At 32.9% G+C, this 72,089-nt stretch overlaps 6 protein-coding genes across 7 annotated transcripts; 3 read left to right on the top strand and 3 right to left on the bottom strand.

The window, feature by feature from the left end:
• The first annotated feature begins 1,970 nt into the window (after positions 1–1,970).
• LOC11414171 (ATP-dependent zinc metalloprotease FTSH 6, chloroplastic) lies at positions 1,971–6,718 on the top strand. The gene is made up of 5 exons (XM_003621186.3): positions 1,971–2,749; positions 3,454–3,994; positions 4,648–4,961; positions 5,428–5,668; positions 6,254–6,718. The coding sequence occupies exons 1-5, from the start codon at positions 2,172–2,174 to the stop codon at positions 6,593–6,595; spliced, it is 2,016 nt and encodes a 671-aa protein (XP_003621234.1). The 5' UTR covers positions 1,971–2,171; the 3' UTR covers positions 6,596–6,718.
• A 456-nt stretch (positions 6,719–7,174) lies between these two features.
• On the bottom strand, positions 7,175–9,099 carry LOC11418416 (amino acid transporter AVT1I). Its single transcript, XM_003621185.3, has 2 exons — positions 8,511–9,099; positions 7,175–7,699 (listed from the first exon to the last, which is right to left on the bottom strand). The coding sequence occupies exons 1-2, from the start codon at positions 9,012–9,014 to the stop codon at positions 7,178–7,180; spliced, it is 1,026 nt and encodes a 341-aa protein (XP_003621233.2). The 5' UTR covers positions 9,015–9,099; the 3' UTR covers positions 7,175–7,177.
• Positions 9,100–29,282: 20,183 nt separating this feature from the next.
• Positions 29,283–35,234, top strand: LOC11410539 (amino acid transporter AVT1I). 2 transcript variants are annotated; one of them, XM_024769561.2, is made up of 4 exons: positions 29,543–29,680; positions 31,881–32,077; positions 33,289–33,896; positions 34,438–35,234. In XM_024769561.2, exons 2-4 carry the CDS (start codon positions 31,912–31,914, stop codon positions 34,954–34,956), a joined length of 1,293 nt encoding a protein of 430 aa, XP_024625329.1. In that variant the 5' UTR covers positions 29,543–29,680; positions 31,881–31,911; the 3' UTR covers positions 34,957–35,234. The 2 variants fall into 2 exon arrangements, with proteins under 2 accessions (XP_024625330.1, XP_024625329.1); XM_024769562.2 differs by lacking the exon at positions 31,881–32,077 and having other exon boundaries at positions 29,283–29,680.
• A 1,693-nt stretch (positions 35,235–36,927) lies between these two features.
• Positions 36,928–39,847, bottom strand: LOC11422413 (receptor-like protein 7). The gene has a single exon (XM_003621181.3). It carries the CDS (start codon positions 39,792–39,794, stop codon positions 36,996–36,998), a length of 2,799 nt encoding a protein of 932 aa, XP_003621229.1. The 5' UTR covers positions 39,795–39,847; the 3' UTR covers positions 36,928–36,995.
• A 2,518-nt stretch (positions 39,848–42,365) lies between these two features.
• Positions 42,366–47,012, bottom strand: LOC11422412 (alpha-farnesene synthase). Its single transcript, XM_003621179.3, has 7 exons — positions 46,871–47,012; positions 45,128–45,401; positions 44,664–45,033; positions 43,613–43,831; positions 43,234–43,375; positions 42,877–43,125; positions 42,366–42,772 (listed from the first exon to the last, which is right to left on the bottom strand). The coding sequence occupies exons 1-7, from the start codon at positions 46,988–46,990 to the stop codon at positions 42,485–42,487; spliced, it is 1,662 nt and encodes a 553-aa protein (XP_003621227.1). The 5' UTR covers positions 46,991–47,012; the 3' UTR covers positions 42,366–42,484.
• Positions 47,013–64,426: 17,414 nt separating this feature from the next.
• On the top strand, positions 64,427–68,678 carry LOC11405406 (aquaporin NIP2-1). The gene is made up of 5 exons (XM_003621174.4): positions 64,427–64,665; positions 65,194–65,418; positions 67,703–67,897; positions 68,003–68,064; positions 68,282–68,678. Exons 1-5 carry the CDS (start codon positions 64,552–64,554, stop codon positions 68,508–68,510), a joined length of 825 nt encoding a protein of 274 aa, XP_003621222.1. The 5' UTR covers positions 64,427–64,551; the 3' UTR covers positions 68,511–68,678.
• The last annotated feature ends 3,411 nt before the right edge of the window (positions 68,679–72,089 follow it).

Here is a 72,089-nt window from a genome sequence, read left to right as displayed (position 1 = left end):
AGGAAGAAGATTTACGGTGGATGAATGGGCGGAGGAACAACAGTGAAGGTAGTTCGATTGAGGGTGATGGTTCATCTGTGGCTTCCGGCGAAGCTGTGTGGGTTGACTTGGGTTCTCATAATTTTTTCGATGAGAGTTTAGATGGCGATGGGTCAGGTATGGCTTTACAAGTTCAGAATAGCGGGTGTAGACTAGAGGATAGGTCAATTTACAATTTGGGTACAAATGGGAAGGAGGGAAAAAATAATTTTCTGGATGATCAGGAAAAGAGGGGCGAATGGGGTCCTAGGTTGACAACAGTGCCAATTATAGTGCAAAAGCTGGCACAAGAAAGAGAAGTTGAGCAGAGGGAGAAGACCTATGAGGTGTCTACAACATGTGATGTGAGGGAAGGAGGTATGTTTCACGCAACTTTGTGGGGTGTGGGTGTTGTTCACATGTCTGACTTGGGGAAGGAGCACATGCGGGTCTGATTTTTTTGGGAGAAAATAATATAGAGAGGGTTGGGCTTATTCTTGCAAAGGCCCATATTCCCCTTGCTATTTTTGGGCCAATTTTATGGCCATAAAATAGGTGGCGAAGAATGTTGTTCACACTTCACTCAATGCTAGGAAACACCAGTACCAATATAACCTCATCGACTGTTAACTATCGATGGATTTTAACTGGTGGCAGTTAACTGCCGATGGACATTTACGTCTTTTTCTGTTGTGTTTCAGCCTTGTTAGAAGTGTGAATATCAATTTTCATAGGTGGCTTGGGGAGTAGGATTTCCAAATATCCATTGAGAAAATTAAACAAAACAGGGGGTGCAGAGACGACAAAGAGAAGGTGATGGAAACAAAATTATTTGAATTGGGCGAAATTGGTGTTGTGAAGTCGAGAATTATATCAAGGCATAATGGAAGGAAGGCGAATGGGCAAGATGGTCGAACATATTTATAAGGAAGGGGTGCTCCAAAATTCTTACATGAAATAGTTTTTCTACAACAATTTTTTTTAAAGGAAAATAAAGTGTTTCTAATATTAATTTAATTACACCTTGTTGTAATTAAACAAAGAATGGTGATACTTTGATCATTATAGGTGGCACACACATCTTCTAGCATCACACACAAATGTGAAACATGGCCATGTGACCCTTACCACCCCACCTAATAGTATCTACAATGATAGTAAACTAATAAGAATCTTTTAAATGGACCACACGTGTACACACATTTATTTACAATTATTTTAATAAAAGTACTTATTAATAATCAAATCACTCCAATGATAATACCTAAATAAAGACTCCAACGGACAGTTCTTAAATAGGTCCCACCATGTGCATATGAATTGTGTCATTTATGTGTGTATTTAAAAGAATAAGAAAAATTAAAGATAGACAAATTATACATATTTTATTTATTCTTTTGATTGTGAGACTCGTTGGTTGTTGAGGAGAGAGAATCTTTATATAATTGATGGTAACTAATAAATAGTATTTTTTTTCTTTAATAAAGATCTTTAACAAGTTGATGTCCTTATTATCTAAATGCCTCCCTATTAGAGACTTTCTAACACTCTCATTCATTGTTTCTTCTACTAAAATGTCATATCATATGTATAACGAGGTAGGAGAAATATAAGTGTCAACCAACATTTTTGTTAAACAAATATGAGTAGCTAATGTCTTTGTTAACCCAATTCATTCTCTAGAAAATGCCAAGTCAAATCATATCCATTCATAATTTCAGCATCTTTCTTTGCAAGTCAAACGGAAAATAACAACATAACAATGTGTTCCCCATCAACTTCTTCCAAGTGTGTGGTTATAACTTGTGTTGATGATATCATTTACAACTCTCTCCATTGTTTGCTTTTTGCATGGAACAATCATATCCATTGATCCCCCTTTTCAAAACAATCAAAGAAAATAAAACAAAGGATCTTTAGAAAGAGGAACATACAAGACCCTTCATGAACAAAAAACAAGACAAAATAACAAAAATCATACTAAGAAAATTCCAAATTGAAGGCACCAGAAGTTTCTTATGTTTCTGACTCTCTTTTTAAACTAACTTAACTTTTTCATCTGAATCAATTTTTGCACACTTCTTAAGTTACTAACTAAAAAAAAAGTGTAATCACAAAACCATACTCTTGTATAACATCAAATAAGTTAGAAAATGTCTTCTACTCTATCCCTCTCAATGCCTTCCACATTAATCTTCAAGCCTCAAAACATTTACAAAGACACCAACCATACAAAATCCAACAACAAAGAAACACCAACTTTGTTAGGCACCAAGGTCACAAAGAGGAAGCTATTGACATCAAGTGTGATTGGATTGGGCTCATCTTGTGTTGTTAAGCCCACAAAAGCTGAGCCTGAGAGCCCAATTGATTCAACCTCAAATAGAATCTCATACTCAAGATTCTTGCAATACTTGGATGAAGGTGTTGTTAAGAAAGTGGACTTGTTAGAGAATGGAACAGTTGCTATTGCTGAGATATATAATACAACTTTGGATAAATTCCAAAGGGTTAAAATTCAGTTACCAGGGTTGCCTCAAGAGTTACTTAGGAAAATGAAAGATAAAAATATTGACTTTGGTGTTTATCCTATGGATACAAATTGGGGAGTTGCAATACTTGATCTTTTGGGAAATTTGGCATTTCCTTTGATATTGCTTGGTACTTTACTCCTTAGGACATCTAGAAATAATTCTGTTGGTGGCCCTAACTTGCCATTTGGATTAGGAAGGTATGAATTGTAGCACGTGAAACTTCCATATAACTATAAGGATTTAATTCCGTATATGCACCGACAGTGTAAAGATTTTTTATACTGTCAGTCGATCATAATTGTTCGATCATGTAAAAGTTTGACTTCCATTATATCAAATTAAAAGTCAGACAAATGTGATGGTTTGTGATCGGTTGACGCTATAGAAAGTTTTACACTGATAGTACATAAAAATTATTCTCTAAGTAATGAGTTAGTTGTTATGATTTGTTTGAATAAAAAGGTTAATTAAGCACTTATTAGATTAGTGTTGATGTATAGACTATTTCTATAACAAAAGATAAAATAAAGGCAAACTCTTTTCATATCAACTATAAATTGTTTTTATAAGCTAATTTGGATTCCGGGGAGCTTATGGAAATAGAAAAAACTAAAGGACATGTCGTAACCTATTTTCATAAGCTCTCTCAAACAAATTGACACGTGCTTATGTCAGTAGATAAGTTCAAATAAATCAATCCAAATTGTTTCCAAGTAATTTCCTTCATTGTTTTAAATTGTGGTCACGATTGAGACTACATCGTGATTCTTGATATCATGAAAGATTGCAGTCCTGATACGGTCACAGAAACTTTCCATTGCAGCCGTACTTGCAGTTACTACTATCTAAGACTGCCTTCAGTTTCTTAATATTGTTTTGTTTTCATTACCTTTTACTTTAGGAGCAAGGCAAAATTTGAGATGGAACCAAACACAGGAGTGACATTTGAGGACATAGCAGGAGTTGATGAAGCTAAACAAGATTTCCAAGAGATAGTTGAGTTCTTAAAAACCCCTGAGAAATTCTCATCAGTGGGAGCAAAAATTCCAAAAGGAGTTCTATTAGTAGGGCCACCAGGGACAGGAAAGACATTGTTAGCAAAAGCAATTGCAGGAGAAGCAAAAGTTCCATTCTTTTCTCTATCTGGTTCAGAGTTCATCGAGATGTTTGTCGGTGTTGGTGCTTCAAGAGTGAGAGATTTGTTTAATAAGGCAAAAGAAAATTCACCTTGTTTGGTATTTATTGATGAGATAGATGCTGTAGGGAGACAGAGAGGTACTGGTATTGGTGGAGGGAATGATGAAAGAGAACAAACATTGAATCAGTTGTTGACTGAAATGGATGGTTTTAATAGTAATACTGGTGTTATAGTTATTGCTGCTACTAATAGACCTGAAATTCTTGATTCGGCTTTGCTTAGACCTGGGAGGTTTGATAGACAGGTAAATTTACCTGCTAATTTTTTTAAATCCTTTATATAGTTCAAGTTTAAATCTAGCAGATAAATAGATGAAATATTGATAAGTATGACTCATATTAGCCGATATAACTGGGTTGAAAGTGTAGCGCCAACACTTTTGATTGCAGGTGTGTCTGGTATGTGACACTCAGACATGTGGTTATATGATTGGTTCACTTTCTTAAATTATTACTGGTGTTGACGTGTCTGTGTCGTGTCCGGTGTCTATGTTCGGGCTTCATGTGCAGAAACTAGTGCATAGCGGACCGTGGTATTTAAATTGTGGTCGCGGTTACTTTGCAAACCTTTATATTCTAGTAAAATGCAGGAAAATATGGACAATCCAGTTGAAATTGCAGTTTGCGTTTGCGATGTTATTGTAGACATCACAAAGATTTTTACGCTTTTTACGAAGCTTTTTACGCTTTGCTGTAGCAATTTAAATCATGGTACTTAAATGAAGCTTTTTACCCTTAAACCCTAATTTACTGCACAATAGAAAAGTACAGGAGCTACTATGCTGTTTGATACATAGGCGTCGAACTCAAGATCAATCCTTTTATTCTCGTGTGTTCATCTTCTTACTTTAGAACCGCATTTACTATTCTAACAATAATTTTGTGATTGTTACAATAGGTAACTGTTGGATTACCAGACATTAGAGGGAGGGAAGAAATATTGAAAGTTCATAGTAACAACAAGAAGCTTGACAAAGATATCTCACTCGGTGTCATTGCCATGAGAACTCCAGGATTCAGCGGTGCGGACCTGGCAAACCTCATGAATGAAGCAGCCATTCTAGCTGGTCGAAGGCAAAAAGAGAAGATCACAATGAAAGAAATCGACGACTCTATTGATCGAATTGTCGCAGGCATGGAAGGAACCACGATGACAGATGGCAAGTGCAAAATTTTGGTGGCTTACCATGAAGTTGGACATGCTATTTGTGCGTAAGTACATCATATACTTTTCCATATTGCTGGTAGTGTTTAATTGTAACATCGTTTTCATTGTCTTTAAACTTCGGTCTGACTAAACATAATAGGAAAAATTGCATTTGCCGTCCATTAAGTTACGCGCTTGTATCAGATTGATCCTTTATGTTGTCTTTTTCTCAAAACGGTCCTTTAATTCTCAAAATTTGCATGGCAGGGAAAAAACTTAAAGGACCAAGCCGATATAAACACATTATATAGAGGACAGTTGATGCAATTTTACCATAAATAATAAAAAATTGTTTCCGTTCTAAGTTGAAAATTTTGTATTAAATATTACATCAAAATTGTTCTTAGAGTAAAAATATGCAAATATGAATCAGTTCACTTCAAAGTTCAAACTCAATATAAACAAGTTAATTTTTAAAAATAGTATATAATTTTCATGAAACACACTAGATTGATGTGTGCCACATTGCAGGACACTTACCCCAGGACATGATCCAGTACAAAAAGTTACTCTAGTTCCAAGAGGCCAAGCTAAGGGCTTAACATGGTTCATACCAAGTGATGATCCTTTTCTTATCTCCAAGAATCAACTATTTGCTAGAATAGTTGGTGGCCTAGGAGGTAGAGCTGCAGAGGAAGTCATATTTGGTGAAACTGAGATAACCACTGGAGCTGCAGGGGACTTGCAACAAATTACACAGATAGCAAGACAGGTTAGATTAAGAGCACATTTGTTGCATATTATATGAGAGAAAAATTAATTTTTAAATTTTTTTTGCTAATAAGAGCCGGTTTGTTACGAAATTAACTTTATATAAAACGGTTTGTTACGAAATTGTACGTGCGATGAATACAATCTCTAAAACTAGGGTTTAGTATCTGTTTAGGTCATGCCTTGAGAATGCACTCAAAGGTGGTATTTATAGCCTTTATAGGTCTTGTTTTCGTGCCTTGGGCCATAAGTAGCTTAGGCCCCAACTTAGTAGGCGAGCGCTCTAGAAGCTGGGAAAGGCGGTATACGCCCCTCAAGGTCATGGGCGAAGAGCCAGGGAAGCCCTTATTGAGAGCTAGCAAGCCCTTAATTTAATATTGGCGGTCCACAGCCCCCCAAGCACGAGTCTTGGGACAAGGCGAAGTGGTTTAAGAAAAGATTAATGGTCTATAATCTTTATATAAAAATCTCTAAAAATAATCTCTAAATCATTGTATCTAATAATCACTTTTATTTCAATCTTAAACAAAAGGACGCTATTATGGAAATAAAATTTATCTCAAAAGTGATTTCTATTTTGCAACAGATGGTAACAACATATGGCATGTCTGAGATTGGACCATGGACATTAATTGATCCTTCAGTTCAGAGCAGTGATGTAGTGCTAAGAATGCTGGCAAGAAATTCAATGTCTGAAAAATTAGCTGAGGACATTGATAACTCAGTGAGACATATAATTGAGACAGCATATGAAGTTGCAAAGAATCACATAAAGAATAATCGTGATGCAATTGATAAATTAGTTGATGTGTTGCTTGAAAATGAGACACTTAGTGGAGATGAATTTAAATCAATCTTGTCAGAATTTATAGATATTTCTTCAATTAAGATTGATAGAACCTCTATAAGGGAAATGATTGAAGCATGAGAATGATCATAGCTTTCTAATGTGGTAGGATGGAGTTGTATATGAGTTCATATAGTCTAGAGTCTATACTTTAAGATCATATAGTATTTTCATTTTTCAGTTTTTGCTTTTACTTGTTTCAAAAGTTATTTATCACCCTTTATTTTTTGTATATACTAATGTTAGACTAATACTTTTTTACGCAAAAAAAAACTCATATATACCTTTTGTGTATTTTTAGTCATTTACCTATGAATGAAATGAAATATATATACAACCTTAGCCAAAAAATGATATAAGAAAGTTGATATGAAACTTCTTATAGAAATGCATTTCTGAAAAAACATTCTTATCATTCTCACAAGATGAAAAATACAACGGCCGAGATTTCACTGGAGAGATACACGAGAGAATGGTCCACAACATAACGGGAGGAGATCCTCTCCCATGGAATTTGTCTCATGTGTAGTCTAAGCCCTCGCGTTTTTCTTACACGTGCAGTTTCAATTAATGAAAAATAGATTGAATGGTGGAGATGGACACCGGACCTCCTCCAGTGAAAACTATACGGGAGATGATCCTAGGCCCTACATAATACATTACCTATTGCAAATTTTGTACTATTTCGACAAATGAAATATATGTTCCAGAAATTCCCATTGCTATAGCTACTAATATTATCACTACAATTGTCACTGTCTCAAACCCAAATTTACTATAGCTTCCAAAAATCTTCAAGTAACACAAACATGGAAGCAAAATAGAAGCAGTAACACTTAAAAATGCTCCAACAAGTGACATGAGAGACCCAAAGAAAGGAACAGCCAATGCAACAATAACAGTGCTGATGACAAGGACAGTGCTCACAAACATATTGGTCACTCTATTATTCTTGTATGTCCTTGGAAGTAAATCTTTTAAAGCATTTGTAATTGGTGTTGCCATTAAAGCAAATTTGGATATTGGATTCACCAATGTTGTGTATATTGCTATTCTTGAACTTATTTTGTTTAGTGGTAAGTTTAATGTTATTTGTGAATCAACTTTGGAACCAAACATTAAGTAACCAATTATAGCCATTGATGCATAACCAGCCGTGGATAATATAAAGCATACAATTAGCACCTGCAATGTAAAGGAAATACATTAAAATATTAAAATAATATATATATAAAAAGGGTAATCAACTTATTTAAAATTAATGTGTTAAAATTTACATATAATTTGTATTGTCCTATCCAATGCTTCAGGGTAAATAATTTCTATACATTCAAAGTATTTCTCTTGCATTATCTTTCAATTAAAGTTTATATCAATGTTTTAAAAACCAAACCAAACTAGGCGGTTCATTTAGTTGAACCATGAACTAACATGTATGATTCAGTTATTAAGCAAATCACACATTGAGTATGGTTTGTCTCAATTGAGTTGTTTAAAACATTTGAACCATGATCCGAAGGTCTCCTAAGTTCAATGCAATGTTTGGCATTTAAACATTCACTTTACATATAAACTTTTGAAATCAACTACTCAAGTAAGAATTTTATAGAGATCACAAACCAATATTATATTAAGGGCATAGCACCCCCATCTGAGTCGTCGCCTTCGAAAAACTTCTAAAAGAATCTAGATCGCATCATAAACGCAAAAGGTGTGACCTAGAGTCTAAGTCACGGAAATACAAGCCCAAGGTAGACTATAAATATCCATCTTGAGAGTATTCTCAAAACATGACCTAAACAGATAAACCCTAGTTTTCTAGATTGTAACCAAAACAAGTACAACTACTCAAGAATTTTATTCTCAAAACATAACCTAAACAGATAAATCCTAGTTTTCTAGATTGTAACCATTGCAAGTACAACTACTCAAGTAAGAATTTGATAGATCGCAAATCAAAAAAAAAAAAAAAAAAAAAAAAACCAGAAGCACTTACATTAGAGAATTGGTGTTTGTTCCTCATGGAATTGTAGAGAGTAGGGAAAACAGGATGTGCACAATAGCAAAAAGCATACAAGCTAACAGCTGTTGGAATTCCACTCCAGTTTACAATATCACCCTTTTGATGAACACCAATTCCATCAAATGCTGCAGTCCATGATATTGACAAAATAATAACACCAGAAGCAAACACACCACTTGCAGATACATAAGAAAGCAGACTCAAATTATCCAACCAAATTGTTGGCAAGATAATCACTGCAACCAATATCACAAAGAATTTCTTTGCACCAATTGATAAACCAAATACTTGAAACTCTTCAATTGGGAATAAATTACTCAAATTGTCACCTTCAAGAATCAAGAATCCAATTGAAACCAAGTATAGCTCTGTGTACATTGATATTGATACTATTAATCTTCCTATTTTTCCAAATGCAAGTTCACCTATATCAGGATATGTTTTAATGTTTGAATTTTTTTCCATGCATCTTTTCATTAGGATGCCTGAGTAAAATGCTGCTGCTGCAATGCAAAATAAAAGTGCTAAACTTAACCATCCTCCTGAGGCCAATGCATATGGAACTGATAGTATTCCAACACCTGTGAAAATCAAAGTCACATAAAACATTAAGTGATTGTTGTTAATTCAACTTTTTTCTATGACAATGTGTGTGTTGGAGAAATTAAAAGATCATGTGCTAAAAATAATTATCGTGACCGAAATTTACAAATAGACAATTTAAGGATTTCCAAACTTCCTCTTAATCGATGGAGGGTTAGAAGAGCAATATTGCAGCTAAACAAAGGTCAACCGGTTATTTCTTGAGTCTAGTAAGAAGTATCTTGAAGACATCAGACTTGGTCAAAGTCCAGTGGGACTGAACAGTGAGGCACTCAAGCCATGCTCATTGTTTATAGCATCACTGACCGTAATGAGTAAGGAGGAACATTTTGTGGAAGACTATACACATTGGACCTTGTCAACAGATCATATCCCAAAGGAAAAACATGTCAGTGGAACATGGCGAGTCAAGCATTCCTCCAACGAGGGAAAACTAACTAACCATGCAAAACTAAACATTGTATACACGTCTTTTGAGGATTAGTTTTATTTATATTTTTACATTTCCTATAGTTCAGTATCTAAATAACCTCGAAATATATCTATCAATTTTGTGGACCTTTTCTATACATATTATTTTTTTAGTTAAAAATTAAAAACAAACCATCTGAATATTAAAACTAAAAATTTAGATAAACTCAAATAACATATATTTTATGAAATTGAAAAGGAAAAAGAAAATCAAACAGCATATACAGTATAATATATATACCTGAAATTGCATTGACTCCATTAAGACATGTTCGAAAGAAAGATATTGCATTTTTGTTTGAAGGATGAGAGGCTATGACTTTCTCCTCATCATCTCTGAAATGTCCTAACTTCCACTTAGATAGTAAAGGCACCTTTAAGGTTAAGTTGTTGTGATGTTTTCCAGACATAGTACAAAAGAAAAAAAGCTAGAATTGTTGATGGAAAAAACTTGGATATTATCAAATATATACTTAAGTTTCAAAATCTCAAAGGTTTAATATATACTATAGATAGATAAACAGTGATCTATACCAGAAAATAAAATACAAGTGTGTGTATGGCGGTTACTGGACCAAGGCTACATGTGAGCATCACGTGTTGGTCAAAAGGGAATCTCAAAAGCCCTAAGTTGGTTGGAAAGAAACAACAATCAACGTGAAGCAGCCATGAAGTCTGCAGGGTGAGATAAGAAATTTAGCTGCGGCTGCTGCATCAAGAGAATGAAGAATATTTTGGGTTTAGCTACAAAATTTAGGAGTGTGTTTTTTCCATTCAAATCTAGATCGAATTATGAAATGTTATAGGACGCATGAGAAGTCAGGAGGGTGGAAAAAGAATTTCTCTAGGTAGACTGGTGTTTTCGCAAGGGTCACGTAACATTGCGGTAATTATTTTAAAAAATTTGTTAATATTGTCGAATATTTACAAATATCAAATGAAAGTTATCGGTGTTAATGCAATGTTTCTATTAAATATTTTTCTCTTATATATACAAAAATCTGTTAAATAGTTAAATCAAACCAGTTGTGGATTTTATTTGCTTATATATGTGAAAACAAATTTTTATGTACATGTGAGATAAAGTTGATATGATTAAATTTTGAAAACTCAACTATTTTTAAAATATCAAAATTAGTACGGTGTTTATATTAAATAACTTTTTATTTATATGCAAAACACCCTTCAACTTTTGCACGGCTCCAGTTGCAAATTTTATATGTTTATATATGCAAAAACAAAATATGTTTATATATGCAAAAATAAATTGTATATATTTTTGTTCTCAACAGAATTTATTCTTTTGTAATTTTGTCTTAGTTACTATGAGAAACTAAACACTAATTGGACAAGATTCTGAGATCAACATCTATTTTATTGTTGGATCTTTTTAATTCAATTATTTTATTCACTTATGTTATAATCTCTATTTTATTTTATTATACAAAATTCTTAATGCTATTCAAGTGGACTAAGTCACAGTCCCTTAATCTCTTAAGTGAATTCAAAACCGTTGGAGGTTTTTATAGATCGTTAATCTATAAATCATAACTTAACAATTGTCTATCTCTAGCTTAATTAATTAAGTTAATCGGATTACTTAGATCAGATTCAAACACTAGGGCTAGTAGTCATTCAAATTCTATGATCAATTCATACATTCAAGATGTCAGGGCTAATAGTCAATCAGAAACATATAAAAAGTATTAAACTCAAGATAAACTGAATAAGACTAATCTTCATTGATAATCTAGACAGTTCATACAAATTACATAGCCATATAGCTTACGAAACATTAATATAAAGCTTAGTCTTAACCACGGGGAATTAAGTTACTCATAGCTAAAGTATAAACAACTAATTAAAAAGAAGGATTTGTTACTTGGATTGGAGGACTGACTATGAGGTTTGATGGTCTCCCACCGATTCTCCAGTTCTGCAGATCCAAAAACGCCTTTTTCTCCTCAAAATTTTGAACCCTTGGCTCAGAAATACGCATGGCTTTTATAGAATTAGTTTCTGTAACGTAAAAATCATGCCTTGATTTTCGTCTAATTAAAAAGCTCAAAATTTCATCAAAATCGTATCCCAATTTTGGTTTTCCTAGTCTCCTTGTTTTTTTGTCTTTTCAGCTGTCGGCTGTCCAAAACTACTAAAAATTAAAAAACACATAAAAATTAACTGAAAAACACCATATGACAGCATGTCATCAATATGGAATATGTTATGAACTTTAGAGATTCATAGACGAAGTTGAAGCCTTTAGATGACAATTATGAAATCCCAATTCTCCTATGTTTTAATTACCTCTGAGAAAGTGAGGCCCCACTCCAATATGTTGTTTGTGCACCTACCGACCCATGTATGTTTGACGACCTTACACCCTTTAGCGTTGGATATAACTTTAGAGTAATCAACAGGTGAAACTTTACGGTTGGAGGGACATAATGCCTCACAAACTCATAACTTAAATAGAACCATTGTCGTATAACTGAATGAAGAGTTGTTTGTTGAATCTAACAAGATAATACAGGGGATTCGAGAAATCCTAACCGCCACTAACATTCTGCAATCAAACCAGGTTACTTACTTACTACTGCTATCAAGCTTGCAAAACCCCCTTAATTTACCCGCTTTCTTTTATTAATTGTTTTTATTTTCTACATTAAAAAGTAATGCTAGTTGCCGAGTTGAAACGAAAATCCATATGGAGATAATCTTAATTACTCGTTATTACTTGTAAATGATTTGATACACTTGCTGAATGATATAAAGAAATAAGTTTCAATTGAGTTGTGGATATGATTCTATTATGGAGTTAGTTTCGTAGATATGTGTTGAACGAATGAAAGATATGCATGTAGAGTAGCCAAAGAAGTACATTGTAAAGTTTTTTTGTTTTGTTTTGTTTTGGACTTTGGATTTGGATTTAGTCAGATATGTGTTGTGTTTTCTCTTTAGGTTGTTGGTGTTTTTTGGAATTTTGATATTGTTTCGCCTCTTTGTTATCCTTTTTTATCTACTCTTGGCACACTTTGTGCTTAATATAGTTGTCAGTGATATTATTTGCATTAAAAAATAGTTAGTATTTGTCGTTCCCCTAATAAATTGGGTTAGATTCGTCACAGCTTGCTATGTTGGTTTTCATACATAAATTTTTAATATAATGCAACGAGTGTGTTGATTAACCAGGTTTAGTTGGATTTCTTTTTGCTGGCAAATGTCTCTAAGATGTTTAAGCATCGAGTTGGTTAGTTTTTCTTGTCACTGTCTCTTCTTTCATGAGATAAAAAATATTTGTTTTATTAAAAGTCGTTTTACAATATCAAAGAAACATTAATGTTTCTTTTCTTAATGTTACTACTTGTGTTATTGATTACACTCTCATCTTTTACAGTGTGTTTGGTTGAAGAGAAATAAGAAAGAGAGAAAGAGGGGAGAGAGAAGTTTGGGAGAGAGGGACAATTTCTCCCGTTCGGTTAAGAAGAGAAGGTGGGCAGAGAGATAAAATGATGTGGGACCCACGCCTTTATCACTTCTCCATAAGTGTGAAGAAACAGAGCGGAGACGTAATTTTTGTTTAGTTTTCCATTTTTCTTCCCATTATATATGGTAGGCGCAGAGCTACTATTATTTACTTGTTTTTACACAAACAAAAAGAAAATGCTAGTATACATACAACACCAAAAAAGTTTACTTGTTTTCAAGTTATTTTTGTTGTTGTAGCAGCAGGTCAGGAAACTAGAAAGCAATTAATTTAATGGATTAGAATGAACAACATGCGTCTGAAGGTGAAAAAACACAAGAAGGGGGGGGGGGGGTTGAATTGTGTTTTCTTTTTCTCTTAAAAAAATATTTCTTCTGATAAAACTTCAGAAGCAGTTTGATTGCTTCTGATGAAATGATCAGAGTCAGATTGCAGCGGAAAAGAACAGAGCAGAGAAAAGAAAGACAAAGACACAAGCAGTTATCCTGGTTCCTTCCACAACACGGAAGTAGTCCAGTCCCCCTTGCACTTCCAAGGAGATTTCACTATAATCACAAAGATTACAACTGCTCAATACTTTCTAAGTATGAGACTTCACAAAACTATGCTCAAGCACACACGCAAGAGTCTTCCAATGGTCAAGCACTAAGCAAGAGACTTCTAATGCTCAAGCATGCAGGCAAGAGACTTCTAATCAAACAAAAATACAGAGAATTGAGTTTGAATTGAACACTTGATATACAATCAGTGGTGTTCACAATACAATACAGAAAAGACTCTAGACTTTGAATTTCTAAGATGTATCAAATCAGTGCAGAAATTCAGTGTGCTTTGTAGAATCAAATTGACAGAGTTTTGGCGCTTTTGAACTTATGTACCTCTATCTACAATCTTCAAGTCTTCACTCCTTTATATAGAGGCGTGAAAGAGACGTTGAGATAATCAGCACGTCTAAAGAGTCGTTTGAAATCCTTTGATTATCCACCAGTGATCCTTTGCCTGATTTGGGTGTAGTCCTTTGAAGAATAAGCTTCAAATTCATTCTCATCTTGAGTGTACAAATTCTGCAGGCATGGCTGTTGTTTTGTCTTGTAGCGTAGACAGAAAACAGAGTAGTGGAGGTAGTGGTTGTACACTTGTACTTTTTCAACTCTATTAACGAGAGACAAGTGCTCAGTGCTATCCATATATCCGTTGATACCTCCCTTTCAATTCTTCGTTCTTCTTGGATAAGACTGAATTGAGAATCAGCTACTTTGAATCTTCAGTTTGATTAAAGGATCAAACGTAGCTTCTGGTGAAGATATTGCTTCTGATGAAAACTTTTGCTTCTGATGATCTTCTGCTTCTGATGACGTCATCTCTTCAGAAGCACTTCAGCTTCAGGAGCAGTTTTCTTCAGATGCTCAGAATTTCTTTTTCTTTCCATTGTTCTTCCAAGACCTATTGAAATAACTTGAGTAGCCTTTGGTCCTGTACACTTGAACAATTATTAGTAATAACCAATTGACAATTTTTAATACCTTGTTATCATCAAAACTTAATAAGGTTCATTGTGAAACACATTTTGTTCCAACAATCTCCCCCTTTTTGATGATGACAAACAATAGTATTTAAAATGTTCAATTGTTGTTGATCTAATTAATAAGTTGACTACTGGGGCAGAGGTTTGTAAGCTCCCCCTGAGTCTAATAGATCTTTAAGGTGAGGTTTGTAAGCTCCCCCTGAGTTCTATTCTTATTAATTAAATTTCAATAAAATACTCATAAAAAAAAAAAATCAAATCAGAGGTATTAAAAAAATTTTAGAAGAGGTTATAGTAGGGCTCAGTGCCTTAAAAATACTATACATTTACTCCCCCTTTTGTCATCAACAAAAAGAATAAAAACAAAAGAAAGAGTATCAGAGCAATTAAAACAAACGAATAAACATATAAACCTTAAAAAAAAGGATTTCAGAGCAAAACATATTGAAGGTGAAAAACACAAGATCAGAAACAATGATAATATATATAAAGAAAGATTAAGATACAAAGACACAGCTACTAAGAACAAAAGTAAAAAACAAGCTAGTGTTGGGTGTGCAACTAAGGTTGGGCTTGCTTATACAACTGTTCTAAGAGATACTTGATCTGATCATCCTTCTTTTGAAGTAGCTCATCCTTTTCCCTCATTCTTCTTTTATACCCAGCCTGAATTCTAGCAGCCCTTGTGATGTACTCTTCTTCTGGATAGTAAGGAGTGATGTCCAGTAGAGGCACAAAATTCAGCTCTTTCTCCTTAGCTGCTTCATGTATATCATCCAATAGCTTCTTCAGCATAGCAGAGTGAGATGACACACATTTAGTTCTGAGCTGACTCATCAGATCAACAAAGCTCTTCTCCAGATCCATCCACTGATCATAATAGTGAATAGGAGGTACAGGAACTGTTCTGCAAAGAATCAGTGCCTGAATCTCATCACTAAGTCTGATCAGTTGTTCCTCTATATACTCAGTCTCAAGGATACTGTCAGGGATGGGTGAGGGTTGAATTTGAGTTGAATTTGATGTGGAAGGTTGGTCAGAGGTTAAGTCTATTATAGGTGGCTCTGGTTGTTTTTCTGGTTCTGTTGTTTGGTCAGAGGTTGTTTGTGGGTCAGGAGCAACTTGTTCAGAAGCATCTTGTTCAGGAACAGTTTGTTCAGGAACAGTTTGCTCAGGAACAGTTTGCTCAGGGATGGTTTCTGTTTGTTGGTTTTCTAACACAGTCTTTCCAGGGACTGTCTTAGAGGCCTTTGTGGGTGTTGGTTGCATTTCACCACCTAGATGTTTTTCTAAGTTATGAAGGGTTGAGGATTCTTGTTGTTGGGGGGTTTCTGAAGTAGTTGCATCTGAAGCTACTTCAGAGGCTTTTTGTGGAGTTTGGTTATTTGGTGAGTTTGTTTGGTTAGGTTCAGGTTGTTGTATACTAACAGGTTCTGGAATATCTGGATATAGTGGATGAGTTGTAGGCAAATTGAATTTCTCACACAGTTTTATCCTATTTTTTGAAAATTCTATTTGAGTACTCTCATAGTCAAGTGTTCCAAATTTTGTTAGTTTGGTAGGTTTGGTTTTTAGAAGCTTGTCTATGTGTTGGTTAAGGGGTTGGTCATCTGATTCTGTGGATGATGAAGAGGGTGAAGAGGGTAGAGATAGAGACTGAGTATTAGTTGGAGCTTTAGATGGATTACCTGAAGACTGAGCTTCTGGATGAACTGCTTCTGGAGCTTTTGAAGCTGGTTCTGATGAAGTTGCTCCTGAAGCTTGCTTATTCTTCAAGGCTTGAGAAAGCAGAGTTGCTCCATACTGAACTGTTTCTTGCTCTAACTCAGAAGCTAGAGCAGCGATGACAGGAGTAGGCACATACCCTGCAGCCTTGAGACGCTCATCCCTTTCCTTTTCATACAAATCCTTCATCCTTTTCCTTTCTGCTATCTTGGATGCAGAATACTCCCTAGCATACTGCTTTATTTCTTCAGTCATTTCGAAACTGGGCATGACTATAGGCTCATAAGTTGTAGTCCTTTTTGCCTTCTTGGGGCTTGAGTCTTCATCCCAGTTTTCTTCCAATTCTTCCAACATTTCTGCCCTTCGTCCTTCAGCTGTCTTCAGATTTCTTGTTAAATTAGACCTCTTCCTTTTGATGGTCTGAAGAGCAGCTTCTCTTTTCTTTTTGGGACTTGGAGGCTTTTCAGAAGCAGCTTGATCAGAAGCAGCTTGTTCAGAACCAGTTTGTTCAGAAGCAGGCTGTTCTGCTGTTTCTTGAGTACTCCTTGTCCTTTTACTGATAAGAGGGACATCATCCAAATCCTCCACTTCTTCCTGAATGGTGGACAATGCAGATTTTTCTTTCTGAGCTTTCTGATGCTTCTGAGCACCCTTCTCAGCAGCATCTTCAGCAAGGTATTCTTCCTTGGTGATCTGCTTCTTCTTAGATTTTCTGCCTTTGGCCACAGGCAGATCACCACCATACATTTCTTCTGGGATATCTTTCAAGCTGATCTTCTTGTTGTAGCTTTTGTAGTAGTCCAAGATGTAGGCCCTTTGCACATCCAGGGGATCTTTCTTGCAGATGGGGATGTGATGAGTGACTAGATCAGATATGACATCAGATTCATGCATATCTGTATCTAGTTTCTTGCAGGTTGAAATCAGCCTCATCTTGACCAGAGTTGCCCCATTGATTATTTTTCCTGTGACTGCTCCCAGCTTCTGATTATCATAAATACCCACGTCTTTCAGGGCACTTAGGAGTCCTCCTTCTTGAAAGATTATGGAGAGCAGCCTTCCATAGGGAACGTACTTCCTGTTCTCCATCTGACTCTTCTTGAGTTCCTTGATCATGTATTTAAACATATACTTAGGAACGTTCATTGTTGTTTCCTGAGAGATGGTGTGATGCAGAAAGACTTTGTGACCAAGTGAAGGTTGATCATTTCCTCCACCTTTGGGAAAGATGTTCTCATTCTGGATCTTCAGCAGCATTTTCTTTTCCATGCTCAAGGTGCTGTAAGGCTTAGCATCCTTTGATCCGTAGATAGTGTTGTTTACTATTTCCTTCCAAGGGCTTGTTCTGGGGTTAGGAATCTCTTCTCCATCGTATGTCCCAGCAGCATCTCTTCTCATGGCTTGAGCAATCACTTGCTCATTGATTGTTACAGGAATGCCCATGACGTTTGATCTAATCTCAGTCCCAGTGAAGGCGAGTAGACCCATTTCTTCTCTGGTTTTTCCCTCCAAAGTAGGATCAACCAGAATCAACTGAGCTTCTTCCTGTTTAGCAGCAACTTTGTCAAACACTGAAGCTCTTACCCAGAATTGTCTGACAAGCACTTCATAAGTAGGACCGTTGAGAAGACTGAAGTAACTCATTAGCTTCTGCTTCTTGTAGAACTTTACCAAGTCGCACCCATGGTGAGTTAGAGAAGTGAAATCCACAGGATTTTCCGCTTGAATGATTAACTCCCATTCCTCAATAGACATAGTTCTTCCTTTGATTTCATAAGCAGGAATATCTATATCCATATTCGATGAAGAACCACCGGCAGAACTTGAAGATGCCATTGATTTGAAGTAGATTTAGGGTTCTAAGGTGTTTTGAGAGGATGAGTGAATGCGCTTACTTTCGCAGAGGGTTGAGAGGAAAAAAATAGAAAGTGTTTGTTGTGAAGTGAGAAGTGTGTGAACTGACTTAGTGTTTTTATTAAAACGTTTGCAATTCAGAAGGGACAAACAAACATAGCATTAATGACAAATTGGGGGCGCGTGTTAGTATGTTAAAAAGCAAGTAAAACATCATTGCCCTTTTTGTTATACTCCAATACAAATAGACCACGTCAGAGACTCTTCAGAAAACTACCTTTTGGGTAATGGGACAGCTGTTACATAAAGTAACTACCAACGTTCCCACTAACCATGCTATTCAGAAGCAAAGAATACCACTTCTGAAGTTCTGGTGCTGACGTCATCTTCAGAAGCACATTTTCCTCAGAACCTCAGTTAAGAGCTTCTGATGAACCAAATGCTTCTAAATAAACTTCAGAACCAAACTTCTTATTCAGAGGCAAGCAATTTTTCAATCAGACACAAAATGCATGTTCAAATTTTTCTTAATAAAATCAAATCTTTCAACAGATAAAGGTTTTGTAAATATATCAGCCCATTGATGTTCAGTATCAATGAATTGTATATCTAAAATCCCTTTTTGAACATAGTCTCTGATAAAATGGTGTTTGATTTCAATATGCTTGGCTCTTGAATGTAGAATTGGATTCTTTGACAAACAAATAGCAGCAGTATTATCACAATAAATGGGAATACTGTTAGCATTGATCTGATAGTCTTCCAACTGATGTTTCATCCAAAGTAGTTGTGTGCAACAACTTGCAGCTGAAATGTATTCTGCTTCTGCTGTAGACATAGCAATAGTTGCTTGTCTTTTGCTTGCCCAGGATATCAGATTCTCTCCCAGGAATTGACAATTTCCACTGGTTGATTTTCTTTCAATCCTATCACCAGCATAATCAGCATCACAGAATCCAATCAACTTATAATCTAGGGATTTCCTATACATGAGTCCAAGATTAGTTGTTCCTTTTAGATACCTGAAGATTCTCTTAACTGCAGTTAAATGAGATTCTCTAGGATCTGATTGAAATCTTGCACACAAGCATACACTGAATAAAATATCAGGTCTAGATGCAGTGAGGTATAACAGAGAACCAATCATACCTCTGTATAGCTTCTGGTCTACTACTGTTCCAGTATCTTCTTTGCTTAAGGTGCAGGTTGGATGCATTGGAGTGTTCATCACTTTACAATCTTCTAGCTTGAACTTCTTCAGAAGCTCCTTTGTATATTTTGTTTGATGAACATATACTCCTTCTTTACTTTGGTTGATTTGAATTCCCAGAAAGAATTTCAATTCTCCCATCATACTCATTTCAAATTCATCCTGCATTAACTTAGAAAATTCTTTGCAAAGAGATGCATTAGTAGAACCAAATATTATATCATCAACATATATTTGCACAATCAAAATATCTTTCTTAAGAGTCCTTCTGAAGAGTGTTGTGTCAACTTGTCCTCTTTCAAAATCATTTTTAATTAAGAAATTACTTAGTCTATCATACCAAGCTCTGGGAGCTTGTTTCAAGCCATATAGTGATTTCTTAAGTTTATAAACATGGTCAGGATGCTTAAGATCCTCAAACCCAGGAGGTTGTTTAACATACACTTCTTCTTCAATGACACCATTAAGAAATGCACTTTTGACATCCATTTGATATAATATTATGCCATGATTAATTGCGTAGGATAGAAGTAACCTGATTGTTTCCAATCTTGCAACTGGAGCAAATGTTTCAGTGTAATCAATGCCTTCTTGTTGACTGTAGCCTTGAGCAACAAGTCTGGCTTTGTTTCTGGTTACTTCTCCTTGTTCATTCAGCTTGTTTCTGAATACCCATTTTGTTCCAATAATGTTCTTCTGAAAAGGTTTGGGTACCAGATCCCACACATCATTCCTTTGGAATTGATTTAGCTCTTCTTGCATAGCTAATATCCATCCATCATCTGAGAGAGCTTCTTCAACAGTTTTAGGCTCAATTATTGAAAGCAGTCCTATTAATGACTCTTCTTGTCTAAAATGTGATCTTGTTCTTCTAGGACTATCTTTGCTTCCAATGATTAGCTCCTCAGGATGTGAAGATTTGTGCTTGAATTTAGGTTGAATAACCTGCTGAGTGTTATCTTGAAAGTCCTCAGAAGCACTTTCATTCTGTACTATTGGGCTAGGTTCTGCTTCTGAATTAGACTCAGCTTCTGGAATGATTTCAGCTTCTGGACTAGATTCAACTTCTGTATACTTTTCAGAATCAGAAGGTTGATCAGATTCTGATGCATCTTCAGAATCAGTTGTACCTGCATTACTTTCACTTTGCTCTGAAGTTTTACTTCCAGGCTCTCTATCATCAAATTTTACATGCATAGATTCTTCAACGCATTGTGTTTCTGAATTATACACTCTGTATGCCTTTGACCTTTCAGAGTAACCTAAAAAGATTCCTCTTTGAGCCTTGGCATCAAATTTCTTCAGATAGTCTTTAGTGTTTAAGATGTAACAAGTACATCCAAACTGATGAAAGTAAGAGATATTGGGTCTTCTTCCTTTAAAGAGTTCATATGCTGTTTTCTCCAACATAGGTCTGATATAGATCCTATTTTGAATATAACATGAAGTATTGACTGCTTCTGCCCAAAAATGTTTAGCTAAGTTGTTTTCATGGATCATGGTTCTGGCCATTTCTTGTAAGGTTCTGTTCTTTCTCTCTACAACCCCATTTTGTTGTGGAGTTCTAGGAGAAGAAAACTCATGGAGAATCCCATGTTTTTCACAAAAAAGTTCAAATGGCTCATTTTCAAATTCTCCACCATGATCACTTCTGACTTTCAAAATTTTCAATTCTTTTTCAGATTGTATTTGAGTGCAGAAGCTGCTAAACACTTCACATGCATAGTCTTTACTTTTAATGAATTTTACCCAAGTCCATCTGCTGTAATCATCAACAATGACTAACCCATATTTACTTCCATATAAAGATGCAGTGTTAACTGGACCAAAAAGATCAATATGGAGTAATTCTAAGGGTCTGGAGGTTGATACAATGTCTTTAGATTTGAAAGAACTTTTCACAATTTTCCCTTTCTGACATGCACCACAAAGTGCATCTGAATGATAATCAATGTTAGGCAATCCTTTGACCAGTTGTAACTTGCTAATTTTAGAAATTAATCTCCAATTAGCATGTCCCAACCTTTTATGCCATACCCATTTTTTATCATTCATTGACAGAAGGCAAACTACCTTCTGATCAGCCAGATCAGAGAAATTTATTTTATAGACATTCTCAACTCTCTTTCCCTTGAATGTAATGGATTTGTCATCCTTGTTGACTAGTGTGCAGTTGGTCTTACTGAACGTTACATCATACCCATTGTCACAAAATTGACTAATGCTCAATAGGTTATGCTTCAGACCATCTACTAGCCACACATTATTAATTGAGATGGAGGAATTACCAATAGTACCTGCACCAATGATCTTTCCAGTTTGGTTGCCACCAAACTTCACTTCTCCTCCATCTTTCATTGTAAGGGTAAGGAACAAAGCTTTCTCTCCAGTCATGTGCCTTGAACATCCGCTGTCTAGGTACCATGACCTTTGTTTCTCTCTTGCCCTTAAGCACACCTGCATTTTTGGCCAATTCAGATTTAGGTACCCATATCTTCATGGGTCCTTTTGGGTTAGTTTTGGAGGTTTTACTTTTCCTCCCTTGTATCTTAGGGTGAATGCTGAGTGGCTTCTGATCATTCAATACTTTAGATTTGACACCTTTTGGTATTGTTTTCTCAGAAGCAGTAGCTGCTTTGTTCTTCTGATCCTTTTGTTTTGGGATTTTAGATTCTGGTTTAATCAGATTCTGATGAACAGGTTCTGATCTTTTCAGAATTTTAATCTTTTGACTCTTAGGATCAGATTTTGTCATTACCTTGATCTTAAGGTTTTCTGGCTTTGATGTGATCTTAGCCTGTGAACCAGAAGCTTCAGGTTTTGACTGAACAGCAGTTACAGCATTTGTACCTTCAGGCACAAAGGTGGATTTCAATCCATCCTTGATACAATCACAGTAGCTCTTGAGACTGTATTCTTTGGATTTCTCCTCAGAATATCCAATCCCTTTGCCTTTGTTCTTGTATGTGCTGTAGATCATAGAAGCAACTTTGCTTCTGTCTATTCCAGCCATAATAAAATCATCCAAGGCAATCTCATGTTTATTGCCTGAACCTTTATCACATTTTTCTTGTAGCTTCTGACAAAGACTCTTGAGTCTATCTTCATATGTTGTTGATATGAGGTTAAACCCTTTGAGTTCTTCTTCAGAAGCTTTCAGTTCCAATAGAGTTGACTTTTGTTGTTTCATCAAATCAACATATTTTTCTTTTAAATCTGTCAACTCATTGGTTCTGTGTTCAAACAGTGATAAAAGTTCTTTTAGAGAATCAACAAGTTCTTGTCTAGGGATTTTGGAATATACCTCATTTTCATCTTCTGAATCTGATTCAGCTTCTGATACTGCTTCTGATGATACTGTTGCCACTAACCCCATGGCTGCCTTAGCATCATCATCAGCTTCTTCTTTATCAGAACCAGATTCACTATCCAAATCTTCCCAGGTCGCCATCAAGCTCTTTTTGATTTGCTTTCTGAATTTACTGGAGTTGAAGCTTGATTTCTTGGATTTGCCTTTAAACTTCTCCTTCTGAAGATCAGGGCAATCAGCAATGAAATGACCAGGCTTCTTACAATTGAAGCATCCCTTTTGATCTTCTTTCTTGGAGTTCTTGTAGCTACCTCTCTTGCTCAGAAATTTCTTCTGCTTCCTTGCCAGATACTCAAGGTTGTTGGACAACATAGCCATCTTTACAGATTGATCTTCATCAGAATCTCCATCAGGTGATTCTTCTTCAGATTCACTGGCTTTGTAGGCTTTGGAAGATTTTGAGGTCTTTCCTTTAGATGGTAAAGCAATGGATTTACTCTTCTTAGAGGTTTCATGCTCATTTAAACTCATTTCATGCACTTTGAGTGAGCTAACAAGATCTTCAACACTTAAAGTATTTAGATCCTTAGCTTCCTCAATAGCAGTTACTTTGGGTCTCCATCTTGAAGGTAAGCTTCTCAAAATCTTACTAACATGATCAGAAGCAACATAGCTTTTCTTCAGTATTTGCAATCCAGAAACTAAAGTTTGAAATCTTGAGTACATTTCTTCTATACTCTCATCATCCTTCATTCTGAAAAGTTCATACTGATGAACTAGCATCAAAGCTTTAGCCTCTTTTACTTTCTTGCTGCCTTCAAAGTTTGCACATAGAGAAGCAAACATAGCCTTCGCAGTAGATTTGTCACTCATCTTCATGTATTCGGTGCGAGGTATAGAAGCCACAATGATTCCTCTTATCTTGTGGTGTTTCTTATAAAGCTTCTTCTGAGCAGGAGTATGTATTGTTCTATCTATAGCAGCTCCTTCTTCATCCAAATCCAGATCATCAACTCCATCTTCCAGAATGTCCCATAACTCTTCATCCAATCCCATGATAAAGCTGTACATATTTGTCTTCCACCATGAAAACTCTTCTGGATCTCCATTAAACTTTGGAGCTTTTCCAGAGTCTGTTTTCTTGTCAGCAGTATCATAGTCATGCTTGACACTTGTGTATTTTGTAGTAACTGATTCCTCATCTCCAGACATGTTTTTCTAATAGATCTTGAACTGAAACACGGTTAAGTGCTGTGATAACAGAGCAGGCTCTGATACCAATTGAAGGTGAAAAAACACAAGAAGGGGGGGGGGTTGAATTGTGTTTTCTTTTTCTCTTAAAAAAATACTTCTTCTGATAAAACTTCATAAGCAGTTTGATTGCTTCTGATGAAATGATCAGAGTCAGATTGCAGCGGAAAAGAACAGAGCAGAGAAAAGAAAGACAAAGACACAAGCAGTTATCCTGGTTCCTTCCACAACACGGAAGTAGTCCAGTCCCCCTTGCACTTCCAAGGAGATTTCACTATAATCACAAAGATTACAACTGCTCAATACTTTCTAAGTATGAGACTTCACAAAACTATGCTCAAGCACACACGCAAGAGTCTTCCAATGCTCAAGCACTAAGCAAGAGACTTCTAATGCTCAAGCACGCAGGCAAGAGACTTCTAATCAAACAAAAATACAGAGAATTGAGTTTGAATTGAACACTTGATATACAATCAGTGGTGTTCACAATACAATACAGAAAAGACTCTAGACTTTGAATTTCTAAGATGTATCAAATCAGTGCAGAAATTCAATGTGCTTTGTAGAATCAAATTGACAGAGTTTTGGCGCTTTTGAACTTATGTACCTCTATCTACAATCTTCAAGTCTTCACTCCTTTATATAGAGGCGTGAAAGAGACGTTGAGATAATCAGCACGTCTAAAGAGTCGTTTGAAATCCTTTGATTATCCACCAGTGATCCTTTGCCTGATTTGGGTGTAGTCCTTTGAAGAATAAGCTTCAAATTCATTCCCATCTTGAGTGTACAAATTCTGCAGGCATGGCTGTTGTTTTGTCTTGTAGCGTAGACAGAAAACAGAGTAGTGGAGGTAGTGGTTGTACACTTGTACTTTGTCAACTCTATTAACGAGAGACAAGTGCTCAGTGCTATCCATATATCCGTTGATACCTCCCTTTCAATTCTTCGTTCTTCTTGGATAAGACTGAATTGAGAATCAGCTACTTTGAATCTTCAGTTTGATTAAAGGATCAAACGTAGCTTCTGGTGAAGATATTGCTTCTGATGAAAACTTTTGCTTCTGATGATCTTCTGCTTCTGATGACGTCATCTCTTCAGAAGCACTTCAGCTTCAGGAGCAGTTTTCTTCAGATGCTCAGAATTTCTTTTTCTTTCCATTGTTCTTCCAAGACCTATTGAAATAACTTGAGTAGCCTTTGGTCCTGTACACTTGAACAATTATTAGTAATAACCAATTGACAATTTTTAATACCTTGTTATCATCAAAACTTAATAAGGTTCATTGTGAAACACATTTTGTTCCAACAGCGTCTTCCTCTTTATTCGAATTAATTTAATCCAAATGAAACCTTTTTTTTTTTTTTATGGAAATCCAAATGAAACTTTTGGAATTCACTAATTAGTTAACTAATAGTTTAGTTTAATTGAATGACTATGTAAACAAGAATTAATTTAATAGACTAAATTCAAATATGTTAAATTATTAATTAAGTAAATAATTTATTCAATTTCTATGTAAAAAATGTATTTTAATTAATTCTTGGTTAAATTGAAATAAAATAAAACTACATTTGTGTTTATATGAAATTAAATTCAGATATAATATTGTATATTAACATTTATAGTATAAGGATATTTTAATCTTTTTAAAAACTAAACACACTTCTTTCTCTTCTATTTCTCTTCTTTCTCACTTATATATACCAAACAATGGTGCCGTTTCCGGTAGGAGACTTAAATAGGTCTACTACGGTGGGTGACTTTATAAAAAATTGATTTTTTTTTTTTTTTTTTTTTTACAACAAAGATAACATGTGTAACAATTAGATGGTTGAAGAACACTGAACTTACTGTATTCCCTTAACATTGAATTTTTTTCCCACTTTCTTCAACCTCAGCCAAAACAACCATAGGAAAAAAAACATTTTCTTCCTCTTTCCGTTCTCTCATCTCTTCCGCCGCCGCCGACATCCTCCATCCCCACCACCGTATTCTCCATCATCGTCAAATTAAATACTTCATATTCTTCCTAATTAATTTTCTTGTTCAATTGATGTTTGTGGTATTCCTGTTCATAAAAAATAATTGATGTTTTTAACAACAACAGCAATTAAAATATGAGAGGGATTGACCAAAGAGTGGAAGTGTGGAAGTTTACGGTGTTAAAAGAAGGATGATGGGGTGGTGGTGAGCGAGTAGGGAGTAAGGAGAGACATGGAGAGGGTTAGAGAAGGATGATGGAATAGTGTAAAAAGTATCTAGCGTTGAGAGAGTATAATAATATCATGGTCATCAGAAAATTTTAAATATATCCAATGGTTAATATCTATTTTACAAGAACAAAACAAAAAAAGTTAAATCTCCTACGATAGGAGACCTAAAGAGGTCGCCTACCGTAGCCTTTGCCATCAAACAATATCTCAAATCTACTCTATTTCTCATCAACTTCTCTCTTCTCTTACTCTTTCTTACCTCTTTCTCTCTTCACACTTTCTTCTCACAACCAAACATACCCTTAGTCTCTCTTTTTCTCATGTCATTTATAAGTGATAATTTTATAAAATCATTCATAATTATTTCTTTTTTCAATAAAAAACCAAATATATTATTTTTGTCAAATAGCGTAGTTACTAAAGTTTCAACATGAATAAATGAAAAATTCGGATTCAAACTTTAATCTTTACGTATATAAAATTATTGTCCCTACAAATTAAATTATACTCACGATAACAATTATATACATATTTTAATGTGTGAAATAATACGAGGAGTATACGAGTCCTATTATAATTCTAATTAGTAGGCGGTGCATGATTGTTTACACCTAAAATAATTTATTTTTGTACATACTAAAAATAGATATAGCATTATCTTAATATCCCCTCGAGTAAATTGAAATGCATAATGATCCTCAGAGATTGCAGTAAAATTAAAGATTCTTCAATTATTCAACTTAAAATTGTGAAGTTCTAGTCACTAATTTATTTAATTTTTTTTAAATGCATAATGTTTATTGTAAGAGTTATAGGTAAAAGTCTTTGTGAGCTTAACTTAGTTAGTTTGTATAATGCATAATATATATAAGATTTGAGGTTCAAACCCCGACCACCACAAAAAAAATCACAGGACAAAAGTTAAAATGAGCAGTATGTTCTAGAGAAGCTTGCTAGTGGTTGTCCCTATCAAAGAGTTTGAACTTTTAAGAGTTCAAGGAGCTTTGTCTCCTTCACTTATCTTAAATACACAATTCAGCCGCCACGTAAAGCACAATATTTTTTTTTGTTTTATTATTAGTCTTCATATGATAAGATTAACAGCACCTGTTATCGTAGTTATTCAAATCCAGACGACTCATAGGAAAAAAAGATGCATATAAACATATAAAGAAAAGAAGGAAAGAAATTGGTGGATATTTGTAAAAAGAAGGAAAGAAAGAAAAGACATAGAAAGAGTTAAAATGTAAAATATACATAATATAAAAAAAAATGATAAATGCACTATTTATTGAGGTCAATTACTAAATTATGTCATACAGTTTATATTATATAATCTAGTATTGTGATTGAGATAAAGAGTCTATTTGTTATAGTTTTTTTAAGAAGAAAAAGAATCATGTTTTTTCAAAAATAATAACTTTTAGAAATATTACATCCGTTTTTTATTGTTTTAAAAATAAAGAAGTCATCGTGAGTTTAACTCAGTTGGTATGAATAATATATAAAAATATGTAAGGTTCGAAATTCGAACTCCAACTATAAAAAAAAATAAAAGTATAAGAGTATATCAAGCAGAATCTATGTAAGAAAGTCTTAAAATATTTCTTCTAAGCCCTGTAAAATAACAAGAGGATATTCCCTCTAAAATATACAAACACCTAACTTTTGCAGTCCCACCTATCACTTCATGTCGCTTTTCAGTTTTATTATTATAATTATAATTATAATAGAAGAAAATGAAAGATTAATTAAAAATACTATTTTTTTTGGGTAAAAATACTATTTTATTTATATTTATCGATTATTTCAACTACAATAATATGCGTATATCTCTATTTCTTTAGACACATTCAACATCTTATTCACGTTACTTTTTCTTATCAATTTCTCTATTAAGGTGCATACATCCGATGAGGTGTCTGCCAAATATTTTCCTTATTTCAATCAAGTGGTGGAGTCAGGATTATTATAAAGCTTGGGAAAAAAAATTTGCAACATATTTTTATGGGTTTACATAAGAAATTGCATGAAAATAATAAAAAAATCTAAAAAAATTGTCCTATATATAAGATATTCAGGGGAATTTAGATAAAAAATTGCAAAAAACTTGGGCCGGAGCCCGGGCAAGTGCACGGGCTCGCCGGGCATTAGAACCACCACTGTTACAATTCATAGTCATATAATTATATTAACATGTTGCGAACCACGAATTGGTACGTGTGTAGTGGTTCGTGGTACTTTTGCAAATTGGTTTGCACCATAATTATCTTGTAATTTGTGGAAAACAGAAAACAGAGACAATTGGGTGAAAATTGAAGAAAGATGAAGATGAGGTTGAGTAAGAGATACAAGAGAAAGGAGAAATCCCAGGGAGCGAAAAATATTTGCAGGAATACTTGTGAAAAATAACAACGATAAGAGAAAAAAGTGAGTATGAAAAAAGGTTTTGTGAAGTGGAAACTAGTTTGTTGCTGCTACCTACGATTTTTCTACCTTTTTTTGTTTAAAATGCGTAAAAAGAATCGATTCATTAAAAATTTACTGACAGCTTACGATATTTAAAATGCTGGTAAAAAGGTTTTGTGAAGTGGAAACTAGTTTGCTGCAGCCGACTATGATTCTTCTACTTTTTTTTTTTTTTTATTTAAAATGCTAGTAAAAATAATCGATTTCTTAAAAATTTAATGATAGCTTACTATATTTAAAATGCTAGTAAAGAGGTTTTGTGAAGTGGAAACTAGTTTGTTGCAGCTGACTACGATTCTTCTACCTTTTTTGTTTAAAATGCTAGTAATTAAAAAGAATCAACTTCTTAAAAGTTTAGTGATACTATATTTAAAATATTAGTAAAAAGGTTTTGTGAAGTGGAAATTAGTTTGTTGCAGCTGACTATTCTTCTACCTTTTTTGTTAAAATGCTAGTTAAAAAGAATCGATTTCTTAAAACTTACTGATAGCTTACTATATTTTTTTTTGAGGTAATAGCTTGCTGATAGCTTACTATATTTAATTAGTACGAACCAACTAGTACCAAAACTATATAACATATTAATTTTATCTCAAATCGTGTACCGCAAATCCATATCCATAGTAACGTGTATTGCGAATTATGTGACTATGTTTCGATCACCATCCATACTTACTTATACCTATCCAACATAAACTAACTTATCTCATCAAAAGAGCCAATCTATAAAAAGAAAAACGAAGTGCACTAAAGATTATTATTATTATTTCTGAATAAGAGATAAACATTGTCCATAGTCTTGGTAAACTAAGAAGTAGCAAACAACAAAACTCTACCTCTATCTTTCTTGAAACTATCAATGGAAGGTGAAGGTGATAAGTGGCAGCAGTGTAGTGAAGATGTTGCTCTGAATATTCCCTTAATAGCAGAGCATGAAGGAAGCCAAATTTCTGGCAACAATCCCAGTAACAATGTCACCACATCATTCCTTAAAACTTGTTTCAATGGTCTCAATGCTTTATCAGGTAACCTTATTAACTTTAGTTGTTTTGTGAGTATGTTTTACAAAACATAGATGTTTTTCAATAAAATTTAAATTAGATTTTTTTGTTGTTATTGTTGTTGTTATATTTAATTGGCAATTATTAGATTTGTTTAGCCTAAAACCATAGTTTTGTGATGCTAATTATGTTGGTCCTTAATTAGTAAAAGATATATAATTAATGTGTGGTGCTATACTCTTGTATGTGCTATCTTGTTGTCCTATGAAACTTCATGTCCACACAGATAGAGAAACAATTGTTTTTATTCTTTTGATTTATTCCTTTGATTAAATCATTGTTCTTATCATCACTTCCAACGGTTCTTTCATGTGACCAAAATGTTTTATCGTTAGTGAGGATGGGATTTTGAGGACGAGTTTTATCTAATAGTCACCAAGTATACACCTGTTATATTTTCTTTGGTTCAAGCATTCTCAATTTCATCCTTGTCTCTTTCTAGTTTGGATTGGAATTAAGGTTTGTTAGCACTAATTTTGGACATAACATTTTCTGTTTTTATTTAAAAATTGACTAAATTATACAAGAGATATTTTAAATTATTTAATTATAATAAGTCGGTTCTTTTAAGTTTTTTCGTACCACATAGACTCTTTAAGTTATTTAATTGAATCCTTTAAGTTTTTTTGTACCATCTAAGTTTTATCTATTTGACAAAAATTGAATTTGAACAAATTGATTATATAAAATTGATTCCGATTAAAAGTGTCTCGATATTTAAAATTGAGTTGAATTATAAATTTGGTGTAAAAATTAAAAACAAAATATTGCAGCAAGCTGGAATCGAACAAAGAACCATGCAACATCATTCCACCAACGAAACTAGTTGACGTAGTGATAAAAAAAAAATCTGATTTCAAATTTCTCTTATCTTTTTGTTTTTTGGTAAAATTACACTTTTAGTCTCTTAACTTAATTTCAGGTAACAGTTTGGTCCTTTATCTTTTTTTCATTTCAATTTGGTCATTTTTGTCCATTTTCATATACATTTTCAAGCTTCAAATCTAATATTCTTATGCAAACATAGAAGAGGATCATAGATTTGAAGACTGAAAGACCATAAGAAAATAAAATCATAAATTTTAAACTTAAAAATTCATATGAAAATGGACAAAAAGGACCAAATTGAAATGAAAAAAAAGGTAAATGACCAAAATATTATCTGAAATTAAGTTAAGGGACTAAAAATGTAATTTTACCTTGTTTTTTTCAATGAATGTTCCAATGAGACTAGTTAGCAAGGTTGGAACCACTCAATTCAGTTTGGAGCTCAGCATGTCCAACTTATTCTAAATCCAATGTATATATGTCAAATATGGCCCCCACAACTTACAATTCTTAACTCTTTACGTCTTTGTCCCTTCCTTTTTCTCTTCCTTTTTCTCTTCACCATTTCTAAAACGTGTTATTAAGATTTTTTAAATATTTTTAGGAAAACCCTAGCGGGTGTCTAAGACTATTCTTTAAGAATTTTAAATAATAAGTTTTTAAATATTTTGATCGGAAATTGAAATATTAAACATTTTTCAAAAATAATTTCTTAATTAGAAAATTAAACGAGTGTCGTAACAACACTCGTTAGCAAAACTCGTGTTTTTATATCTTTACTATGTGTCACGTGTTTTAGTGGGCCCATGCTTACTGTATCATTTTTATTTTTATATGTAAAAGGAAAGGACAAGCCATGTTTATGGTGTTTTTTTTAATACACGTTTCCTACTTTTCCTTGAAGGTTGCAATCTCACCCTTAGTGTTTGACTGGCAAGATTAAACAATCTTAATGTGTTCCATATATCGACATGATTGAGTAAAAAATGTATAGTATCTATCGAAGCAAGAGTATCTTCTATAGTGATCAATAATTAAGGTATATTATATTCAAAAATTATGATCAATGATATATGCTTGATTAGTTAAAATTATAGTAAAAGTTAAACAATAAAAGCCACAAAGTCAATTTGAAATATTTTTATTTTCACTATATTTTTACATTGATAGAGAGATATGTAATGTGTTCTTTTATGTGGTTGGCAAATGAGAATTGAATTGTTCAATTTGGTACAGATCACTATTGGACCATTTATCACCTAGTATATATATATATATGAAACCTTTGAGATTTTGAAAATTCAGTTTATATTTAATTGAGAACAAAATATCCTAGGTTTCTTCCATCAACAACTCAGTTTCTTCCAATGTCAGAAAAAGTTCTCAACAACTCACCCTTAAATGTTCCTTTACTATCTGAGTGGAAGTTAGGACATTCCATTGATGAAGAGAAAGTCATTGTTTCTCATCCTTCAAACAAAAATACAGTATCTTTCTTTCATACATGTGTTAATGGACTCAATGCAATTTCAGGTTTTTCTCTCACTAAATCTAAGATCCATTTTCCACTATGTTTTTCTCTTTTCTGTTACACTTTTTCTGTATATGTATTTTATTGTGTGATGTTTGTTTTCATTTTAGTTACATAGAATATATTTTATTGTGTAAATTTACAAAATGGGTTGTAAAAGACAATTATACAGCAAAAATGTCCGACCAAGATTTAAGATTTATTTTGGAATTCCCTTTATAGTTATGATTATGTTGTAGATATATAATTATAGAGTTCTATAATGTCATGTTAGAGATTCTTGTTTTTTAGGCTGAATCAAGAGTGTAATGGTATCAAAGAAACTATACATCTAAACTATGTTGGCACCCCTTAGAGCCCCTCATCTTCTGTCAATCACTCGTAAATATTATTAAAAAAAGGGAAAAGAATACAAGAAGGGGGGACTAGGCTAAAACCCCAAACAGGAAAAACAAAAGTAAGCTAACAAAAGAGAAAATTGGGGAGATTACAGCGATCCCGAAAAAATTCTCCCAAAAAGCTGACATGAATAGTATCCCACCAAGAAATATCAGAACAGTCATGCCCTAAGGCTGCTAGTGTATCAGCACAAGAGTTACCTTCCCTGAAAACATGAGAAAACAGAAGCTGCATATTCAAGCCCCAAAACAATTGCTCCAGCGGTTACGAAGGTCCTAAGGAACAATGTAATGAGATTTGGAAGCCTGAATGGCAAGCTGCGAGTCACTCTCAATCCAAAGGTGCAACCATCCACGAGTATGGGCCTGCTCAATACCACGAAGCTCGGCATGCAAAACTGAATTAATCTGAAGCTTTCTAGAAAAACTTCCCATGTAAACTGAAAGTGCATTTCAAAAAGAGATGCTTTAGAGACTAAAGTGAGAGAACCTAAGAAATTTAACTCATACTAAAACTTTGGCATTTAGGAACATATTAATTAGCTATTGAAATATCAACCTTAATGTCTATGACAATGCTTAACTCTGATTTAGCAATGCTTAATTTCTTCAAAACATATTCTATAAAGAAAAGTTGAACCAGGGCCTTACAATCCCGGTTAAGTAATGACAGGTCTACGAACTACAACAAAAATTTAAAAAATAAATAGAAATGAAACTAATATTTTATTTTGACGATTCTAACATTTAGCGACGATAAAACTGAAAATAGAATAAAATTGCTAATGATGTTTATGTGACTTTGATTTTCACAGGTGTTGGGATACTTTCAGTTCCATATGCATTAGCCTCAGGAGGATGGTTAAGTTTAGCACTTTTATTTTGCATTGCAGCAGCAGCATTTTACTCAGGCATACTAATGAAAAGATGCATGGAAAAAAATTCAAACATTAAAACATATCCAGATATAGGTGAACTTGCATTTGGAAAAATAGGAAGATTAATAGTATCAATATCAATGTACACAGAGCTATACTTGGTTTCAATTGGATTCTTGATTCTTGAAGGTGACAATTTGAGTAATTTATTCCCAATTGAAGAGTTTCAAGTATTTGGTTTATCAATTGGTGCAAAGAAATTCTTTGTGATATTGGTTGCAGTGATTATCTTGCCAACAATTTGGTTGGATAATTTGAGTCTGCTTTCTTATGTATCTGCAAGTGGTGTGTTTGCTTCTGGTGTTATTATTTTGTCAATATCATGGACTGCAGCATTTGATGGAATTGGTGTTCATCAAAAGGGTGATATTGTAAACTGGAGTGGAATTCCAACAGCTGTTAGCTTGTATGCTTTTTGTTATTGTGCACATCCTGTTTTCCCTACTCTCTACAATTCCATGAGGAATAAACACCAATTCTCTAATGTAAGTGCTTCTACTTTTTTTTTGGGTGTGTTTTAATTTGTGATCTCTATAAAATTCTTAGTATATGTTTGCTTTTGCGTTTTGCCACCTTGCCGTTCATTTGAAGCTCTTTTTACCGTGGTTTTTAGAAGCTAATATTAGTAGCTTCTTTATAAACGTGGATTGATGCCGTGCTTTTGTTCAAACGTGGAAATTGTACCGCCTCACCAAACATAGGTTAACGAGTAGTTGAGTTCAGAAGTTTATATGTATAAGCGAATGTTTTAAAACCAAACATCGCATGGAACTTAAGAGACCTTCGGATCATGGTTCAAGTGCTTTAAACAACTCAATTGAGACAAACCATAGTCAACATGTGATTTGCTTAATAACCAAATCATACATGTTAGTTCATGGTTCAACTGAATGAACCACCTAGTTTGGTTTGGTTTTTAAAACATCCGTATAAATAATCAAAATCTCAAGATATGGTTTTAATAATTTCAGCACTTCTTTATATATGTTGTTTTAAAATTGTAATGTATTTTCCCTGATATTGCAGGTGCTAATTGTATGCTTTATATTAACCACGGCTGGTTATGCATCAATGGCTATAATTGGTTACTTAATGTTTGGTTCAAAAGTTGATTCACAAATAACATTAAACTTACCACTAAACAAAATAAGTTCAAGAATAGCAATATACACAACATTGGTGAATCCAATATCCAAATTTGCTTTAATGGCAACACCAATTACAAATGCTTTAAAAGATTTACTTCCAAGGACATACAAGAATAATAGAGTGACCAATATGTTTGTGAGCACTGTCCTTGTAATCAGCACTGTTATTGTTGCATTGGTTGTTCCTTTCTTTGGATCTCTCATGTCATTGGTTGGAGCATTTTTAAGTGTCACTGCTTCTATTTTGCTACCATGTTTGTGTTACTTGAGGATTTCTGGAAGTTATATGAAGTTTGAGTTTGAGACAGTGACAATTGTGGTAATAATATTTGTAGCTATAGCAGTGGGAATATCTGGGACATATACTTCAGTTGTTGAAATAGTACAAAATTTGTAATAGGCAAAAGTATTATGTAGTTGTTCATTCTCATGTATATCTCTCTGCTGGAATCCCAGCCGTTGAGTTATCCAATGTCCGATTAAACTCTAGTGGCCGTTGGATAAACTCAACAACCTTTTTGTTAGGAATGTGAAGGGTACCTGATCCCAATAAACGATCAGTCATACCTGACTCTGGCCTATTTTGATTTTGGCCAATTCATTTATATTTGGGATAATGTTGGATTTTTTTTTAATCTTTTGATATGAGAATGATAAAGAGATTGTTCTATGTAAGCAAGATTCATTGACACAATAACACATCAAAAGAGGGCGATGATTAAGACAAATTTTTAAAAGCAATACGAGATTCCACATTGCCAATGCCTATAATGTTCCAAAAGAGGACCTTCATTGATCAGGAGGACTAACATCACCCTTTGAACGGGTTTTGTAGGTTCTGTTGATTTCTTTTTTCTGCTTCTTTGTTAGATATGGTGTGAAAGGAGCATTGGAATTGTCTGTATCTTTTACCAAAATAATATGCCGAATCAAGTTGAAATCTTTTTGTAAAACCAGGCATATATTAGTTTGCTGAACTTTCTGCGTTTCCGGAACAACTTCTCGTGTAGGGGAAGTAATCGTTGCAGTAGATATACCAGGAGATGCAACCTCAGCTGAGACCAAGGGCTGAACCAGTTCTAGAGTAGGAGAATTAGACTCAGTTTGCTGAGCCATTCTCAATGTATCAATATGGTTTGGCACCACCTCATCTGTAACATTCACCAACGGAAAATGAAATGAGGTACTAGCTTTAGAATTCGCAATCTGCTTCGGCTTCCCATGCACAGTTTCTGTTTCATTTGTGTTCACATATTCCTCATCAGAACGGAAAACTTTATGACCTACATGCCGATCTGGAAGTTCCTTTGATACCTCATGATTCTCCTCGAGTACTTGTTGAGGAACTAATGTACGCTCAACCGCCCCGGTGGTAGCAACTCCTGAGGTACCAACATGAGTATTTCTACCATGATCAGCCCACTGTTGCTTTCCTTTCTTAGGCGCCTCCACCTCTGAAATTCTCTTCACATGATCCACCTGCTCATTATCAGTAGGATGCAACCATTTACAGTAAGAGACATTATGGCCAATTATACGACAATGAGTGCAAAACATCGGCATCCTTTCATAAACCACTTCCACATTGAAAGCGTAACTCTCCCATTCAACAAGAACTTCATCAAAAATCCGTTTGGAGAGATCCATGTCGACCAACACTCACACATTACTCAAAACCCAAAATAAAGCTAAAGGGTAGCAACGCCAAAAAAAATAAATATATTTTCTCATTCATGTTGATAAACCAAGATCACGCCGACTTTTTTATTTAATTTGTGACCTCGAAATCGCCTTAAGGTTGAGAAGGATATCGTTTTGTTCCAACCAAATGCACCTAGTTGTTAACCATATTAATTTCATCACCCTCTTTTTGCACTGAACTGGAGCACTACACAGCAGAAAGTGTTGTACAATCTCATCATACACTACCTGATCAAGCTTGATCTTCGTTAAGATTAGTGATAATTAGATAATTAGGTAATTGGTTAATTAGTTAGTTTAGGTTAGTTTGGTTGTTGGTTAAGTGTGTCAATATGCTCTATGAATAGATCCATTGTACTCCATTTTACTTATCTCTTACTCTGAAATGATTCTCGAGTCTAATTTCCGTTCAAGCTTTTATAGCTTTTATCACTCAATTTCTTTAAATCCTTAAAATCTCAACAATCTCAAGCCACTTAAATATCAATTTCCATAATGCAGACACTTTTGTGTTGCGAATTCGGATAAAAAATCACACCAATAAACATTGATGTGCGGAGAACGGGTCAGCGGCAACCAATAACCAAAACAATTGCAAGCAAAATCTTACCAGATGCAATTACAACAACAAAAGAAAACTAAAGCAAATGAGAACCATAAATACAGAGGACTAACAAATTTATTGCTTTCAACTAACAAGACCCTTTTGAGCCATCATAACATAAAAACAATTCATTAATGTCTCTTAAAAATCTTATTAAGAAATATCATAACTGAAACGCTAAGGCAATCTCTACACCATGCAAATACCTGTGGAAAGTAAGTGTTTCCCAATGCAACACCAGCAACAAATCCACCTCCATACCCAATAAGCACTACTGTCCAGTATAATTCAAAGAACGATGATCCTGAGTCGTCCTCATCATCATCAGAAGTAGAAGGCCCTGCAGGATCTATACACTTCTTTAACAGCTGATCCCCACACAGACCTTGGTTACCCTCAAATGAATCACCTTTGAATGTAGAAAACTGATTATTTTGTGGTATAGGACCTCTGAGTTTATTAAAGGACACATTTAAGTACTCCAAAAAGGTGATTTCAGCCAACTGTTGTGGAATTTTCCCAGAGAGACTGTTGTGAGAAAGATCTAGTGTTTCAAGGTTTGAAAGCTTCCCTACTGAAGATGGAATGCTGCCAATAAGGAGGTTATTTGACAAGTTGAGCAAAACAAGACCCTTCAAGTCGCCTATGACTTGTGGTATCTCTCCACCGATTTTGTTGCTTGAAATATCAATGGCTATCAAGCTGTAAAACTCTTGAAGTTTCTCATAAACCCTAGTCAACCCTTTGTTTGACATTGTGAATGAATAAAACTTATCTGCAGCTGCATGATACTCTCCTGAATTGTTCGACCCCGAGTATAATAACAGTTTTTGCTCATATTGTAATTGACTTGCGTTGGAAGTTTTCATTGCATTCCATCTTTGGATCATTTCTGATGGAAAACTTCCAGAGAACTCATTGTGGGAAAGGTCAATAATGTGAAGCTTGGGAAATGTGCATGTCATGTAGATAGGGCACCTAATGTCTCCATGAAATTCGTTGTTACTTAAAGACAGCACCTTTAGCTCGGGCAATTCTCCCATCCAGAATGGAAATGAATCATTGATATTGTTATAACTAACATCAAAGAACTCTAGCCTTCTGTTGTTGACCAATGCCCTTGGCAACTGACCCTGCAGTTTGTTGTTACTGAGATCAATCTGCTGAAGGGAATTTTCTATCATGTATGTTTGAGGAATGACGCCTGACAATTTGTTCCCATTTAGATCCAGATTTTCTAAGGATTGACTAAAGTTTCCTAGACATGAAGGAATGTTGTCTCTTAAGTTGTTGAACGATAAATCAAGAGTCGCGAGCGATTTTAAATCGCATATGGATGGGGATATTTCTCCTGACAATGAATTGTGGGAAACATCTAAGCTTTGTAGACTTGCTTTTTTCCACAACCAATTGGGTAGCGATGTTATATTGTTGTTTGACAACATAAGAAATTCCAGATCATCCAGATCTCTTATAAATGTTGGAATCTCAACAAAATTGCATGAAGCCAATTGTAAGACTTGAATTCGAGAATCGGTCATAAGGGAAGAACTTTGTCCAGTGTACAATGACAGTTTGTTGAATGATAAATTAAGAAAAACTAGCTTTTTGAGCTTCAAAAATGTGTCTAGGTTTATCTTTTCATGCAAACAATTAGAGCGTAGGTTCAAGCCAACTAAATTTGTTAGGTTCATTATCCAAGAAGGAATTTCTCCCTTTATATTGCTATTTCTTGCAATTAATACTTCTAGTTTAGTGAGATTTGCAAAAGATAATGGGATGTCACTGCCAATATTGACTGAGGATATATCCAAGCCAACTATTGATGAGAGCTTACCTACCCATGAGATGGTCTCAATAGTAAATTCATTCAAACCTACATTCAAGAGGCTTAGCTTCGTAAGATTTACCAAGGATGCAGAAGGGTCGCCCTTAAATTTGTTATTTTTAAGGCTTATCTGAACGAGTTGTGTGAGGTTTCCAAGCGAAGAAGGAATATATCCAAAGAAATGGCAATCTGGAATTGATAGGGAAATTAAAGAACGAAGCTTTCCAATGGATACTGGCAGTGTACCATAGAAACCTGTCTCGTCAAGTAGTAAATTGGAGAGTGAACTAGATTGAAACTCAGGCAAACTACCATTGAGATTTTGATTATATCTCAAATCTAGAACTTTCAAGTTTGGAAGATGAAATACTCCAACTGGAAATTCACCATACAAATCCGAATTGTATAGAGATAGTTCTTTCAATGATGTTAAATTTGTGAGTGTGTCTGGTAAAGTAGATGAAATTGTCACATCACTAAGAAAAAGGATCTCAAGTTTTGTGGAATTTTTAATTATGCTTTTGAGGCTGGACAATTTGAGTTGCAACAGATTAACTGCACTACCTTTAGGACTTGCTATATCTCTTAAGCCTAGATCAAGAGACTGCAGCTTGGACAACTGTGAAATTTGTGGTGGAATTTCTCCAGAGAATAAGCTAAGAGAAAGGTTCAGAAATTTTAGTTGCGAAAGCATACCTATCTTGGACGGGATTTTAGAGTAATTGAAGTTATTATCAGAAAGATCAAGAACTCGAAGGTGCACAAGACGAAAGAGACTGCTATTTGCATCCATTGTACCATAAAGTTGGCTGCTACTAAGATCGATGTGAATCACATGATCTGTGTGCTCGTGACATTTAATTCCATCCCACGAGCAGCAATCTGTGCTGGAATTCCAAGCTGCCGTTTTAGGATAACCGAGAAGATTATCCGAGGCTAGGTTATTGATAACAAAGCCTTCCTTAAATTGCAACAAGGCATGGCTTTCATATGGATGACACTTTGGCTGAATTTCAGGAAAACATGCAGTAAATAAAAGAGAAAATAGTGAATAAAGGAAAAGAAATTTTACTAACAAAACAAGAGACCAGACAAACACCATTGTATCTTAATACTTTAATCTGAAAATTTTGATGAAATGCTAGACACGTACTAGGTGGTTCTTATATGCTAAAGGAATGCACTGCATATAACAAATAAAAATATTTTTAGTGAACTTGGTTTAGGACTACATCACAGGTCTATATCTTGTCTCCTTTACTGTTTAAATTCAACAAAAGGTATTTGAATCTTGACTCTTATAGTAGAATCAACAATTTTATTTCATCTTTATTGTACTCTATTCTAACACATGTGTTTTATACAAGACTTTTATCTTACTTTTTTTTGTGAAAAAGACTTTTATCTAACTTAATATGACTTTTATCTAAATTCTACAAATTTCATTTGTCTCTATTATTTGACTCAGCAGTTTGCTCTGATTTTCTTGCTACTTGCATTTTTGGAAAACAATTTAATATTTTGACTGAGACAATTGTTCCTGTGCAATTTTATTTCTTATTCGACACAGTGATTTGTTTTCTCCTTTCATTTACTCAACATTTTATTATTTGGTTGTATGCATAAAACTTTAATCAAGTAGTATTGAAAATTATTTGACTATCCATTTAAGAGCTTGCACAAAATTATTGAAAATAATTTTAAAAAGTTAAGCATGCATAATTGAAATGACATAATATATACATGTTCATTTTTTCATTAAAGAATAACATGTACTTTAGGACTCCAAATACTATATACGATATTTAACATACAGAGTTATTTTTCTTCTTTTTGGTCGAGTAGTATTTAACATACAAAGTTAAGCATGCATAATCGAAATAACATAACGTGTATATGTTCATTTTCTTGATTTACAAATAACAGAATGTATTTTAGTGCTACATATATTATACACCATATATCTTTTTTAATTGTAAAAAATTTAAGAGTCTAAATTAATTAAAATTTTGAGCTTGATCTTGTTCTTTTGTCTTCCAAGACTATTTTAGTTCTGGTCAACAGAGGAAAAAAATCTTAACAATTAAGAAGCAACTATAGCTATCATTTTTTATCTTTGTTTTTAATAAATTATTACGTATTTTATGATTGTATGAGAGAGTGTTGGACAATATGGAATCAACCCAAGAATAAAATAAATTAATGTAGCGAAGATGAAGATGTTGTGTTGAATGTGTGTAAACAAAACACATAATGAAAGAATTAGAAATGGTGAAATCAGATAGAGATAGAGTAGCTTCGTTCAAAGAGAATATACGTAGATTATGTAGTAAAGACTACATTAGACCAGAGGTAGGTTAATCAAATTACTAGAGGCAGAGAAAAATCTAAAAAGAAAACTATTAAAAAAGATCTAGAGATAATGAATTTGATAAGGATATATATATGATAGAGCATTTGGGTTGCCTTCATTGTAGCTTCAAACACCTTTATTGTGTTGACTTTAAGGGGGTGGAGATTTAGTTCCACATCGTTCAGAGATATGACATTAGTGTTTGTAAAGCATAAGCAGCTCTCGTCTTATAAATCGGTTTTGTAAAGATAAGTTAGACCTAATATATAAACTCTAAGACTATAAATTAAATTATTTACTGTTTGTTTAAAAAACATCTCTTGCACCGAAGAGTTTCAAGTATTTGGTTTATCAATTAGTGCAAAGAAATCCTTTGTGATATTGGTTGCATTGATTATCTTGCCAACAATTTGGTTGGATAATTTGAGTCTGCTTTCTTATGTATCTGGTGTGTTTGTCAATATCATGGACTGCAGCGTTTGATGGAGTTGGTCTTCATCAAAAGGGCAAAAGAGTGATATTGTAAATTGGAATGGGATCCCTACTGATGTTATCTTTTATTCTTTTTTGTTTGTGCACATCCTGTCTTCCCTACTCTCTACAATCCCATGAGGAACAAACACTAGTTCACCCTTTAATTTAATACTCCTACAATAATATATTTAGATTATTTTAAAGTGTTGTTGTCGTGAATTTAGCTAAATTTGTAGAGATGTTGTATTGAATATGTGGGGTCAATGATTAGAATTCTGAAACCCTATTTATTCATTTTAAGAGGTAAATTTCTCGTCGGTGTGTTACTTGACTAAAAAAAAGTTTTATTAAATGATATAAGAATATTTTACCATTGAAAATTGGGTTAAATATGTTATTAGTCCCTATAAATATATCAAATTTTTGTTTTAGTCCCTCTAAAATTTTCCTTCAACTTTTAGTCCCTAAAAATTTTTTCATCTTCACTTTTGGTCCCTCTTTTAAAGTAAACTCATATGTAGAATTCATATTTTTGAATCAAATTTTCCAGAAAAATTCATAATATTATAAGAATCTCCCCCAAAAAAAATTAGAATTTTTCAACAAAACATGAATTTAATATGAATTTTTATATTATTTATGGTTAAAAATTCATATATAATTTATGTTTACTTCAAAAATTCTAATTTTTTTTTTGGAAATGTTTTTACAATATTCTACACATTTATGTACAATTTCATTAAAAAAAAATACTAAAATTTACTTTGAAATAGGGACCAAAAGCAGTGACTCAAAATTTTATAAGGACTAAAAGTTGAAGGAAAATTTTAGAAGGACTAAAACAAAAAGTTGATATATTTATAGGGATCAAAAACATATTTAACCCTTGAAAATTCTTTCAAATCCTAATGCAATACATCCCAATGAAAATCCTAATTTGCACATCTTAAAAAAAAAAAAAAATGCTAGAAGGGTTCAACAACTAGTGATAAAATGTGTTTTTTTATATCTCGATCTTGGATACCAAACCCATCACCATTTAAATAAAGAGTATGGGCGACACGTGCTGCATTTCTTGCTTGATTAAAAAATGGTTCCATAAAAGCATCTTGATTGGAGCAGTGTCCATTAATTCTTTTCCATGCATTGTTTATAATGTCTTGTATATGTTTTCTTGCTTCTTCCTCTGAAACGTTCCTTTCATTCATATAACATACAATTGACGAAGCTGCATCACCCCTTTCTCTTTCGGCCTATTAATTGAATATCAAATTCTATAATTATTATCATCTCTATCACTTAATAACATATGTAAAATTGACCAATATGTAATTATTCAATGAAACTAAAAAGTTACCACTGCGGTTCCAAGATCATTGCACAACCGAATGATGAGAGAAACATTGTAGACCAAATCATCATATATGTGCGGAAAATCATCTATCTCGTTTGTTAATTCATACACTGTGCCAAAATATGAATGAAGTAGAATTAATGGCCCTGAAGATGTAATCCATGCATTGTTCAAATATTCTTGCAACGATGGAATATATCCGGTTTTGTACCACTTTGCTTCCACATATAATGCTTTGCAAAATTCAATCCACTGTGAAAATGTGAGGATCATAAGCAAATATTGATTCATATCTTTCAATGATTTTTACATTTTCAAAATAAAAATTACTGTTTATGATTAATATATTAACATTAGTACCGTTTTCTTTAGGTAATGTAACACAAAATTGAAGTTCTTTTCTCCTCCAATATCATAAGCAATTTCATTTGTGACATCTTGAAGTGCATTGAAGCAAAACTTCATGTAATCTGGAAGGTCTTCGATTTCTTTGGCGTCCCATCTGTGTTTATGAACATGACCGAAAAAATTATTGATAGAAAAAGAAATAAATCTCACAAATTTTCTCATCACAAAATTTAACGACGAATTTCACATTTTTCCTCTCTAAAATGCCCTTTATAGTTTTAATTTTGTATTTTTTTCAAAATTGATAATGAAAAATATACCATGAAGAAAGTTTGGTCGAAATTTTTGTAGGGTTTAAAATCGAAATTTGAAATATTTATAGAGAAGAAACCTTTGAAATGCCGTTGTGAATGGCTTCAGTTCTTCGAATGAAGCGTGTATATCATACACATCATCAATCACTAATACGAAAATAATCACTTTAGTGAGCCATTTCCTCAAGGATTCATACTTGGTCTCGAAAGCAACCCCAGTTGCACACATGAAGCTTTCAACCAACCTATTTCTTGCAAAACACAAGTTTTCTTTTATTCCAAGTTTCTCCCACCACCTAAAAGACAGATATGAATGTTTAATATATATTAGTAGTATATACTAATGAAGATTATAATTTATGTTATAAATTGAAATATCGTTGGATCAATAAATATTCATTTTAGATCATTGAATCAATCAATCTCACCATTGCTATAAAAAATCTCACTATTAAAAGGTTAATATATTTTTTTTTTAAGAATAAAAAATGGAATATATAAACAACGGCAGTGAGTCCTCTTTAGTACAAGGTGTGCTCAAGAGGTCACCCTAAAATTACAAGCTGTCAGTGTATAAAAACAAAAGCATAGGTCAGTCGATACCCAGACACTGTAACGGGTCCGACCGCCATCTTTGAGTACCAAATACAAAAGTGGCATTATTAGCCTTTAGCCACCACAAAGAATTCAATTTAACCTTTTCCAACAACTTTAACATAGACCTTTGAACGTTATTGAAGAGCCTATTGTTTCACTCATTCCATAAAATCCACACACACAATAGCCAAAGTAGCTACATGAAGGATCGTCGGGTCCTCAGTGTTCCTAAAGCGTTAATATATATTTATCCCCATGTAATATTATCGGTTTCTGGTTTACCCCATGTATTTTTATATTTTTTTTAGATTCAAACCCTGTAATTCAAACCGCTAATATTGCAGGGATAAACACATATTAACCCTAAATTAAATAAAATGAGATTTAATGATCTGATGGTGAAAAACAAATTTATAGATGATTCAATACTAATTTGTTTGTGCACGTTAAACAAAACTTTTTTTTTTTGCTACAACAAAAATTATTTCTTCTAAAAACAACTTATTTCTTTCTCTAGCTAAAAATATATACCTGGACAATTCTTTGACCTCTTTTTGAAGTTTGGCTTGTGTTATGTTAAAGTTTAATTTTGTCAATTCAAGTAAAACATGGTCCATGTCTTTGTTAGCTTGGTATTGCTTCACGTGCCATTTCAAATCAAACCATGGTACTCTCCAATGGGAAGGAAGCTCCAAAGCATGGACCACTCTTTCAACAACCTTGATATTGATAGAATATGAAATGAAAGCATCTTTGAGCCAATTTTTTGCAAATATTTTGGCATCATCCAAGATTATTTCATCTTCTAAACCCAAATGTGAGGCCTCAAGAAGCTCTATAATATCTTTAGCATTACTAGAGAATTTATTGTCCATCACATCTAAGAAGTTGCTTAGTATATCTGAATTTCATGAATAAATAACAACCAAAAAACCAAAAATTAGTTCCTAGGTTTTGATAAATTTGATGAATATCTAATTAAAATAGATAGTTACCAGATGGAAAAACATTGTATCCATGTTGCCTTAAAAGCTTGAAGCATAGTGCAGACACGTGCATATTTTGTTGAACACTAATTTTGTTGAAGTTTTGGACAGAAACAAATATAGTTTCAAGAAACTCATCTATTTCCCTCTCAAAATGGTTGGCAAGGCCTAGTTTTTGAATCCAATCAACAAACTCTAATTTTTGCAAAATGTCTAACTCTTGAACAAAATGGCGTTTTACTTCAATCACCCACTTGTTTAACTGCACAACAAATTCTTCTTTCTGCACAAAAATATATTGAACTATGTTATTATTATTATTATTATTATTATAACTATTTAAAATTAGGAATGACAATATAGATAGATTTAGATTTTGATGATAATGGATAGATGAAAACAATTCATTAACAATCCACTGAAAGTTTTTTAAACAATTTCAATCCAATCCATCACTAAACATAGAAATCATCCAATTTTAATGGATGAATATCCATCAATCATGTATAAAATTCAACATGAGAAGAGATATGACATGAACATGTGTTTATAAAGGAAAGATAAATATCACTTTTAATTACAGACCTGTTTGGTAAGGTTGAGTAACGTTCATCTCAAATTCTAATAAGTTTCATATTTTTATCAAAAGTATGATATTGTAGATCAAACCCTTAATTGAGTGAACTCTTTTAATAGTAGTGTTATTGGTGTGTGAATTTATACTATATATAAAGATAATACATGGTTTTGAACTGATTTTTTCACTTTCAATTATCTTCTTAAACAAACTTGGCTATAATAATGCTCTTTTATTGATGTCACTCAAAAAGATAAGTAAATTTAATTTTTGAGCAAACTACTAGTGCCAAGGAATTCTTAAGATAGAGATTGAGAAGAGAGAAGCAACTTTTTGAACACTTGAATAGACAAAATGATGTGATGGATTTCATGTATAAATAATGTTATGAAAAAAGAAAGAGGTAGAAAGAGAATAAAATTTAAACTGTGTTGGAAAGTTAAAGATGTACCCATATAATTACCCTAGAGAAATTAATTTCTAAAAGTATGATGGTCTACGAAAAATTGATTAAATAAATCAATTTTTATATTTAAATTTTTGGGTTCATATTATGTAAAATTTGGATTAAATATATCAATTTTTATGAACATAAACCTCTATTATTAAATGGATGGGGAGAGTGTTAAAAGTGTTTCAATAGAGGGAAAAAAAACATTATGCATATTTTATAAATAACAATAATTAAATAATTGTCTTTCAAAAAATAATTAAATCATTTATGTACCAACAATGACTCAAATAAGAATGTGGAGCCCAAACTCTTAAACAACGTGTTTAATTTGTTTATAACATAACAATGTAAAAAGTTGTAATAAATCACAACAAATCAAATCAATAAGTTTAATAGTAGGTATTTTTGAACAAGTTTAATAGTAGGTATGAATAACGTTAAATGTTTTCAGTGATTCTAAGATATAATTTATTGATGGTGTAAAACATATTTACACTATCGGTATACATAAATTAAATTCTTAAGCAATATATCCAAGCACCATAAGTTGGTCAAACTTTCTGGACTCATACATTGCTAGCTAGTTGCCTTTTTTTAATATATATATATATATATATATATATATATACACACACACTTAGTGATGAAAATAAAGGATATCATTTATGTTATGTAGCCTAAATTATAGTAAATTAAATATGAAAAATAATACATATCTCACATCATATTTACTGCCAAGAGACTGCAGAAAATCGTCTTTCCAAATGTTGGGTCTATAATTTGCAGACCTTCTCATGTCCACCTTCATGTCTGATTGATTTATGATGCTCGTCATTGTCATTTCTGAATTTTATGGTTCTCTAACTTCTGTTGATTTTGTACCTATAACCCAAGCTTATGATCCTTTATATAGGTTGAACCAAACCTACGTAACATTAAAATATCTATACCTTTTTATGTAGTAATAAAAAATATCTATTCATTTTTTATGTACATGTGGTTGATAAGATCTCGTGTTCATTAAATTAAATAAAAAAATATCTTATTAGCAAGAGGACATTGAAATGAATTTACAAATGTGTGCTAAATGTGTCAATTAAAATTTTGAAGAAAATAAATATTTTCTCCATTTATTTGCAGAAGCTCGTGTCTGATTGGTTTATAGTGCTTGTCATCGTCATTTCTATATAGATTGTGTTGGTTTTGTATACCACATCTAAGTAACATTAAAATATCTATGTCTTTTTCTATCAAAAAATAAAAAAAATATCTATGCCTTTTTTGTGTGACCAAAAAAATATCTATGTGATTTTTATATACATATGTTGCTGACAAGCTTTCGTGTTCATACTCAAATCATCCACAACCATCTTATTTAAGAAAAACGAGATTGATATGAGTTTACAAATGTGTGTTAAAGTTTTGTTTTTTTATAGGCTAAGGGGAGTACAAAAAGGACACTCCACCCTATTACAAGGGGTGATAAGTCTAATTACAGTCGGGCGGAAATGATCGTTAAATTATAAATTTTTAAAATAAGAGTATTCGTACACCTCAATTTATGAGGTGTACCGTATAAGTTCCGATATAAAAATCATATCATTTATATAACATACAATTGACAAAGCTGCATTAGTCCCTTCTCTTTCGGACTATTGATCCCAAGCTCGGGCTAGCTAGATGAGTGAATCATATCACTCACTATGGATGAGGGAAATAAAAGTCTTATTAAATAATACAAGAATCTTTTACCATTGAAAATTCTTTCAAATCCTAATGCAATTCATTGCAATGAATATCCTAATTTGCACATCTTCAAAAAAAAAAAAAAAAAAAAAAGGCTTTGGGACAATTTCGTGATTTTGATTTCGCTATGTTAATCATTTCCGAATTCTATAATTAACATTTCTATAACTTTAATGAAATGAAATAAGCTATATTATACTTTTTCCCCTTGCAATAAGTTCATTTTCAAAAGAGTCTCTTAATTTACAAAATTAAACTAATCTAATATTTTCTATTTAAATTGAATATATCTATGCAATATAAAAAATACTATTTCAAAATAAAAGTGCTCAAGTTAAAATAAAAAATAATAGGACAACATTTAAATCTTTCTGCCAGTTGTAAAATTGGTCATTATTTCTATCGTTATTAATAAACAAATTCTCTTTTCTTGGTGTTTTTTTAAATTTAAATTAAAAATAAAGATAAAGAAAACAAATATGTAATTTATTGTATGAAAAAAAAAGTTCCCACTACTGTCCCAAGATCATTGCACAACCGAATGATGAGAGACACATTGTAGACCAAATCATCATATATGAATGGAGAAGAATTAATTGTCATGAATCCATAAGTCCTAGCTCAATCGGCAAAAATGCTGAAATCGTTAGGCCGGATGTCATGACAGAAGTTCAAACCCCGATAAATCCACTTGTGTGTATGAGTTTATAATGACTTTGACATTTTGTCTATCTACCAAAAAAAAAAAAAAATTAATGGTCATGAAGATGTTATACATGCATTATATTTACATAATTCGTACCGTTTTCTTTAGGTAATGTAACACAAAATTGACGTTTTTTTCTCCTTCAATATCATAAGCAATTTCATTCTGACTTCTTGAACTGCATTGAAGCAAATCTTCATGTACTCAAGAAGTTCTTCATTTTCTTTGGCATCCCATCTGTGTCTATGAACATGATTTTAAATTGTTCTAAGTGAAAACAAGAAGCATATGATATAGGTGACATTTTAATAGACATGAGGACATAAATTGATGATAAAAATATGTGGAAACGAATGTTTGAAGGATATTTTTAGAAACTAAAATAGAATTTTTTTTTTTTAAAAAAAACTTTATAGGAAAGAAAAATATATTTAACTCAAACTAAAATAAGTAACTAAAACTTGGATAGATAAGCTTTGATTCATAGATGCATTGGCAAGAAAGAAACCTTTGAAATGCCGTTGTGAAAGGCTTCAGTTCATCAATCACTAATATGAAAGAATTAATTAGACTTCATATCATATCATCGTATACTTATAATTGGGTAAACCTTTATTTTTGTCCCTAAAGTATTACTTTCTCTTGAACTTTTTAGGACATGTTTGGCGATTATGAGGGGAGGGGAAGTTTATTTTTTATTTTTTTTGTCAAGTAGCCACTAGGCTAGAGCTTACACAATTTAATTGTGGAGAAGGGGAGTGTCCGGGGTTCGAACCCCGACTCCTGCATATAATATGCAATATCCCTACCAACTGAGCTAAGCTCACGGGGATAAGTTTATTTTTCTTTAATAAATTAAAAAGCTGTAAATATTTTTGAAATTTAATTAAGTGTGATTGAAATGTTTAATAATCATCTACTCCCTCCAGTTCTATTTATAAAAAAAAGTTGACTTTTTAGATTTATTGTATAATGAATGTATCTTTCTCTAGAATATAGATCAAATACATCATTTATATAATGAATCAAAAAAGTCAAATATTTCTTATAAATAGGATCGAAGGGAGTGTATTTTTAGCCACAAAATTATACTAAAATTTACTCTCTTATATTTATTGGGAATCTTTTGACATTTTTAAGAAGGCTAATTAATTAGTTAGTTCTACTTATGAGAAGATTTAAAAAATTTGAAAGAATAATATGATAGATGATTTTTTTTAAGTATATACAAGTCCTTTTTCCATGGAGTACTATCCTTTTTCCTTTCATATATAATAGATTTTGTTTGTAAAAAAACATATATGGACAATTCCTTCACCCCCTTTTGAAGTTTGGCCTACGTTATGTTAATGTTTTAGTTTTGTGAGTTCAAATAAAATGGGGTCCATGGCTTTGTTAGTTATGTATTGCTTCACATGCTATTTCAAATCAAACCATGATACTCTCCAATGGGAAGGAAGCTCCAAGGCATGGACCACTCTTTCAACAACCTTGTTAGGAATTAACTCTTTGATATTGAAAGAATATGAAATGAAAGCATCTTTGAGCTAAAATATTGCAAACATTTTGGCCACATCCAAGATTTTTTCATCTTCTAAGCCCAAATGTGAGGCCTCAACAAGCTCTATAAAATATTTAGCATCACTAGAGAATCTGTTGTCTATAACATCTAAGAAGTTGCTTAGTATATCTGAATTTCATGAATGACAACGAAAAATTAGTTCCTAGGTTGTGATAAATTTGATGAATATCTAATTAAAATAGATAGTTACCAGATGGAAAAACATTGTATCCATGTGTGCCTTAAAAGCCTGAAGCATAGTGTAGACACGTGCATATTTTGTTGAATACTGAATTTGTTGAAGACAAATTTTAATGCAAACTAGGAGTTATTTATTTAAAAAGACCAAAAAGGATTTTTTTTTTTTAACAACAAAAATTGAAATATATTAACATCAAAGAAGAATCAGCTTTAGTACAAGGCGTGTCAAAAACGACCTCAAAAGTTTACACCGCAATCAAGTCACAAATAAAGGAAACAAAACTAGATTAGCCGATACCCAAACAAACAATCGGGTTCAACTACCAAATATGAAAGCTTAAACTAAAATTAACATGAGTAGCCTTCATCCACAAAAAAGAGTGTAACTTAACTTTATCTAATAACTTTGTATGAAGCTTTCCTTATGCTTAAATAATATGTTATTTCTCTCATTCCACATAACCCAAGCGCAAGATAGCCAAATAAGTTACATGAAAGAAAGGCGCACTCATAACCCACCTAATGAATGAACAAACTGAACAAAGTGGTCTTGTATGTGATATAGATCAGTTGTAAAGACTCCAATCCACTCCCAAACTAAAATCCAAAGAGAAGCAAAAATTATGCAGGATAGAAACAGATGTTGTGCCGTCTCTACTCCACCACAACCACTCACACACAACTGAGCGTCATGTGGTATTATGCCACGAGCCACCAGATTATCCTTTAACGGTAGTTAATCCGGAGAAGTCTCTAAGCAAAAATAGACACCTTCAATGGTACCTATTTATCCCAAATTAAATTCGAAGTTGCGTCTTCTGTATGAATCTCCTGGGTAGTCAGCAACTTATACACACCCCGAACCAAACAACCTTCGTCAGAATGGAGCTTCCATTGCCAACTGTCTGAATAATTAGCCTACAAAGTAATATCATAAAGTAAAGTCCTACACTCCCCTAATATCTCCTCCCGCGTCCACAACCGCCGCTGCCTCCAAGCCACCCCTCCTTCCTCCCACCCTAAATCGTACATCTCTGACACCGTAATCGACTTATTCTCAGCCACGTCGAAGAGGCGTCTAAACCGCACACACAAGGGTTGCCCTCCTAACCACGTATCCGTCTAGAAAAAAAAGTATCTCTCCCATTACCATCCTTCCTCCCAATACACTCCTCAAACCACCCTCCACCGTTAACACTAAGAAGAAACACTCCGGCCCCCAACCTCAACTTCTCATTCTCCTTAGCATAACGAGCTACCAACACCATATACCATAACCCCCTCTATCCACCAACATCGTCAAACACCATTTTCCTAACAAAGAAAAATTAAACTCCCTCATTCATCTATCCCTAACCTTACTCAAACAAATATTTTTTTCCACCAAATCCATGATGTTTTTCTGATAGAGCTTTGAAGAAGAAGAGAGTATAGACAGACAAAAATATGAATTAAAACAAAACAATTTGAATTCAAACAAAACAATTTATATGAATTAAATTAAAACATTATAAATATGAGGTAGTGAAGTTAGGTTTAAACTATGGACGGAAAAATGGCCTGCCCGTCCCATCCTGTCATTAACCACTCTAACAAGGGGTGGAATGGCTAATTAAAAATGTAGGATTCAAACTATCAACCCACCATGCTTTATGTCGGATGGACGGGTTGAGTGTCAATGTGTTTTTTAAATAAATAATTCATTATAAACTTCACAAAAACAATGAAAAAAAGTATAAAAACATATTAATGTAAAACCATTTCAAGGAAATCTAAATAGATAACAAATGACTCCATCAAAAATATAAAAATTATCATTCAAACATACAAATTAAATCATCTAAAAATTTATAATAAACCGATTAGACATCCAAAATAAAAAACTTCATGAGTTACCGATTGACTAACGGTTAAAAGCATGAAATTAAAATGATTAAATTGAATGAGTTTTTTTATTATCTCTACTCTACGGAGGAGAAAAAAAGATTTTCAACGAAGTGATAAAAAGATTTTCTTAATTACAATCCACGGACCAACTTCCTTAAAAAAAACAAAAAAAAAAAAATCCAACGGACCAACCTTGCTCTACCCATTTGTTTAGCGGGTTAGGCAGGACAGACAATCGAGTAAAGGGTTCAAAATTTCAACCCAAAAGAGGATTAAATGGACCAACCCAACGGATCCAAGTTTTGCCATTATAGTTTAAAACAAAAATAATAAAATATTAACATTTTTTTAAGAAAATAAAATAGAGTAAATGGTCACCTTGGTCTTTGACTCTGTACCTCGTTGTCACAAAGGTCTATGACTCATGATTAAATACAAAGTATTCCCTAAATGTGCACTTTCGTTATCAGTTTAGTCCCTCGCGTTAAAAACTTTAGTTAACTGATGAGGTAGCGTGTGCATGAGGTGTCACAAGGACTAAAGTGAAAGTAGAAATGCTCACTTTGGTCCCCAAATCCAGAATTTAATCCCCAAATATTTAGATCCCTAAATCTCATGTAATTCTCTCTTTGCTCAAAACCCATTTCCTTTTTTTTTTTTTTTTTTGTCTATTGTTAATCAGTAGAGATTTGTCGTAAGAAAGGAACATAGTAAACTTCAAATCTTTTCAAATGAGTTTAGTTTATATCGTGTGAACTATTATAATTAATAGTATGTCTCATGTCAAATGGTTCCAAACTTTGGCTTAACTAAACATGATCCAAAATAGTTTCAGCAGGAACTATTATTTTCTAATAAAACACATTTATTAATAAACATGCATGTAGAAACATATTAATCAGCTTCGTTGTACTTACACTATAGAATGAAGGAAACATTATACTTTTTGGAATTGAGGAGTAAAATGTGATATTTCTTATAAACATTAGAATTCAGTACCAATCTAAAGAATTAACAACAATAAAAGAAAAAGTATTTTGAACAAAGAGGGAATTAGATGAGATTTAGGGATTTGAGGATTAAATTCGAGATCTAGGGATTTGAGATTTAATTTAGGGATATTGATTTTTAGTTCAGGGAACAAAGTGATCATTTTCTACTTTCACTTTAGTCCATGTGACATCTGATACACGCTGCCTCATCAGTTAAGAAGTTTTTAACGTCAGGACTAAACTGATAACAGAAGAGGGCTAAACTGATAACAGAAGGGCACATGGATTACTTTGCATTTAATCCTGAGTTAGGAAACTTTTTAGACAAGCGACCATTTACTCAAACAAAATATTAAACCTTGTTCACTTACCTCTCCCCGCCTCCTCTCATCTGTGGAATCATTTTGACTCTCTTTCACTTGTATCTGGTATCTTTCTCGCTACTTTTCCTTTTCATTTAACCTAATTTCCTCCAACGTTGAAGTAATTAATTTAACGTAATTTTTTCCGATGATGTAATGCACTTAACCTAATTTTTCTTTCAGGTTTTCTATTTCGACATTAGTTTATTTAAGGTATTCACGCATTCTCATTTTCCTATTTCCTTTGATGTGCTAATATCATCTTATGGGAAGGATTTTCCTTGATTGATAAAATGTATTTTCACTATCATTTCTTTTTTAAACAAAATATCACTATCAAGTTATGTAAAGAAGTTACAATAATTACATGGTGTGTGACTACTGCTACATTCGATTTCAAGTCACTTATAGAAGAAATATGAGCTAAGTGATCGAACCCAAATGACTAATGAGGTTCACTAAAAATCGAATCCTTCTAAAGAATCAGGTTTATATTCTTTGGTGGAACAATCATCGGTCGGGCTAACACTTACCTTATGTCTGAACCTGGGTTAACAAACTCCTGTCCTTGGAAATCAAGGGTTAACACATTTTTATTTTTTTTCAAATTTATGATTTTGGCCCTGAGCAACAAAATTATCACTTTAGGCCCCATTATTAACCCTTTTTGCGAAAGTGTTGGTCCCCTTCATTCTGATCAGTCAATGAATACATGGACAAATAGTTAGCCGACTAAGACCCACATGGGTTCTCATTTCCTTAGGAAAAAAAAAAAAAAAAAACCACATCGGTAATTTTTTATTTCTAAATTAAAAGACAAATCCAACTTAAGATTGATTAGAAAACTAATAGATAAAAAGTAAATAAAAATCCATATATTTTTTTTGTTTTAGAGTAAACTGAAGGTTTCTTCTAACATTCGAAGAAACCTCCTGTTACAAAAGCACTTATAATAGATATTTACTATTGACCGTAATACGATCCATAAGTTTTTGAGACACAGATCTTAGGCACAGTTGAAACAACCAATTAATCAAGGAGCTAACTATTATTAATTTACAGAAATCAAATGAAGTTATATTTTTGAAGCATCTAGTTAGTACATAATTTATGCAAGATTATATTACATAGAGATTACATTCAGGAACTTTTGAAATAATTTTCATTTTATAAGAACTAATGTGACTAAATAAGATGGTCCATTTAACTGTTTACAAAAATTTCTTTATCTTTGTACCTCATTACATAACTGTCATAGACTTATAGTATCTAAGGAAATTGAGTATCCAAAATCTGCAAAGATTTGGCAGATAGACAAATTTTTACAGCAGTATGAGACATAAATAGTTCATCAAGCATGAGAAGTCATACTATATCAACAAGCTCAACCACAACTAGGTTTTGCTAGCTATTTGTGGTATTATCTTCTGCATTCCTCGTTTCTGTGCCGCTACGTCTATCCTATTGAATGTGAAACTGAACTATGGATAAAGAAATTCCTGAAACAAATTCATGTTCTATAATTTAGTTGTGTGAATTGCTTTATAACTATATGTTTTGATGCGTATGATTTTTTTTTTTTAACAATTTAGATGCAATTGACCTACTCTTACAATTTAATTAGCAAACTTATTTGAATTGTTTGGTAGTTAAACTCTTTGTATCTTGATCAGGTAAAACTTCAGTTGACAGAACTCCAAGGGAAATTTGTGGCTATAACTTAAGTTGCGAAGCCGTAAGCAAGGTATTTTTAAATTTGCTACTATATTTTAATTATAGTGTTTATGTCCCTTTTTTTTTTTTTGAAAAGTTGGTTTCAGGTTTTTGTGCTTAATGAATTATGCATTTGATTGCATGTTATAAGCATTGTATGTAACCTTTCTTGGTGAAGATCTAACCTTGAAAAAATTATTTCCATTTTAGTTGTGTGCAGTGTAGCTGATTTACTTTTGACATATCTATGTTTCAGTGTGTATATTTTCAAAATAGAAGTAGTTCAAAATCAAGCCTTTCCCCAAGGATCCCACTGTGGTGTTTGATGAGCCCGCTTCGATTGAACAACCAAGCTTGTTACACAATTTCATTCCCACTACATTTGGGTGACAAATTGTAGTTACTCACGTCCAAATTCATCGGAACCATTTTGCTATCAACCCTAATGAACAAAAAAGAAATATCAATTGCAGCATCAAGTATGTCTACTGCTGCAATTTCCAGAAGTATGTCACAAACATTTATTGCCTCCTCCAACCTAAGGTATATGAGCCTCTTCAATTTATAGTTGCACCCTCCATCAAAAGTCTGTTTCTCAACTCTGTCCTAGAAGAGAATGAGCTATTCAGGTTAATACCAAGCTTGATGCTGCATAACGATCATCGAAATACCCCCATAGAGTAATTGCCGAAAAAACTTAAGTATCCCTCGAAAAACAAAGAACATTCATGCATAAGTGCTAGTGTATTTGTTAACATATTCTTAACACATGAAGAGTGAAGACCATCTTGAATACGCTTCAGTCACATGAGTTACTTCCTTCTCAAAGCTTCTATTATCATATCTAGCCATGCAACTTAGAAAACTTACTATTGTTCTTATGGTTAAGTAAAAATTCCTGTTCATCGTTGTGAATTTCCTATTTCCCAAATGTAAAAACCACACGGAAAGAGCTATTTATGTTTCTTTTAAACAAAGTCTCGTCTGTTGATATACATCTTCATCAGCTCAACCGGCCTTAACCCCATTTACCTCTGAATCTACTTCCTTCTTCTTCTTCTTCATGGGATCATCAACAAGTTTTTCGGTGTAAGAAACTGGATGAACACACCGAGGAGATAGACGATCTTGCAATTTCATGAATCCCATCATCATGAATTGATGGAATTCCTCCAGCTTCTGTGGCAATGCGTTCTTCAATGATGAGATTGCAACTTCAATTGCTCCTCTCGTTAATCTAGGTAAGTAGGTCATACCAATGATTGAACCCAAAATTTTAGGTAAACGAATGTTTGTTGCTGAATTGGGAAATGGTGAGCTTCATGTTAAAGCTAGTGTAAGCACATTTAGTTAGTTAGTTAGTTAGTTAACTTGCACTGCAAGTTAACTAGGTCGTTAACTACTTGTAACTGTTTTCTAACTATGATTAGATATAGAAGTAACCACAGTTAGGAGGATATAGGTGCTATATGTACTATTGCTACACTACTTTGTATTTTTAGTTTTGTGTGAAATATTACAATGAGAATAAAGTTTTCTTCTCCTTCAAGCTCTCTTCCTCCATTAATGGAGTTTATGCTATATCTTTCACATGATATCAGTGCCCTGTAATGGGGTCCTGCCATTGTTGCTGCATTTTTTCTCAAATATCCACAAAACTCAATTCTCATAATTGATTTTCTTTCTTCCGTCTTCAATTTCATCGAAATTGCATTCTTTTCTTGATTAATAACTGAATCAATTTCTTTCTTTTCCTCGTTCTTTCTCGTAGATTCTCATTGAATCTTTGCTATTCTATCTTCTTCTTTGTGTTTCTTATGTTTTTCTTGTGCATCATGTCTATGGATAGCACAACCGGTAGTGTTAATGGTGGACACACTTCTTCTCATTGAATCCCTATTTCATGCACCCCAATGAAAATCTGGGCAATGTTGCAATGTTGTTTCTACTCCTCTGTTGAACGGAACCAACTACCATTCTTGGTCTCGTTCTATCACAGTTGTTTTACATTCAAATGACAAACTTCACTTCATCAATGGAGCGTTTCCTCCTCCTCCTGATGAAGGTCACGATTCAACTGCTTGGGGACGTTGCAATACGATGGTTATGTCTTGGCTCAACAATTCAGTTGAACCTGAAATATCTCAGAGTATCATATGGATGAGGATCGATATCTCAGAGTTCCTATAGAGTGATCCATAGAGTGCCTACAATATAAATAAACTTTCCTTCTATATAAAGTCATATGATGACATTATTACCAGGAAAAATAGTGGAGTTATAGCATTGGTGATTCAGTTCATGCACTTTTGTTGTTCAAAAGATAAAAATTGTATCATGACATCCACATCTTACTTTAATGTCATTGTAGAGATTTTAGAGGTTGATTTTTGAGTGCATGTATTTATGTGAGTTGATATTAACAATGGTGTATAGATTGATGAATTAGGCTTTACCCTGGTTGAACTTCGCTATGCAAAACAAGCGTTTTATGTCATCGATCCTTTAAAAAATTGGTGGTTAGTTGTTCTCCTACGAGGAAATATGCATGTCAGCGTTGAACATCAAGATTCAACTCTTTATATTTCTGACTCCTTTCTCATCAAATATGCCTATTGAAGAAAATTGTACACGCTACTCACGATGATAATTAGGAAGAGATATAGAAAAACTAATAAGTTATTTATCCATTATTTATAGTTAGGGTATGTTTGGTGGCACTAATAAACTAGCTTATAATTTATTGTACTAGTTTATATACTTGTTTGATAAAAATGAAATCTGTTTGGTAACAACCTTATCTCACTGTCATATAGAGTATATTTACCATAAAGAGCCTTAATGTTGTTATTTATATTATCACTTTTGACATTTACTGTTTTGTCTAAACAGATAAATGGATGATTCATCGATTACTGCATCTTCACTATACGGTTCGTCTAGTCAGACAAAGAAAAGAAAGACTTTCAACCAACAATGTATTAGCCTACGACAATCCATGAAGGAAGAGTTGAAAGAGGAGTCGAAGGAAGAGTTGAAGGAGGAGTTGAAGGAAGAATTGGAGGAAGAGGTGAATGCCATGAAGGAAGACTTGACCGATGAGTTGAATGAAGAGTTAAAGGAGGAGTTGATCAAAGAATTGAAAACCATGAAGGAAGAGATGACAGAGGAGTTGAAGGAAGTGCTGAAGGAGGAGTTAAAGGATGAGTTGAAGGAAAAATTGAATGCCATGCCATGAAGGAAGACTTGATGGAGAAGTTGAAGGAGGAGTTGAAGGAAGAATTGAATGACATGAAGGAAGAGTTGACGGACGAATTGAAGGAGGAGTTGAAGGATGAATTGAAGGAGGAGTTGATGGAAGAGTTGAACGAGGAGTGGCACTCTTCTTAAATTTTAAAATAAGTTCATCCGTTATAAACTAGTTTATCAGTTATCTACTATTTTTTGTCAAACAAGGCTTTTATGCGGTTATTTTGACATTTGTCTCTTGAACTTATAACCTCTACAAATGATGGCACCAAGAGTCCTAGACTAGTTGAGTAATTAAATAGACTACTTGGTACCTTTTTGGTTCCACGTTACACATTCAGATCGTCAAACACAATCTCAATGATTTCTCAAGATGTTTTGGTTTCATTTAAAGTTATTCAGATGATTGAAATTGATTCTGGTTAAATCAACTTTTTCTAGCTTCTACATCGACTACGATCAATTCCATATCAAATTTTTGTTATTTATCAGCTTTGCACTTTCCAAAAATTTGGAAGCTTTGTCTTTTTTTCTCTTCTGCGTTTCAAGTTGCAGTTCTTTTTTTTTTTTTTTTTTTTTTTTTTTTTTTTTACAAGCGCAATACTGAATTGATAAAAAAAATAGGCTTTTATCATTTCTACCATATGTTTTACTCGCACGCTCTATTTTTTTTTCTCAAAATATCCTTTGCTCAGATTTTATATTCCTAGCCACGTTTCAAATTATATAACTGAAATCATCAAGATTTAGAGAATATTATACACATAATATTAAGAAGACATAATTAGAAATGACCAAAAATAAAATTACGGTAAAATAAAAAATGTAAAGAGACAAAATGAATCAAATTCTCATTTTATTAATATAGATTGTATCTTTCATAGCACATTTACATTACCATTGAGGCTTATTACACAAAATTATTATACACCGAATGTGGTGCAAGAAAATGGAGAGGGAACGAGGATGGGGTAAGATTTGTTTCCTCTTTAGGGAGAGTGAGACTTTGATTATCAACCTTACACCCAAACAGATCAACCTTACACTAATATTGGTGCCAATTTACAGACTGACACAATACCCGTTGACCATTCACACAATCCCTAAAATATTAGACCTTTTTGTATGAAAGTACAACAGTAGAAGCAAATTGTAGAAGAAAAGTGAAGGAGAGAATCTGAGATGAAATGAGAATTTGTGAAGGATGGTGCATATAGTGTAACAGTCCAATAATCCGGGTAAAAAACAGCGGTCAAACACGTTTGACCAGTCAAGGAACCCAAAGAAAAATGTGTTTAACAAGTCAGTCTTGTTGAGAAAGCAACCATCCACACTCAGAACTGGTTCAGATTATATAATCTGAAACAATCTAAAAAATGTTCTTATTATATAATCCGAACTAGTTCAAGAATAAAGACTGTGTTAAAACTCGTACCCGTTAAGTACGACAGTTTTTTGTTCTCCACATTACAGCGAAAATTTCTACTTGTTTTCATAAATTGGTGTGCTTGTTTTCATATGTTGTAAACTACATCAAATAATCATGGACACTTCAGTCATTGATCAGAGAACATCAAACTAGTTGTAGTTTACTACAATGGGGGAAAACCCAATTTGTTCAAGCTTCCAAACGATGTCATGCTTTATGGGTTGAACGAACGTTGGACCAAATCAATCGTCGACTCAACCATAGACACAAGGAGGGTGGACAGTGTTGAATATCGATGCCCATCGACCGACTCAGATAGAAGCGTCTAATTCACCTAAATGAAGCATAAGAACGATGACGACGTGAGAACAATGTTCTCAATATTTGGTCAATGCATTACTAAAGGACCGATTGAGTTGGACGCTTCATTGGTAAGATCTTTTGAAGATATTCAAAAAAGTTTGATTTGGTCCATAACATATGAAGAAATCAGGGTTTTCATAGAGAACCAAATGAAGAAGTTAATTTGGTTGATCTGTGATCTATTATGTTTTCTTATATTATATGCGTTACATTGTTGAATTATATTTTTTGATGTATTTAGGATTGTTATATTTAATGTATGTTATTGAAATTTAATTACTTTCTATGGTCTACATTGCACCGACAGTTTATGTGGTCCACGATGCATAGAAAATTTTATAAATAGACGTTTTTTTTGTTCATTTGTTGTAAAACACATCAAAGAACTATGAAAAATTAATTATCACGCGAATCTGAACACAAAGAAGTTGTTATGAACTTGATCTTGTTGCGGTACCGATAGAAATATGTCAGTTGACAAGATAATAGGATCAAGTTAAAAACACCTCTTGCAACACCTTCCCTTTCATTATTATCTTGCAGATCCGAACACAAAAATGTTGTTATGGACTTTATCTTTCCGCCTTGCCAATAGAAATATGACAACTGACAGGGTAGCTGAGTCAAGTTGAAAAACAGCTCTTGGAACACCTTCCCTTTCATCATCATTTATCTTATTATTGAGATGAAATATTGAGGTTGCACATAAGCTTCATATTGTAGCTTCATGATTTTCACATTCAATATACATCGAGATGCGAGAATTGATGACCCAATGCGGATCCAAAAATACCATTTGCCATCATCCATATTCATAAAATCATAGATATTCTCACTCGAGATAATCATATTCAATGTGTGTCGAACAATTTAGTTAGAATTCGAATTGTGGTTCATCACGATTTAGGAGTCTAACCTATTCCATAGGACCAAGTCTTTGTTGGTTCCCCATATGTGTGTGTGACTCTTAACAAAAGAAAATTGTCTATATTTCCTAAATAATTTACTCCATCTGTTTCTTTTCAATTGTTACTTTTGTAGATATTTTTTTTCTCCATATTAGCTTAATATGTTTTGCGATAATATATATTTAGATATTTATTGTTTAGAAAGAAATAAGTATAATTGAATGATAAATTATTAAATGATATGAAAGAAAATAAAAAAATAATTTCATCAAAAGAGACAATTTTTTAATTTTTTTTTTAGTGTATGCGAATAACCTTAAAATGACTACTAAAATAGATCGAAGATAATGCTAGGAGCTAATGTTGACGATAAAAAGAAATTGTTTTCTCTGTTGAGACTTGAGATCAACTTTAATGACAACTCGAGTCATAAATTGTGCTTATAATAAACAAACTTCAATCTACCAAAAAAATAAATAAAAAATAAACAAACTTCATTTTGTTTGTACTTACTTACAATACGTGATTTTGTTTTGTTTTGTTTCTCTTCTAATCTTCTTTTTTTAATTTGACATTCAAACTTCTAATCTCATTCTTAATGAAGTTGTTTTGCCTATACAATAATTTTTTACAACTGCTTTAACATACTTAATTATTTAACCAAAACCATTATTACTAGTGGTTTTAGTCCACCACTTGCATTACTAATGTGGCCAACGTTTGTTTATTTAGTCAACTCTTACTCTGTTTCATGCAGAATATGTTAGGAGTTTAAAATTTATTGAAAAAGTAATTTTGATTAGAAAAACAATTACTATTAAGCTAATCACAAGCGTCCAAGATTCATTATCTTATGAAACAACTGATTTACTTTCAAAACCTCTCAAAAAAAATTGATTTACTTTCAAAGATAAAGTTTCACCAAATTAAATATTTCTTAGAATGCGGGTCGGGTCTAATTTAACCTATATAAAACCGTCTTGTAATTAACGTGATGAAAACCCCACTTATATATACGCATTTTAAAGTTTTATCTTATCAAATGTAGGACTATTAACTACTCTCACGCTCAAAACTAAATATATGAAGCATGACCCATATGGTTCAAAAGCTGTGATCGGATAACAAGTGGTTTAACATATATTAGCCTTTAATACCATGTTAAATGCGTTTTACTCCACTTTTAAAAGCTAACTCGTAAGATGAAAGTTCACGAACACATATATACATTGCACAATCTTGGAACTTTGACGGTATGAGACTAAAAATATCCGCCCTAGGTCTTATTCCCAAACGCCGTACAAAAATCCAATTCTAACATCATCTTAGAATTTGAGTTGAGTTTAACTCAAGCTCTAAAAAACCATATTGTAAGGTGAGGACCACCCACGTTTATAAACACATTTTTAGACTTTATCTCGTCAAAAGTTGAATTTTTAACTAATTGCACATTACAAATAAAAAAACATGCATGTTTTTTAGTGAACTAAGGAAACTAAAGGCTGAAAAACAACTAGAAACCTCTACAGATGCAAACTCCAGCGAAGTCTAACATAAGAACAAGCAGAAAGTTAGGAACAATGTCGAAAACATTAAAAGGAAACAACTAAATCAATATCAAGTTTAGATGAATGAATCATCAATTTCTTTAGCTAATATAGTTATCATATGAACATAAGCTCAAGTCAACCAATGAAATTTGGTAGAAAATATGATTATTTTAATTCCTCCAAAAACCATATAAAGCCACTGCAAATTAAACAAGTCAACCTCTAACATTTTAACTCCTTGAATCCAAGTATCTTCCAAAAAAACTCACTCAGTCACCCACGATGATTATTCTCCACTACTCTTCAAGACTTGCAAATTCCTTATCACAAGTGCAATGCTACATTCCTTTCTTTTATTCTAGGAATAACATCATGACCACATTTGTGTTTTGTGCTTAGGACCTGGACCCAAAGAGAATCATGCTTGGCTCCCAAATTCCATCCAATATTCATTAAGGAAAGAATTCATTTTCCTAGCGAACGAATACTAAGACTGACTTGATCTTTAGGATGACAAATATTTTCCTAAGCAAGATGGATTTTTTATGCATATCATCATATCCCCCAAAGATTTTATTTATACAAAATTTAGTTCAAGGAATGTCAACTCAATGGTAAAAGTTTAATTTTGTAACTTTAAGGGATGCAATTTATATCCCATCAAAAAACACAGTTGAAACATGACTATTAATGTCCTCCTTATCTAATTTTTTTTAAGTCCTAAGTAGCTCATAGTAGAGGATTTAAAATCAAAAGTTGAACATATTATAGAGACCAATTTCAACATAATCAAATGTTTCGGACTGGGTCAAGGCTCAATCCATGTTAGGATCCGAACTCCCTCCATATTATGATCATGCGGTGAACCCATATTATGAACATGCCCTAAATCTCACTGGATCACGATCCAAATTTTTTAATATATGGACCTTCGAGTTGGAATCCTATGTTGTAACTTAGTTAGGATCACGACCCACAAATCATTACAAAGTGTCTATTGAGGACACATGTTCACGTGAAGGTCTAACAACCTAAAATCCTATTTATCCCCTATAAATACTAATGCATAGCGTTGGTTTCATTTATTTCACTATTTACCCTTATATTTGCTTCACTCTTTTCATCACTCACCAATTTGAGCATCGGAGCACGTGCTAGTACATCACCTTCTCTAGCGGGAGAATCTCACGACAGACCACAGTGAACTTACGATAGATTCCTCCTTCTTTGCAATAGCACTCAACCCTCATACCATATTCCTTTGGTCCGGAAGGATCATCAAATATTTCAAGAGACGAAATAAAACAACAAGGTCGAAAAGAAAAAATTGTATATTTGCAATGTTTGAAAACAAAAGAAAATATATTTTAAATGGAGTAAATTCTAGAAAATGTATATTTGTTGGTATCAAAAATATATTTGAAACAAGAAAAATTGTGTCAACAAATCAAATATAAAAAGACATTGATAGGTGCTAAAATGATTGTTATGCAATTTCACCATGGGGCTTGAAAGGTGTTAGGTGTATGGACTTGGCTAGTCCAATTGTCAACGTCCTTAAGGAATTTGGCACACCAACTTCACTATAAATGCCAGTTATAGAATCATTGAGGAGGCACAAGAGGAAGATTATAAAAGGGTCATAACAGTATTGTTCCCTGCCACATTAGGTTAACATATAGCTAGAGATCACATTTCTTACAGTATTATATTACTCCAAAAGGTATAAACAACGATGGAGGAAATAGACAGATCAAGATCAACAAGCCGTTTGGTTACTTTTACAAATGAGCTGCAAAATCGCATAACCCAAAAGCAATCAATGTACCCTCTTGGCTTCTCAAAAAAGGTAAATACAAATATTTGAGAGACTTATATGTTATAGTTTTAATCTCTTTCCAAGTATCAGCATCTAATGTTTCAAAAACTGAACCACTAGCAAGACTTACATGTGTTATAGTTTTAACTGTTTTAAACTGTTCGAACAACTGGTTCACACACTACTAGAAACTCTCGCTTTTTCTGCGGAATTACCCGTGGACTTTGGTGAAAATTCCGCAGGAAACTGTTGAATGAGGTAGATACAAAAGTGGCCAATATGTTTTGTTTTGGTGAAAAAAAATATTTGATATGCGAATGATGCACATAGTCAGACCATGTCACTTATTTTGGACCAAAGCGAGTGTTATAAATACACTTTTTTACTAAAAATGATAAGGTTAAGCTTTCAACTATTTTTAAAAGGTTTATAGAAGACAAATCCTTTATGAATGCTGTAAATTTGAGTTACTATCTTGTAAATATTGAGTTAATTAACCATTTGTTGCTGTTGTTGAATGATTGGTCCTTGATCAATTAAATTAAATTAAATATACAGGTATTTGCTGAGGTTATAGGGACATATTTATTGGTATTTGTTGGGAGTGGGGCTGCTGCTATGAATTCAATTGATGAAAACAAAGTCTCAAAATTGGGAGCTTCACTTGCAGGTGGATTCATTGTTACTGTTATGATTTATGCTATTGGACACATCTCTGGTGCACATATGAATCCGGCTGTTTCCTTAGCTTTTGCCACCGTTAAGCATTTTCCTTGGAAACAGGTTTGTCTTTTTATTTTGGAAAATTCTAATTTTTACTTCTTTGGATTAAATTATACGCGACATACCCAAGAACGTTTAGATGAGATACATGAATCTTTTCTAGCTTAATCAAGATTCTGGGTTCAAATCCAATCTTGAATACAGTAGCAGCCTTAAAACTCTTAGGAAGAGTTTGCCATCCATTTAGGTCTAATAAAACTTGAGAGACTAATCTACCGAGTTTTGCACGCGGAGGATACCGAATTTACACCAAAAACATTATACTCCACTTTAACAATTTAATTTAATATGTTGTTTTAGTATGAGAAAGAAAAAATATGAATTGCTAATTTACTTCGTTAATCGTCTAAAAGAAGAGAAATTAAAATAATTAGAAAAAGATAGACTAATATTAAACATTAAGGTATAATAGAAAATTAAACATTTTCTACTTCATTGAATTGTAAATATTTTTTTTTTTTTGGTACAATTGAATTGTAAAATTATATTCAGATAAAAATGTGACAAATTGTTTTAAATTGAATGACATTTAGTATATGACTGGGGGAACATAGCATTTAGAGTTTCTTTGGATGGGAATTTAAATGCTTTTCAATCAAAATTTAATTTTCAAAATATAAATAAAAATAAACTTAAATGTGAACCACAAATCAATTTAAATAATTTATTCCTTATTTTCTTCACAATTAATTGGAAAAATATTCTTTTTCTATCCAACAAATTTCTTTAATTTAATTTAATTTTCTCTTCATTTTGTCCATACAATGTGATGCAAAACCAGCCAACATGAGTCAATTTCCAATGGATCAAGTCCATATCAAACTTGTCCAGCCAAGAAATAAATTGTTGTGAGTCAACTTCAAATATCACTCTGGACCCACAGAAATGTGTTTGCATTTAATTGGATGGCATTTATTTAATAAAGAAATGACCCTATATAAATCCTTGCATGTGATGGAGGTTTATATTATTGGTGTCACCTTTAATTAGTTTATTTATTGGTGTACTTTCTTCTTGCTCTTTTAGTGGGGTGTTTTATGTCACTTTTGGTATTCTTTATCTTTGTACATTATTTCCCTTTTTCATCGATTGCTATTCCTTATCTTTGAGTGTGTCTATTTGTAAATTTAAAAGAAAAAATAGTTTTTATTTAAAAAAAGGAATAGTTTATATTAAATAGGATATGCTAACATGTGCTCTTAGGACATATTATGACACTTTTTATATTAAAAACACAACTATTCTTCATTTACAACTATTTTATTTTTATAAAATTATTTTCTTTGAACCTTATCTAAAAATAAATATACTATATATCACTCATTAAAAGTTGGAATTAGTCATGAGATTGTTCTTTTAAAATATTTGGTGGGCTTTTTCTACCTATTGCGGTTCTATTCAACTTAAAATATTAATATGTTTAGTTGTGTGCAGATCATATTCAATTTACACATAAAATAAATAAAATTATTTCACTCAATTGTTTTACATTCAACTTATATATTACAGAACAATATATGTCAAAAAATAGGAAAATCAACGTACACAATTTAACACATGACCATAAAGAAACTACCAAACCCAAATACACAACAACGCTTCCCAAACTAAAAACAAAAAGTTGAAACACTACTAACCACAAAATATAGCACAATAAATTAAGCATAAACAAAATTCAAACACTAACGATTGGAAACACCACGGATGAAAATCCTAATATAAACTACATACATTATTTATGGAATGGATCTAAAAAATAACATCATCTTATAATAGAGACCACAATATTATTCTTTTATTATTTATAGGGGTGGGAGTATAATTATAGAGGTATATCGTAAATTTTTCTAATGAACCATTTTGTATAGCCTACTTATTTTTTGAATTAAGTTTCTCATAATACGTTTTTGGGCTTGATAACCTAACTCCCGAAACCTTTTAAACACAAAAATGTTGTTCATTAAATATCTCTAAAATGATTTCTGCATATTTTCGAGGGGTAACCTTGGCGCAACTAGTAAAGTTGTTGTTATGTGACTGGAGTCATAGGTTCAAGTCCTGGAAACAGCCTCTTGTGTAAAATAGGGTAAGGCTGCGTACAATACACCAAATGGTGGGACCCTTTTCAGACCCTGCATATGCGGGAGCTCTAGCGCACCGGATTCCTTTTTTATTTGTGCATATTTTGGGGGTCAAAAGAGCAACTATCACTTTTTTGGGACTAGTTGTATATTTAGACCCTTTCTACATAAACCCATAACGAGTTCACAACCTTTCTTTGCAGGTCCCATTTTACATTGCAGCTCAACTCACAGGAGCAATTTCAGCTTCATATACACTTCGAGTTTTGTTAGAGCCATCAAAGCAGCTAGGGGCAACATCACCTTCTGGATCAAACATTCAAGCCCTAATCATAGAAATTGTGACCACCTTCACCATGGTGTTCATCTCCACTGCCGTTGCCACCGACTCAAAAGCCGTAAAATTATGCATACCAAAAATGCTTATAAAATGTTTGATTTTGTTGCACCAGAATTAATTATATACACACACATTATCTTAATTAAAATGATTTTATTTGCAGACAGGAGAGCTTGCTGGAGTAGCAGTAGGTTCATCTGTTACCATAGCAAGCATTGTTGCTGGGTAAGAAAATGTCTTTCCAGTCACATTTTTTTAAATAGAAATATGCCCCTAAAAAAATATCCCTCTTAATATTAAAATTTTAGCAAGGAAAATTTTATCTCAAAATTGATAAATTCTTATTCTTAAAATTTGAAATTTGAAATTATCAAAAGAACCAAACCTGGTAATTTAATGCTAATTAATATAAACTGTCAATATCTTGTAATCTTGTATACAGACCAATATCAGGTGGGTCAATGAATCCAGCAAGGACATTAGGTCCTGCAATTGCTACTTCATCCTACAAAGGAATTTGGATCTATATGGTTGGACCTATTACAGGTGCACTTTTAGGTGCATGGTCTTATGTTGTGATTCAAGAGACAGATCATAAACAAGATCTTGCAACTTCACAATCTCCTCTTTCAGTCAAGATACACAATGAAATGAATGGGATTGAGCTATAATTTGTGACATGGACAGCCAATGCTAAGTGTGAGAATAGTGCATTTTAGTTTGGACACTATCCAAGGCATATGAAATGAAATGTCTTGGATGGTTTGAAGTCCAATTCAGTGCATATATATGTATGTATCAAACTTAAGGATTAACCATGTATATTTCAATTAGAGGTGTTCGCGGTGCGGTTTGATTTGATTTTGAGACTAAAAGTTATCTGATCCGTAAGATAAAAAACATGCAGTTTTGGTTTTGTTCGGTTAGCTTTTTAAACACTACATAATTGCAATCTACGATACAAAGCGTGCAATTGATTGTAAAATGTCTAGTGAAAACGCCCAAACTCAAGTTTGGGAATCTCCTCACCACGAAAACCAAAAATTGGTATTTGTAGATTATGCATAAAAGTGATTTTTTCGTCGTGGTTTTGCATCCAAACACATATTAAGTCTCACAATGAAGTGATAAATCTAGGTTAAATTGCATGTATAGTTCCTTAACTTATTTAATGTTTACATATTGGTCCCTTAATTAATTGTTGTTACATTTTGGTCCTTCAACGTTACTTCTGTCAATTTAATTGGTCCTTTTCTGTTAACTTTTAACATCATCAATGTCTAAGATGAATCAACAATATAGATGTTCCACCGTAGACCTCTTAAAAAAATTTACTTTACCCATTTGAATTTATTTTTAAACGAGTATCATTCGATTATACAAATTTATTGTATCTTACGGTGAACCACCAACAACTAATTTTTATTACTTTTCTCATTTTCTCTCTCCTTATTCTTCATCTTCATCTTCATCATTATATTCAGACACCTTCATCACTATAAAACCCAGAAAATTAAATAAACTCAATTTTATTTTACTTTTTTATAAAAAAAATCAATCTTCATCTCCTAAAAACCTATAAATCTCAAATTATTTTATTCAAAGATCATCGCCAAAAAAAATTATTCTCCTTGTTGTCTTCTCTCCTCCAAATTATTTTTTCAAAGGATGATCACCAACCTATAGTTCTTTCTCTCTTCCAATCCATTCACAGAAATATCACCAACTAATTTTTTTTTTGTCACCGTTCTCTTCTCTTTCAATATCACTTTGAATCACCAACAACATATTCCTCTTCCCAATTTGATCCAATCTCTAATCAAGTGCATGCACGATTCTTACGGTTAAAGGATATCAAACGGTTAAAATAAAAATAAAAATAATGAGGTCTATGATGGAACATCTATAATAATGTTGATCCATCTTCGGCATTGATGTTAAAAGTTAATAGAAAAGGACCAATTGAATCAACAGAAGTAGCGTTGTGGAACCAAAACGTAACAACAATTAATTAAGGACCAATGTGAAAACATTAATAAGTTAAGAGACTATATATGTAATTTAGTCTAAAATCTAAAAAGAGTAAGAAAAGAATGGCACCATATAATTAATTTCTATAAAAAAAAAATTAAAAAAAAATCGAATGCTTACTATGGTTAATATGGGGGAGGAATCCTCTTCGGTGACATTTAATTATTGTATTAGTTTATAAGTTTGTTTAATAAAAAAAAAAATATGTGTTTGATAACAAACTTATCTCATTATTATATATTAACGTCCTATATCCGTTTGTTCACTTTTTCTACTGCGTAAATGCATGCATCTAAACATAAGTGATAGGTAAACAAAGAAAATGCTACTTTTGAGTTTTAATTCCCGAAAATATATCTTAGAACACTTTTCATACTTATCAAACATGCTCAAACTAAAATAGATAAAAAATAAATGAAATATAAGAAAATTGTAATATCAAGACTTTAAATAAAACCTTTCACCGTGATTTGAAATGCACAATTAATCGCTTTAGTACTTTGCAATTTAAAAAAATAATCTTTTGAACATTTTTCATTTTAGAAGTCTGAAATAAAGTTTGTTATATAATCAATTCATTAAAGTATATTTCAAAACATGTACAATTTACCTTTTGAACTTTCTCCTCTTCTTATGTTTTATTTTCTCTACTCTAGTGCATGCCCGTCTATTCGATTTTTTAATTGCACTAATTTGTAACATATTGATAGTTTGTTCACCTTAAATATGAATTTGATGTCCAAGAACTCCATGCTTCTTGGAAGCCAAGTTAATAGAAGTAAAATTACATAGTACCCGGCTGTTTGTTAAAGCTCTCCCTTGCTTGATGCTCCCATACATCTTTAGAGGACGTTTGTTTCGGTAAAACACAAATTATTTTTAGGAATAACTTACTCAAGAATGAAAATATGAAATTTGATTCCTGTGTATTTCTAGGAATAACATATTTAAAAAAAGTGTTTGCCAAATAACTTGATATTTCTTAAAAAATTGAAAGTTACAAATTTTTTTTTATAAAATCTACGTAGAATATTACGGGAATGCGGAATGCACATTCCCACCTTCTTACATGGGAATAAGAGAAATTATAGGAAGTTACTTCATTCCCATGAATATTTTTTTTTCAATGGGTATAATCATTCCCTAGATATTTTTTTGAATACACGTTAGATATAGAAACTGCTATGAATCAGTTTGTGTGTGATGGAAGTTAACAATGAAAAAACCGTAATATTAGGGGCATCTAATAAACAAAGTGGATAAAAATTAGGCTTAATTACAATTTTGGTCCTCGCGTTTTGGCCTATTCATGAAACTGGTCTTGCCCTTTTAAAACAGAACAAAACGGTCATTCAATTATCATTTTTGTTGCATTTTTCATCCTACCCCCCATTTTATTCTCCAAAAACGCAGAGAAATGACAGTTTTAGACCTACCCCCTATGTTCAACCATGAAATAAACAAGGAATAAAGCATGTGGGTACAAAGAATCCACGTTATTCAACACACTAACCAAAAAAACCCTAATTTCTAAGATATGTTTCAAGTTAGGGTTTTTTTTTGTTAGTGTGATGAATAAAATAGATTTTTTGTGCCCGCATGTTTTATTCCTTGTTGATTTCATGGTTGAGCATAGGTGTAGGTCTAAAACGGCCTAAAACTGCCATTTCTCTGCGTTTTTGGAGTTTGAAAATAGGAGGTATGACGAAAAATGCAACAAAAATGATAATTGAAGGACCATTTTGTTCTATTTTAAAAGGGCAGGACCAGTTTCGTGAGTAGGCCAAAACACGAGGACAAAAAGTGTAATTAAGCCTAGAAATTAATCTACACCAAAACAAAGGGTGAATTGTGTTGGTTTTTTCTTGATTTTTCTAAGCATTTGCACTAATCAGAGTCTGAATTAACAGAGTCAAGGTCAGAATGTGAGGAATACTCATAATCTGTTTACAGTGGTGTAAGGTAAACACAAATATGTTAATTTATGGGGGGTGTTAATTTATACCCACATAAATACAGTAAGGTGTAAGTTAGCAACCTACACCCACTTGATTATATACACTCATTTTAATAAATTTTATCAAATTGTTTACCCCCGCCTCACTAATTTACACCACTTTCATCATTCCAAATATTGTTTCCTTACAAATTTGTCACTATTACATGTTTTATACCTTAAACATGTCATTGTCTTTTTTTTTTTTTTTTTTAAGGATCTT

The sequence above is a fragment of the Medicago truncatula genome, chromosome 7, assembly GCF_003473485.1.
Source record: "Medicago truncatula cultivar Jemalong A17 chromosome 7, MtrunA17r5.0-ANR, whole genome shotgun sequence".
In the NCBI taxonomy this organism is placed as follows: domain Eukaryota; kingdom Viridiplantae; phylum Streptophyta; class Magnoliopsida; order Fabales; family Fabaceae; genus Medicago; species Medicago truncatula.
Note: the sequence above shows the minus strand (reverse complement) of the source record. Positions and strands in the feature narration are given on the sequence as shown.

Excerpts from the sequence above, each read along its gene's own strand:
- LOC11414171 (XM_003621186.3), top strand. The coding sequence starts at position 2,172 with ATGTCTTCTACTCTATCCCTCTCAATGCCTTCCACATTAATCTTCAAG. Across the intron at positions 3,995-4,647 it reads CTGGGAGGTTTGATAGACAG|GTAACTGTTGGATTACCAGA; the intron begins GTAAATTTACCT and ends TTGTTACAATAG. Across the intron at positions 4,962-5,427 it reads GTTGGACATGCTATTTGTGC|GACACTTACCCCAGGACATG; the intron begins GTAAGTACATCA and ends GCCACATTGCAG.
- LOC11418416 (XM_003621185.3), bottom strand. The coding sequence starts at position 9,014 with ATGAAAAGATGCATGGAAAAAAATTCAAACATTAAAACATATCCTGAT. Across the intron at positions 7,700-8,510 it reads ACAAACACCAATTCTCTAAT|GTGCTAATTGTATGCTTTAT; the intron begins GTAAGTGCTTCT and ends TTTACATTGCAG.
- LOC11410539 (XM_024769562.2), top strand. The coding sequence starts at position 29,515 with ATGGAAGGTGAAGGTGATAAGTGGCAGCAGTGTAGTGAAGATGTTGCT. Across the intron at positions 29,681-33,288 it reads TGGTCTCAATGCTTTATCAG|GTGTTGGGATACTTTCAGTT; the intron begins GTAACCTTATTA and ends TGATTTTCACAG. Across the intron at positions 33,897-34,437 it reads ATAAACACCAATTCTCTAAT|GTGCTAATTGTATGCTTTAT; the intron begins GTAAGTGCTTCT and ends CTGATATTGCAG.
- LOC11422413 (XM_003621181.3), bottom strand. The coding sequence starts at position 39,794 with ATGGTGTTTGTCTGGTCTCTTGTTTTGTTAGTAAAATTTCTTTTCCTT.
- LOC11422412 (XM_003621179.3), bottom strand. The coding sequence starts at position 46,990 with ATGACAATGACGAGCATCATAAATCAATCAGACATGAAGGTGGACATG. Across the intron at positions 43,832-44,663 it reads GAGGTCAAAGAATTGTCCAG|GTGGTGGGAGAAACTTGGAA; the intron begins GTATATATTTTT and ends TCTGTCTTTTAG. Across the intron at positions 42,773-42,876 it reads ATGATCTTGGAACCGCAGTG|GCCGAAAGAGAAAGGGGTGA; the intron begins GTAACTTTTTAG and ends TTCAATTAATAG.
- LOC11405406 (XM_003621174.4), top strand. The coding sequence starts at position 64,552 with ATGGAGGAAATAGACAGATCAAGATCAACAAGCCGTTTGGTTACTTTT. Across the intron at positions 64,666-65,193 it reads CTCTTGGCTTCTCAAAAAAG|GTATTTGCTGAGGTTATAGG; the intron begins GTAAATACAAAT and ends TTAAATATACAG. Across the intron at positions 65,419-67,702 it reads AGCATTTTCCTTGGAAACAG|GTCCCATTTTACATTGCAGC; the intron begins GTTTGTCTTTTT and ends CTTTCTTTGCAG.